This window comes from Microcaecilia unicolor, chromosome 8 (assembly GCF_901765095.1).
Source record: "Microcaecilia unicolor chromosome 8, aMicUni1.1, whole genome shotgun sequence".
NCBI classification, from domain to species: domain Eukaryota; kingdom Metazoa; phylum Chordata; class Amphibia; order Gymnophiona; family Siphonopidae; genus Microcaecilia; species Microcaecilia unicolor.
In genome coordinates, this window is record NC_044038.1 from 200,954,878 (window position 1) to 201,026,966 (window position 72,089).

Consider the following 72,089-nt stretch of genomic DNA (forward strand, 5'->3'; position numbering starts at 1 on the left):
CATATCAGACTCTCACGCCTAACACATATGTCTCCTGTGGATTTCTACTCCCTAAGTGCATCACTTTGCATTTCTTCGCATTGAATTTTAATTGCTAAACCTTAGACCATTCTTCTAGCTTCTGTAGATCCTTTTTCATGTTTTTCACTCCCTCCGGGGTGTCCACTCTGTTACAAATCTTGGTATCATCCGCAAAAAGGCAAACTTTACCTTCTAACGCTTCGGCATCTTTTCTATCTGTTTGGCTACCTTAAGATCATCAGATGTGATCACCCCCAAGTCCCACTCTTCTTTCATGCAGGGCAGTATTTCACCCCCTGTGCTGATGTGGTGTCTTGTACAGCCTACGAGAATTCTGTTTTCTTCAGGATTGACCCTTTGAATAGGTCTTTGTGCTGAAGATTCAGACTCATACAATGGTCTAACAGGCCCTTAATGAATAAGAGACTTTAGCTCCAGGCAGTGAGAAGGCTGAGAGCAGGTAGAGTTGGACTATAATATCAACCTGCTGTGATTCTCAGCACAGAAGGAAGCCCTTGGCCCTGATAAATGGGTTATTGAAAGACTGTTCTCATTTTCTGTAGGTGAAAATACATGTTAATGGTTCTTTCAGTTTATTGATGCAGCTGATCTTTGCCACCCCAGGCAACACCCCAAAGTCAGAATAATGGTTAAGCTGACCCAGTGCTCCATCCAACATTGGGGAGAACAAAGGCAAGGGGGGGACAGCTCTATGCCACACGCTACCCCTGTTGAACTTCCCTGCTGCTGGTGCTCTTTCCCCCAGCTGGGTCAGACAAGTGTAACTTTTGTGGATATTGAAACTCTGCCCAGCTCTGCTATCAAAATGTTTCCATACAAAAAAGGTTTAAAAAATGACAAACCTGCCGGACACAAACCCCACATTTAATTTTTCAGGTCAGTAGTCCGAGAAGATACTAGGAACTTTCAAATATGTCTAAAATTGGGGTTCAAATCTGACAAAGCTTCTAACAGGACAGAACACGTCTTTCCTTTGTTTTACAAATGCATGTCAGTCAGGGTATTATTATTGTTTTCTTTTCTCACAAAAAAAATATTAAGCAGATGTAGAATTTTGGCATTTGTACAAGGTTCAATGCATAAAGAGAGTCCCATGACTTCACAGATGACGGCACAAGATGGGTTGTCACCTGAGATCCTGGGCGGAGTGAGGGGGACATTCATAGCATATATATGTGCTCTGAGCACAGAGCTCTCTACCTACATCCCTTTGTGTATTGCAGCTCAAAACTCAATATACAACCAACCCAGCCATGAAGATCTCAGTAGCCTTTCTGCTGGTGGCTCTGAGCTACTGCTACCAGGGTAAGTAACCTTTAAATTGTTAAGGAACATTGAGCTGAAACCTCCTTATCCAGAATGCTTTGAGGTAGACATCCCTGTCCATGGGGCAGACAGATGTGCTGCTCATATACTAAAAGTCAATGTTAAAATGTAGGAACAGGATACCCACTGAATATTTCCTGCTGGTTACAGTTACTGCAGGGAGTAGAGTGGTTCTGAAAGAATTTGTCAAGGAGAATGAGTGCAGACTTCTGTTATGCATATCGGTCCTGGAGAAAATAGTTGGCATCTTTAACTTGATTAGTGTATTTGCCTTTGGCTACCAAATAAATCTAGCATTTCCCAGCAGGTGATACTTTCACTATATTTATTCATTTGTACCCCACATTTTCCCAGCTGTGTCAGTCTCACTGTTGCTTACAGCGCACTGCAGAGGCAGACGCCAATGCAGTAAAATTAAGCTAATACAATAGAAAGCCTACACAAGTAATAGTGGGGAGGACGGGGAAGGGATGGAAGGAGCAGGGAAACAAGGAGAGAGGTGGGATGCTCGGATGCTTTCAGTGAGTTTGGGGAGGCTGAGGTTTTTTTGAGGGCTCTCAGGAGCAGGATTTTGTGATCCCTGGGGAGGATCCCTCAGTGGTACGGATATCTCATAGGGATGAGCTTGCGGAGCTTATAGATCAAGTGTCTTCTACGCTTAAGTTTGAGCAGGCAGACATTCCTGTGGGAGAAGTGAAGCAGGTGGACCCTTTGGTTAAAGGTATTCAACATAAGGCGCGGTCTTTCCCATGAATAAGGATCTCTGGGAGATGATCTCTCAGGAATAGGTGTCTCCTGATTCCCCGTGTAAGGTGACTCGGGCAATGGCGAGGCTTTATCCTCTTCCTCAGGAGGATAAGGACTCTCTTAGAGCTCCCACAGTGGATGCGCTGCTTACAGCGGTCACTAAGGCTACAGCTATTCCTGTAGACGGTGGTGCCGTTCTCCGTGATCCCCAGGACAGGAAGTTGGAATTTTTTTCGGAAACATAGTTTTGATTTGTCGGCTCTAGCCCTTCAAGCATCTGTGTGTGGGGGTTTGGTAGCTCGAGCTTGTTTTCGCTGGTCAGAGAAGCTCCTTGATGTGTCGGAGGATGTTGGGGCTTCTTGTGTACAAGAATTGGCCAAGTTAGAGATGGGGGTGTCCTTTTTGTCTGATAACTTTTTATTTTGTTGCGAGTGCCCGCCAAAAACATGGCCCTAGTGGTTGAAGTGTGTAGGGCTCTATGCAGTGGTGTGCTGGTAAATGTTTAACAACAGGCTGTCTCCATGGTCCCCCTCTGCGCCCCCCATCCCCCTCTGCGCCTCCCCCAAATTGCAGAGCTGGCTATAGCCTGGGGGGGTGGCAATGCATTCCTCCAGGAAAAAAAAATTAAATGATCCCAGGTTCCAATCTAATTCATGTTTAATGTGTGATAAAATGCCATAAATAAGTAAATAAATATGAACTTTTAATGTTGAGCACCTGATTCTCAAAGAGAACATATTCCAAACACTCTAATGAAAATAAAATGATTTTTTTTCTACCTTTGTTGTCTGGTGACTGTTTTTCTGATCATGCTGGCCCAGTATCCGATTCTGCTGCTATCTGTCCACTTAACTCCGTTTCCAGGGCTTCCTTTCCATTTATTTCTTTCCTTTCCTCCTTTCTTCTTCATTTCTGGTCCTCAGTTTCTGCCTATTTTCTTCATCCATGTGCAGTTTTTCTCCTCTCTTCCTTTCCCCTCAACTCATCTCCTTCCTCACTCTTCCCTTCCCTCCATCCATGTCCAGCATTTCTTCTCTCTCCCCTCTTCTCCCCTGCCCTCCATCCACCCAAGTCCAGCAGTGACCCTCCCAGGGCCGGTCTTAAGTCGAGGCGACCGAGGCAGCCGCATAGGGCCTCACACTCAGGGGGGCCCCGTGCAGAGCAACTGAGGTCGCCCCACCCTGACCGCCCGAGCTCCATTCCTCCCTCCCTCTGAACGGTGCGCGATGGTGGCGTGGTGGGGGCGGTCCGCCCTGGATGTCAGCGGGTGGGGGGTGCTCCGCTCCCACTGCTCCTACCCTGTCTTGCCTTTAAAAAAACAATTTTGAAGCGCCGGAGTGACAGGCAGCGCCTTGCGTCTGCCCTGCTACTAAAAATCTCTTCGACGTCGTTGGGCTTTCCCACATTGAGTCCTGCCCTCCTCTGAGGTAACTTCCAATTACCGTGAGGCAGGAGAATGGAGCTGGTAAGTGGGTCGGGGGGAGGGATTCAGATGGGAAAAGGGTGTGGGGTGGGGTTCTCAGGTGGGGGAAGGGTGTGGTGGAGAGGGGGTTCTCAAATGGGAAGGAGACTGAGGTGGGGAGGGGGTTCACGGATGGGAGAAGGGGGTGGGGAGGGGGTTCTCGGATGGGAGATGGAGACAGGTGGGGAGGGGACTGAGGTGGGGCGGGGGTTCACGGATGGGAGAATGGGGTGGGGAGGGGTTTCTTGGATGGTTGAAGGGGACGGGTGGGAAGGGGACTGGGGTTCTTGAATGGGAGAAGGGGACTGGGGAGGGGTTTCTCGGATAGGAGAAGGGGACTGGCACTGGGGTCTGAGAAGGGGCCATATGGGAAAATGGGGGCCATGCCTGGGGATGGTGGGAAAATGGGGCATGCGTGGGTCAGGTGGGAGAATGGTTCTGAAAAGGGGGCATGTGGATGAAGGGGGCTGGAACTGGGGGCTGAAAAGGAGGGTAGGTGGGATAAGGGAGCTAGTACTGGGACTGGAGCCTGAAAAGGGGCAGTGGCTGAAACTGGGGACTGGGGGCTGAAAAGGGGACAGGGAGAAGTGGCTGGGGGGCTGAAGCTCGGGCCTGGTGGGAGAAAAGGGCTGGGGCTGAATTGGGGGACTGGTGGGATAGTGGGGCTGGAACTGGGGGCTGAAAAAAGGGGTGGAGAGAGGGGCAGATCCTGGATGGGGGAGTGAGAGGCAGGGCAAACCCTGGATGGATGGATGAGAGAGGGAGGGCAAATTGTGGATTGAAGGGGCAAAGAGAAAGGGCAGACAGTGGATGGAAGGGATAGAAAGGGCAGACAGTGAATGGATGGGGGAGAGATAGAGGGCAAACGGGCAGATGATGGATGGATCATTGAAGGGGCAGAGATAGAGGGCAGATGTGGATGGAAGAAGCAGGGAGAGAGGGCAGACATTAGATGGAGGGGACAGCAGAGAGGGCAGACATTGGATGGCAGAGAGAGACCGAAGACAGATGCTGGATAGAAGGAAGACAGTGAAAAGAAGATGAGGAAAGCAGAAACCAGAGACAACAAACTGTAAATAAAATATATTTTTTTATTTTTTTGCTCTAGGATAAAGTAGTATTGTAGATGTGTTAATAAATGTTTATAACAGAACATGTAAACAAGGTAAATCTTTTTATTGGACTAATTTTAATACATTTTGGCTAACTTTCGGAGAACAAAACCCCCTTCCTCAGGTCAGGATAGGATACTGTAACAGTACTATACTGTATTGACCTGAGGAAGGATGTTTTGGCCTCTGAAAGCTAAATGTATTAGTCCAATAAAATGGTATTATTTTATTTTCTATATTTGTTTTATTTATATTTGTTAATTTGTAAATTGGTGATTGGTATTTGTTAGGTTTTTTTTCAAATTTACATCTGCTGTCTTTATATTTTGCACAGTACTAGGGGACATTTTCTGTTTCTGTGGTGTTGCATTGTATGCAGAGTCTGGCATCTTGGGGGTTCAGTTTAATTTTTGTCTAAATAGAAAGTTTAAAAATTACTACTTATTCTATAGTGGATTAGGGTGTATCTGTATTTGTGAAAAAGACATGACTTTCAGTTGGCATTGACTGTGCAGGATCGACAACCTGCACTATTCTGTCTGGTTTCATTTTACAATAGGTGAATTGATGTTCTAGTGCTCACTGTAGTGTTTTAAGATGTTTTCCTTTTCTTTGTGTGATTCGTAGAAATGACTGCTTATGGTATGGTAGAATTGCTCTATAGGTCCTGAGTGTTTTGTATTCTCGGCATACTGGATTTTGGAGGGGGGTGTTAAAAAATGACCGGAAGGGAGGGAGGGAGGGAGGGGGGGGGGCCTTGGAGCTGGGAGCCTTAGGGGGGGAAGCCCTGGAGTTGGGGGCCTTGGAGCTCGGAGGGAGCGGCCCGGAAGCTCGGAGGGAGGGGTGGCCGGCCCTGGAGCTAGGGTGGGGGCAGGGCTAGGGTGGGGCCCCATCAAATTGGTCTGCATAGGGCCCCGCACTTGCTAAGACTGGCCCTGGACCCTCCTCTCCCCTGCCCTCCATCCACCCATGTCCAGCAGTGACCCTCCTCTCCCCTGCCCTGCATGCACCCATACCCAGTGACCCTCCTCTCCCCTGCCCTCCATCCACCCATGTCCAGCAGTGACCCTCCTCTCCTCTCCCCTGCCCTGCATGCACCCATACCCAGCGCGACCCTTAGTTCTCTCCCCTCCCTCCACCCATGCCCAGCGACTCCCTTCTCTCCCCTGCCACCCCCTCCCGAGTTGTCAGCGAATTCTCCTCCCTCCCTCCGGATCCAGTCCCTCACTGACTCCTTGTTCTTCTAATTCTTCGGGGCAGGCAGTCTTGCCTGCCCGCTGCCAGCTGACTCTCGTCTCTCTCCCACTGCCGATTCGCGTTTCAAAATGGCCACTGAGACTTCAGCAGAAGTCTCGCGAAGCCGCTTCTGGAAGTCTTGGCGGCCATTTTTAAAGCGCGAATCGGCAGCGGGGAAGAGTCAGCTGGCAGCGGGCAGGCAAGACTGCCTGCCCGAAGAATTAGAAGAACAAGGAATCGGTGAGTGGGACTGGATCCAGAGGGAGGAGGAGGGAGGGAGGAGAGCCAGAGCCGGCTCGCGATATTTAACAGCCGGCTCGCAAGTCGGTAGAAAGATTAACAACCGGCTCTTGCGAGCTGGTGCGAGCCGGCTCCAGCACACCACTGGCTCTATGGTTGCGAGGTTGGGTCGCAGATGCAGCCTCCAAGTCTAAATTATGTTCTTTTCCCTTTTAAGGGGTCAATGCTCTTTGGCGAGGATTTGGATAGATTAGTACGTGGTCTTAGTGACGCTAAACTTCCTCGTTTTCTGGATTTTCATCCCAAAGCAGGTGCCAGAGGGACGTCATCGCGAGGACATTTTCGGGAAGCCCAACGGTATAGACCGGATAGGTCTAGTGGGACTTCTAAAGGTCATTTCTTTCAGCGCATCCAGTCCTTTCGAGGGGGCTGTCGTGGGGGCGTGACTTCTCCTCAGGGGGTTCTGGTTCGGGACACAATCCCCAGTGAAGGTGTGGGGGCCCAGTCTCTGGTGCGGATAGGGGCTCGGCTGAGCCAGTTTTACCAGAGATGGGCCCAATCACATCAGACCAGTGGGTTCTCGAGGTTATTCGAGAGGGTATGCGCTGGAATTCAAAGGTTTGCTTCCCGAGGTTTTCTCCAGTCCCCGTGTCGTTGTCATATAAAGGTGGTGGCAGTAAGGGACACGTTGCTTCGTTTGGTCTATCTGGGAGCAGTTGTTCCAGTTCCCCTTGGCCAGCAGGGAACAGATTGTTATTCGATTTACTTTGTAGTGCCAAAGAAGGAGGGATCCTTTAGCCCTATTTTAGATCTCAAAAGGGTCAATTCTGCTCTAAGGGTTCCCTCCTTTCGAATGGAAACTTTACCCTTTACGTTTTTGTTTTCTTTTTTAACTTGTGGCTGCCTCTCCCTGCCTCTAAGGCTCTTCCCCTGAGGAGCCTGAGGAAGCTGATAATGTACAGAATAGACAGACTGTACAGAAAAATTAACTGAGCTATAATTATTAATGTTTTTTTTCATTATTTACTTTCAATGCAGAATCAGTGAGGCTGTCTCTCCTGGCTTACAGGACACTCTTCTGAGAAGGGGCTGAATCAGTGCCAATTAAACTTCAGTCCCTAAATCAAACATATAGGGACTTTTTAATCAAAGCTCAGAAACAATATCAGGGAGGACAAGGGGGGAGGGACCTGGCCACCCGAGTTTAGCACCCCTGAGGCACTAAAAAGGCGCCTGTGGACCTTTGTGTCCACATAACAGGCTTTCTGCTTATTTTATACTTCGCCATCTCTTAGTTCTATCATTTCACGCCATTTATCCTCCCCCAAACTTAAACACACCCAACTCTCTCTCTTACTCTTCCTGGCCATCCCCCTCACTCCATTTCCCACATCTTACCCTGACCAATTGCAGTTCCAGTTCCCACCCACACTGCATGAGGCAAACTCTTACACAGGAGCAGCGCTGTGTCACCTCTAGGGAGGACAGTGGAAATGCTCTGATCATCTGCCCTTAGTGCCCTTACTGGTCATCTGTAATATTTCTGCTCAGTTGGCTGCTTGTCCCATTGACTCACATCTGACTGTGTACCTCAAGCACAGTCCAGATGCCCCTTCCCCCCCCCTTTATTCTTTATCTCTTCTTCCACTGTTATCATCCCAAATTTCTGGATCTGTCCCACCCAGGCTTGATTTCTATTATTTTTTTAATGAAGTTGCTTCCCTCCTGCCACTTCATATCATCATCCCTTGTCCCTGAGTTTCCTTTTCTATGAAAAGGTTGTCTTGTCACTGGTTAATGTAATGAAAGCTGTCTTGCCATTGGTTAATGTAACCAAAGCTGCCCTGCCATTGTTTGATGCAATTAATGCTGTGTTATCATTGACCAGTGGGGCTGAGCAATGGGTTCTTGTTACGGTAGAATGGTGTCTTTCCACTATGAAAAAAATTCATCTTTTTCCTGTGGCTGGATGACCATATCCAAATTTTTTTTTTTAAGAAATTCTATCTTAAAAGTGAAAACAAATTAATAGTGAAGTGAAAACGATGGATTGATACACCACAGAGGAAGGGGGCATTTCTTTCAGATTTAATCCATTACATATCAAAAGATTTTGGGCTATACTTGGAAGCCATATCATTAGAGATTCAGAACAGTAGATTTTCCCCTGATGTATCTGTCGGGAATTGAATATTGCAGTGATCTTGGAATTCGGCTAACATTGTGAAGTTTGGCTGGATATACTTACGATAAGAGGACTGTATTTATCGATAGCTAAAGGCTTAGGTTACTAACAAGAGAATAGTTACAGCAAGAGAAAAGATTTAAGTCACTGTTCTGCAGTATAGTAAGTGAATTTGCTAAGTTCAGCTTTATTTGTTAACATTGTTGTGTTGAGAAGTTTTCTAAGAGGAGTGAAGACATTTTTGTGGAGTTTTTCCCCGAGACCTGTGCTGGTTATGTGCAGCAATTCTGAGGTCCTTTTTCTCCACGGTTTTTTTTGTTGCTCTTGCTGAGTTTGCAAACATTTACTTGAAACAGTTGATGGTGATTATCGGTATATTTGGAAGACCAAAGACATATACTTATGTAATGTCACCTAAAACATTAGTTGGAACAGTTTTATGATAACTGTAATCTGGTGTGAAGAGCAGTGTGCACACATGTTAAGTAAAATTGCTGCTTGATCCATATCTTTCTCTCCTAGATACCAATGCACTTCTTGCGCCACTGGCTACCTCAGGTCTTTCAGCTCTATCGAACTGTCTGAGCAAGGTCTTGGTAAGTGTGTATGAGCAGCCATCAAACAGCAACAGTTGTCACATTGCAAAGAATTAACAAGATGATGCAGGGCCTTTTCCAAATCTATGGACTTTTCCTTCAAGAACATGACCAGACCTTTGATAAACCTAGCTAGGCTGCTCTTAGGAAATCCTGCAGAAGTGAATTCCAGAGCTTGATTGCACTTTGAGTGAAACTGTTTTAAATATACTACTTAGTAACTTCTTGGTGTGTCCCCTACTCTTTGCACGTTTTGAAAGAGTACACAGCAAATTTGTGTTGACCTGTTTCACTCCAGTCATGATTTTATAGACCACAATCGTATCTACCTTCAGCCCTAACCTCAAGCCTTTCCAGTCTGTCTATCATTTTGGAATTCAGTGGCATTTATCCAATTAGCAGTACCTGCTACCTGCATAACTGCTACTATTTGGGATATTCACTGATGCCGTATGGCTCATGGGGCTGAATAATGGGTGTTTGTTACTTCAAATGATTTCGTGCCACTATTTTTATTTATTTATTAGTATTTTGTACTATTTATTTATTTATTTATTATTAGGATTTATTTACTGCCTTTTTGAAGGAATTCACTCAAGGCAGTGTATAGTAAGAATAAATCAAACATGAGCAATAGACAATTAAAGCAATAAAAATATTCGAACAACAATACAAAGTATGGCATGGTATACTACTTGCAATGACAACACAATATGTACTAGAACATTATAATTGGTAGTGAAGGGTAAGACAAAGTTGTAACATATAGATGAGTAAGAAAGTAGGAAGAATTAGAAAGTAAAGTGATTGATTTCAAGAAAGTTGCAGATGAGGTCAGAGAGATGGTTAAATATTATCTCAGCTAGGGTAGGAATGGATAAGCATGTCCCGCTGCAGTATGTGCAGCCCGAGTCAATCCTTGTGTGTGTGAGTGAGACTAACAAGTTAGTTACTTCTTCCATTAAAGGCTTGGTTGAAGAGCCAAGCTTTCACCTGCTTCCTGAAATAGAGGTAGTCTTGTGTTAAGCGGAGCCTTTCAGGCAATGCATTCCAGAGTGCGGGGGCTACTCCGGAGAAGGCTCGCTTGCGGGTATCATATCGTGTAATGTCTTTTGGAGAGGGTGTAATTAGTGGAGTCCTTGGGAGGACCTTAGGTGTGTGGAGGATCATCCTATTCTTCAGATGCTCGGGGCCATTTCCTTTCAGGGCCTTGAAGATCAGACATAGAGTTCTAAATTTAGCCCTGTATTGCACTGGTAGCCAATGAAGTTTTTGCAAAAATGGTGTGATGTGGTCACGTCGCTTGCAACCTTCTGCTGCATTCTGAATCAACTGGAGCTGGTGTAGACCCTTTTTTAGTCAGACCATTGTATAGTGCACTGCAGTAGTCTAGTCTTGATGTTACCATGGCATGCACAACTGGGATAAGATTTACCTTCTCGATGTAAGGAGAGATGCAGCGTAGCTGTCCCAAATAGTAGCTCTTGAAGGTTGCTTGGATTTGGGGAATCAGAGTAAGTGTTGAATCTAACTGTATTCCAAGGTTCCTGACTTGTGATTTGAGGGGGAGTTCATACTTCCTAAAAGGAATTTTGTTTTGTTACATTTTTACCCCGCGCTTTCCCACTCATGGCAGGCTCAATGCGGCTTACATGAGGTCGGGTATGTATCCACTTGTGTTAGGGACCCAGAGAAGCTCGGTTTTACTTGGGTTCAGGCAAAGTTTGTTGTGTTTAGCCCATTCTTGAATTCATAGGCGCCGACTCCGTGGGTGCTGTGGGTGCTCGAGCACCCCCAATATTTTGAAACCTGCCCTCCTTGCTTTCCTGCCACCCAGCCAGCGCTTAAAACTGATTTTATCTGACTGAACGGCAGTGAAAGAACTAAGCAGAGCAAAGCAGAGCAGGCTGCCTTCAGTCTTCTCCTTCTCTCTCAGCGTCCCGCCCTTGAATAAACAGGAAATGAGGGCGGGACGCTGAGAGAGAAGGAGAAGACTGAAGGTGAGCCTGCTCTGCTTGCTTAGTTCTTTCACTGCCAGTTCAGTCAGATAAAATCAGTTTTAAGAGCTGGCTGGAGTGAGGTTTGGGTTTGAGGGAGGACGGAGGGGGAGGGTTTAGCTGGCGGGTGGGCTAGGGAGGAGGCAGGGAGTCTAATAGTAGTAATGTAGAGTGTATTTCATTAATTTCTTGCTGTTTAACTAGAATGCTGGTGGATTAAAATACCTTTGGGCTGAGAGTTAGGTTTGGCTGGCTTAAATTGTTAAGAGGGTATGGATGAAAGGTGATTTTCCCTTCAGGAGTAGGGGAGGGAGAGTGGGTGGTTGAGGTGGGAAAGATTTTAGCTGGAACAGCATGGTTTGATTGATTAACTCAAGAGTTCTTGGTCGAGCCGGCTAGTATATTCAAACATGCTGGACTGTACACAATGGGGGGGGGGGGGGGGGGGGGGATAGTGGTTAAGGTAGGGATTGGGGAAAAATGGGGGGGGGGGGGACATTTAGTTTGATGATAGACTGAATTACTCTATTAGCCAACGGGGTGTTTTGATATCTGAAATGTCAGATGCTGAATTTGTTAGTTTTGTTTAATATGTTGACCCAAAAATTGTTGAAAATTAAACATGAACATAAAATAGAGGGTAGGTCTGGGGCAGGGATAAAATTGTCAAAAGTTTGATGATGGCCTGCATAATTTTGTCTGTGCTGTGCACATTTTCTTATTTGAATTTCTTAATACTCATATTATCTGGAGGTGTCTACTTTGAACTGTCATCAATAAATATGTTGAAAACTAAGAGCTGGCTGGGCGGCAGGAAGGCAAGGAGGGCAGTTGAGGGAGAAGAGGTCAGGCAGGGGGGTTGGAACTGGAATTTGGGGTGCAGGTGGAGTTTGGGGCGTCACTGGACATGGAGGGGAGGGCAGGGGAGAGAGGAGAAATCGCTGGACATGGATGGGAGGGAGGGGAGAGAGGAGAAAACGCTGGACATGGATGGGAGGGAAGGGGAGAGAGGAGAATTGCTGGACATGGATGGGGGGAGAGGGCAGGGGAGAAAGGAGAGTTGCTGGACATGAATGAATGGATGGGGGGAGAGGGCAGGGGAGAGAGGAGAGTTGCTGGACATGAATGGATGGATGGGGGGAGAGGGCAGGGGAGAGAGGAGAGTTGCTGGACATGAATGGATGCAGGGGAGGGCAGGGGAGAGAGGAGAGTAGCTGGACATGGATGCAGGGGAGGGCAGGGTAGAGAGGAGAGTTGCTGAACATGGATGCAGGGGAGAGAGGAGAGTTGGGGAGGGCAGGGGAGAGAGGAGAGTTTCTGAACATGGATACAGGGGAGAGAGGAGAGTTGGGGAGGGCAGGGGAGAGAGGAGAGTTTCTGAACATGGATACAGGGGACAGGGGAGAGAGGAGAGTTGGGGAGGGCAGGGGAGAGAGGAGAATTCCTGAACATGGATACAGGGGAGGGCAGGGGAGAGAGGAGAATTGCTGAACATGGATATAGGAGAGGGCAGGGGAGAGAGGAGAGTTGCTGAACATGGATGCAGGGGAGAGAGGAGAGTTGGGGAGGGCAGGGGAGAGAGGAGAGTTTCTGAACATGGGGACAGGGGAGAGAGGAGAGTTGGGGAGGGCAGGGGAGAGAGGAGAGTTCCTGAACATGGATACAGGGGAGGGCAGGGGAGAGAGGAGAATTGCTGAACATGGATACAGGGGAGGGCAGGGGAGAGAGGAGAGTTGCTGGAAATGGATGCAGGGGAGGGCACGGGAGAGAGGAGAGTTGATGGACATGGATGCAGGGGAGGGCAGGGGAGAGAGGAGAGTTGCTGGAGGAGAGGGAAGAGAGGAAGTGAGATGAACATGGATGCAGTGGCGTACCAAGAGGGGGGCGGTGGGGGCGGTCCGCCCCGGGTGCCAGTGGGTGGGGGGGTGCTCCGCTCCCACCGCCTCCTTTAAACAAAAATCGGCGAAGCAGCGTTGCAGGCAGCGCCTCGCCTGCCCTGCTTGTGAAAAAATCAAATCTCCTTCTCCTCGTCTTGACGTCGACTCGGGCCTTCCAATCAATCACTATGTCCCGCCCTCCTCTAAGGTAAATTCCGCGAGGGCAGGCGGGACATAGTGATTGATTGGAAGGCCCGAGTCGACATCAAGACGTCAAGACGAGGAGAAGGAGATTTGATTTTTACAAGCAGGGCAGATGAGGCGCTGCCTGCGATGCTGCTTCGCCAATTCAGACAGTAGTGAGAACGGGACTGAGGTGGGGAAGGAGAGGGGCGAAAGGGACTCGGGTGGGGGTGTTCAGAGGGGAAAAGGGGAGGGGAGAAGGGGACTGGGGTGGGGGTCTCAGACAGGGGAGGGGGAGGGGAGAAGGGGACTGGAGTGGGGATCTCAGATGGGAGAAGGGAAGGGGAGGGGAGAAGGGGATGGGTGGGGGTGTTCAGAGGGGAAAAGGGGAGGGGAGAAGGGGACTGGGTGGGGGTCTCAACAAGGGGAGGGGAGAAGGGGACTGGGGTGGGGGTGTTCAGAGGGGAAAAGTGGAGGGGAGAAGGGGACTGGGGTGGGGATCTCAGACAGGGGGAGGGGAGAAGGGGACTGGGTTGGGGATCTCAGATGGGAGACGGGGAGGGGAGAAGGGGACTGGGGTGGGGGTCTCAGACAGGGGAGGGGAGAAGGGGACTGGAGTGGGGATCTCAGACGGGAGAAGGAAGGGGAGGGGAGAAGGGGACTGGGGTGGGGGTGTTCAGAGGGGAAAAGGGGAGGGGAGAAGGGGACTGGGGTGGGGGGCTCAGACAGGGGAGGGGAGAAGGGGATTGGGGTGGGGTTTTCAGAGGGGAGAAGAGGACTGGGGTGGGGGTCACAGACAGGAGAAGGGGACTGGAGTGGGGATCTCAGACGGGAGAAGGAATGGGAGGGGAGAAGGGGACGGGGTGGGGGTGTTCAGAGGGGAAAAGGGGAGGGGAGAAGGGGACTGGGGTGGTGGTCTCAGACGGGAGAAGTGGAGGGGAGAAGGGGACTGGGGTGGGGATCTCAGACAGGGGAGGGGGAGGGGAGAAGGGGACTGGGTTGGGGATCTCAGATGGGAGACGGGGAGGGGAGAAGGGGACTGGGGTGGGGGTATCAGACAGGGGAGGGGGAGGGGAGAAGGGGACTGGGTTGGGGATCTCAGATGGGAGACGGGGAGGGGAGAAGGGGACTGGGGTGGGGGTCTCAGACAGGGGAGGGGGAGGGGAGAAGGGGACTGGGGTGCGGGTCTCAGACAGGGGAGGGGAGAAAGGGACTGGGGTGGGGTGTTCAGAGGGGAGAAGAGGACTGGGGTGGGGGTCACAGGCAGGAGAAGGGGAGGGGAGAAGGGGACTGGAACTGGGGGCTGAAAAAAGGGGCAGAGAGAGAGGGGACAGATCCTAGATGGAAGGGGGAGCGAGAGGGAGGGCAGACTCTGGATGGATGGGAAAGGGAGGGCAAATGGTGGATTGAAGGGGCAGAGAGAAAGGGCAGACCAGTGGCGTAGCCAGACAGCCAGTTTTGGGTGGGCCTGAGCCCAAAGTGGGTGGGCACAAAATTTTCTCTGCTCCGCCCTACCTCCACCTCAAAATATAAATACTTTAGCTAATGAGGATCCTCAAGCTCAGTCAGCTGAAGACTTTCTCTGAAGGTGGCCAGAACTCTCTTTTACCAAGCTTGGCAGGCAGCAGCAATGACCCTAAGCCACTGATGCCAGCACCCCACACATGCTTAGCTGTCGATGGCTCAAGGATGCGGTTGCCAGAGCTTGGTAGAAGGGAGTTCTGGCCGCCTTTGGAGGAGGTCCTTAGCTGGGGATGCCTGGGAATCCTCACCAGCTATACAGCAAGGGTTAGGACTGTTGTAAGACCTACTTGGCCCAGGTCAGAAAATAAAGGAGGGCTCCCCTCCCCGATTCCCTCTCCTCTTTGCCTCCCTTCCAATTTTCCACCTGCCATTACTATCACACCAACAGAACCTCACCAAACACAGAACAAGGGATCACAAATTAGAAATAAAAATATTTAGACAAAAATTAAAAAGGAACCCCAAGAAGTTAAACATAGCATTACTGCAACACTGGAGACACAAAACATGCATTTCCTTTTCTACAGAACACAATACAAAGACATTTCCTATGCACATTTCCAAAAGCTAACATATTCCATTTAAAACATTTGAAATAAAATGCTTTGTTTCTACCTTTGTTGTCTGGACATTTAATTTTTCCATCTTGCTGGTTCCAATTTCTCTTTTCTGCTTTCCTCTCTGCCGTCTGCTAATTCTTCTTCAAGCGGCTGTAGTCCATTTGTCTTTTCTCCTCTCTCCTGTCTGTTCCCTCAATATTCCTGCCTCTGACATGTTGGTCATTCCTTTGTAGCTCTTTTCTGCCTCTCTCTCACCCTTCTTTGTCTCCTTTTTACTTTTCAACTACCTATCAAATTTCCATCTTCTTCTTTCACCCACTAGCTCTCCCATTCCCCATCTTACTCCTCCCCATCCCTACTTTCTCTTTTATCTTTAATCTACTCCCCATTACCATATTTCTACCCTCTGTAATCACTATCTCTCATTCATTTCCTTGCCACCCCTCCTCCCCCTCTTGCCCTCTCCCACAGGGTTCCACCATTCCCATCATCTTCTCCCTCCACCCTTCTAACCAGCATCTGATCCCCTTCCCACCCCAACATGGTAGCCTTATATTTTCCTGCCCCTTCTCTCTTCATTCCTGTTAAATAGTAATAGTAGTAGTCCTCTCCCCCATGGCCCAGCATTTCCCCCCTCACCACCTACTGTGTACCTCTCATCCACCTCCATATCTATCTCCCCCTCTCATTCCCACTGTCCAACGTCTCTCTCCCCTTCCCATACAGCATATCTACCTTCCTCCCCTCTACCAGCATGTCTAACATTTCTCCCTTCCCTCCACCCCTATGCCCACCATTTTGCCCTCCTCTCCACCCCTATGTTTAACATTTCTCCCCCTCTCACCACCTATCCCCTCTCTATGCAGCATGTCTCCCTCTCCTCCACCTCATATGCAGCCAAGACTTCTCCCTTCCTGACCCCTCCACCCCTTTACTGGATCTCTCCCTTCTTCCCCATGCAGCTTCTCCCCCCACCCACCATGCCTCATCATTCCATCTTCCCTCCTCCCTGTGCAGCATTTCCTTCCATCTTCTTCCCTCCCCCCCCCCCCCCCCCGTGCAGCTGCTATCCCCGTCTTCCCTCCCCCATTCCAACATCTTTTCCCCATCATCCCTTGCCCCGTTGCGTGCCACAACTTTCACCCCCATCTTCCCTCACCCTCGCAGGCCCGCACAGCAGCGATTCCGATCGCAGTCAGCTCCTTCGACTCGCACACGCTGCCAGCCGGCTGCCGCTCAAATCTCCTTGCAGCTACTAGCAGCGCTAACCCGGAAGCCTCTCCTCTGAGCTTCCGGGTTAGCGCTGCTAGTAGCTGCAAGGAGATTTGAGCGGCAGCCGGCAGGCAGCGTGTGCGAGCCGAAGGAGCTGCCTGCGATCGAAATCGCTGCTGGGCGGGCCTGCGAGGGTGAGGGTGAGGGAAGATGGGGATGAAAGTTGCGGCACGCCACGGGGGAATGGATGATGATGGGGACCGGAGCCTCCGGTATCGCTGTGCTGCTGGGCGGGCCTGACCCCAAATTGGGTGGGCCCAGGACCACCCGGGACCACCCGTGGCTACGCCCCTGGGGCAGACAGTGGAGTGGATGGAAGGGAAAGGGCAGACAGTGAATGGAAGGGGCAGAGATAGAGGGCAGATGTGGATGGAAGGGGCAGGGTGAGAGGGCAGACATTGGATGGAGGGGCAGCAGAGAGGGCTGACACTGGATGGCAGAGAACGAAGACAGATGCTGGATGGAAGGAAGATGGTGAAAAGAAGATGAGGAAAGCAGAAACCAGAGACAACAAACTGTAAATAAAATATATATTTTTGTTTTTTGCTTTAGGATAAAGTAGTATTGTAGCTGTGTTAATAAATGTTTATAATAGAACATGTAAACAAGGTAATCTTTTTATTGGACTAATTTTAATACATTTTGACTAACTTTCGGAGAACAAAACCCCCTTCCTCAGGTCAGGATAGGATACTGTAACAGCACTATACTGTACTGACCCGAGGACGGAGGTTTTGGCCTCTGAAAGCTAAATGTATTAGTCCAATAAAATGGTATTATTTTACTTTCTATAATTGTTTTATTTCTATTTGTTAATTTGTAAAGTGGTGATTGGTACTTGTTAGTTTTTTTCAAATTTACATCTGCTGTTATATTTTGCACAGTACTAGGGGACAGTTTCTGTTTCTGTGGTGTTGCATTGTATGCAGAGTCTGGCATTGGGGGTTCAGTTTATTTTTTGTCTAAATAGAAAGTTTATGATTACTTATCCTATAGTGGATTAGGGTGTATCTGTGTTTGTGAAAAAGACATGGCTTTCAGTTGGCATTGACTGTGCAGGATCTACGATCTGTACTATTCTGTCTGGTTTCATTTTACAATAGGTGAATTGATGTTCTAGTGCTCACTGTAGTGTTTAAGATGCTTTCCTTTTCCTTGTGTGACTCGTAGAAATGACTGCTTATGGTATGGTAGAATTGCTCTAAAGGTCCTGAGTGTTTTGTATTCTCGGCATGCCTAGTACTGGATTTTTTTTTTTGGGGGGGGGGGTGTTAAAAAAATGACCGGCCCCGGGTGTCAACTACCCTAGGTACGCCACTGCATGGATGGAGGGGTGGAGAGAGGAAAAATGGTGGACATGGATGGAGGAGAGGGAAGAGAGAGGAAGGAGTTGCATATGGATGGAGGGGAGTTAAGAAAGAGGAAGGAGACGCATACTGACAGAGATGAGGGAAAGGGAAAAGATGAGAAAAACTACACATGGAAGAAGAAAATAGACGCTGGATGGAAAGGAGAGAGAGAGGGGGCAGATGCTGGATGGAAAGGGGGAGAGAGGGGGTAGACGCTGGATGGAAAGGGGGGAAAATGAAAGATCAAGGAAAGAAGAAATGAGACTGGGACCAACACAATTAGAAACAGTAAACGGCAAGACCACAAAGGTAGGAAAAAATGAATTTTATTTTTAGTTTAGGATAAAGTAGTGTGGTAGCTGTGTTAATAAATACAGAAAATGGAAGTAAGGTGATATCTTTACTGGACTAATTTTAATACATTTTTGACTAATGTTTGGAGACCAAATCCTCCTTTCTTGTGTCAGAACAGAAAATCATAACAGCAGTATACTGTCCTGACCTGAGGAAAGAGGTTTTGGCCTTTGAAAGCTAATTGAAAAATGTATTTAGTCCACTAAAATGATATTTCCATATTTTCCATTTTTTGTTTTATTTGTATTTGTTAACCTATAGTATAGTGATTGAAATATGTCAGTTTTTGAAATTTGCATCTCTTTATATTTGCACAGTACAGAGGGACTGAGAGGTGGGACTGTTCAGGGAAGAAGTCCTGGTGCAGGTTGCAGGCGGCAGCGGGCAGGCAAGACTGCCTGCCCCGAAGAATTCGCTTGACAAGGGGGACCACCGGACCCTGTAGGAGGGAGGGAGGAAGGAAGGAAGGAGCCGGCTCGCTCTTAGGAACAACCGGCTTGCAAGTCGGTAAAAAATGTAACAACTGGCTCTTGTGAGCCGGTGCGAGCCGGCTCCAGCACACCACTGGTTGCAGGCAGCCTATAAGTGGTGCTGCCACTGCCCAGGTGAAGACTGCAGTAGACAGAATTTTAAGGTATGGGGGGGGGGGGGGGGGGGGGGGGGGGCACGCACTGCCTGTAAAAAAAAAAAAAAAAACTTTCAGCACCCCCAATCATTTTGAAAAGTTGGCTCCTATGCTTGAATTGATGTTAGACAAGTGATCAGTTTTTTCAAGGCTGTAGGTAAGTCAGGTTCAGTGGGTATGAGTAGCTGCACATCATCAGCATAGAGGTAGAACTGAGGGTCCATTGACCGATTCAGCTCAGCTAGTGACTTGAGGTAGATATTGAACAGAATAGGTGACAATATCGATCCTTGTGGTACCCCACAGGTCAGTGTCCATGGTGGTAATGAGTTGCTGCCAAACATTATGGATTGTTGCCTGTCTGATAGATAGAATCTGAACCAGGCAAGTACTGTTCCATTGACACCTGTTTTTGTCAGTCATGCTAACAAGATATCATGATCCACAGTGTCAAAAGCTGCTGAAAAATCTAGTAGTACTAACATCGAGGCAAATCCCTTGTCTCGGTTTCTGTGAAGATCATCTAGCAGGGATACGAGGACCGTTTCTGTTCCATAACCAGGTCTGCATCCAGATTGACATGGATCTAGCCAGTTACTCTTTTCTAGCCATTCATTAAGTTGAACACAGATTGTTGGTTCTATGAGTTTCCCTAGAAACGGGATGTTGGATACTGGCCTGTAACTTTCAAGTTTGTCCTGGTCAAGGTTGTTTTTCTTCAGCAGAGGGCAAACCACTGCCCTTTTTAATACTGTTGGCAGTTGCCCATTAAAAAGAGAAGTGTTCACAATTTTTGTGGCACCTTCTATAAGGCCCATACTTGCCTGCTGCACTGATGGGCAAGGATTGAGGGAGAAGGTAGTTGGTTGAAGGTCTCTTAGCATTTTGTCAAGGCTCTCCTCTGTCATTAGGTTAAAAGTGTTCCATCTGACTCTGTTAGGAGGGGGCGAGTTTGTGCACCCCTGGTTGACTGGTTGGGAACTGGGTGGGATTACCTGTAAATCCTGGTGGAGACTTTTTTAATTTTGTTGGCGAAGTATGAAGCAAAATCATTGCAGTTCAGTTTAGACTGGGCAGGCTGGTTTTGTTGTGGGGGTTGCAGTAGGCAGTTTACTATACTGAACAGCTGCTTGGTTGAATTGGCAGCCTGTGCAATGCATTGAGAAATACTGTTTTTTGGTTGCTGTTAAGGCTTGGCGGTACTTTGCCATGTGCATCCTGCAGTTTAGCCTGTCTTCATCCAGGTGATATTTGCGCCATCTCCTTTCCAGTTTTCGTCCTTTGCGTTTAAGGATCTGAAGTTCTGGAGAAAACCAAGGTGAGCGTTTGTGAGTGGGGCATAAGACCTTTTAAAGTGGTGCTGTTTTCTCTAAGGTCTTGGCTAGGTATGTATTCCAAATGTCCAAGGCCTCTAGGAAATTCTCAGCAGTCAGCTTTTTTTTTGTCTCTGATCTCCTTCCAAACTCTGGGAGGTGCCATTTGTTTCAGGTAGTCACTTAGGGAGAATTTAATTAAAAAATGGTCTGACCGGGGGGCGTGTCAAGATGGCGCCGTGAGCGGAGGTGTTTGAAGCGAGCTCCTGCCTAAACTTGCTGAATATTAAACAATTTACCTGTTTTCCCAAAATGCCGCATACTAAGCGTAAGGGGACGACTCGGGGAATTTCCCTTCACCCCGCGACGTCCACACCGGCAAGTGGAGGTTTGGAACGCTTCTTCCCCGCATTGTCCCGAAGAAGCGGAGCGGAGTCCTTAGCTGGAGGGACCGGTGAAGCGATCCCCCCGCAGGAAATAGAAGTTTCTCTCTCCCCGCCTTTCTCTACGACGCCCCCATGCCCTGCAACTGCTCTGAGCGGGACGGGGTTTCTCTCGGAACCCGGAAAGGTTTATTCCGAGGAGCTCAAAGGGGAGTCCAACTCTGTAAGGATATCTGCAGCTGCAGGAGAGACGGAGGTGAGCCTGGGCAAGATTTGGCTGAAGTTATTGGAAATAGAAAAAACCCTGAGACAATCTTCGGATGAGGTAAAGTCTCTGAATTTGAATGTACAGGAAGTGAAGGACTCCCTAGATTTGGCTAAACAAGACTTTTCTTCTAAGATTGAGGCCTTAGAGAGAGAGACAAAGCAAACTGATGATTTTAAAATGGCTGTGATAAAAGATAATATGGAAATTAGAAGAAAACTAAAACAAGTGGAGAACTTTAATAGGAGATTAAATCTCCGTATATTGAATTTCCCTAGAATATTGGGAGAATCTCCTAAAGACATGTTTCAGAGATACCTAAAAGAAAACTTAAATTTTCCCCAAGAAGTATTTCCTCCTCTGAACAAGATCTATTACATACCAAGTACGATGAAAAAAGTCGGGACAGAGAACTCTATAGATTTGCAAAATGTCACAGCCATACTGGAGCAAACAATTGAAGAACCACCTGAAAGGGGGACGTTGATAATTTCCTTTGTATTTCAACAGGATTTGAACGCAGTAATGCGTCTTTACTTTAAATCAACTAATCGTGTATTTGCTGGTCAAAAGATTTGGTTGTATCCGGATGTGACTAAGTCAACACAAGACAAACGTAAAAAGTTTCTCTCTATGAGGTCAAAAGTACTAGAATTGGGAGGTTCATTCCTCCTGGCTTATCCTTGTAAATGTATCATCAGGTTAAATCAAGTCAAATATATATACTATATGCCTGATCAACTTCAGACTTTCCTGGACAATAAACAACAGTAGAGTTGAGAAATATATGGGACTGACGGAACCAAAATTCCTCATTTATATGTTATGATTCATGTTATCTTCATTAATTCCTACCTCCCCCATTATTGGGGTCTAAGGAATCCAATATTTTGTCTTTAGTGGGACAATTTGCTTAAATAATAATGTTTCTGTAGTATTTTAATTTTCTTAAAGGCTGTATTAAACTTTTGCAGTATGAAAATTTCTGTAATAAGTTTATAAAAATTTTATAAAAATTATGAACAATAAAAAAATGGTCTGACCATGATAGGTGGGTTATTTCAATACTGTTATCCCAGAATTCTTGGATATCCACCCTTTTGTAGAATACTAGGTCTAGTGTGTGACCCTTTTCGTGGGCTGAAGAATTGATCACCTGTGTAAATCCTAGTGCTGTCTGTTAGTCTGGTTATGAGCCCTTGGGCCCCGGCCGAGGCCTAGTGTAGGGGCTAGGCCAAGGCCGAGGGCGGGCTGAACAGGCACTTCACAACCCCAGCTACCAAGCCCTGTACACACACAGCAACCAACTTGCACCACAGAAAAGGGAAGATAGGGCAATCAGGCAGGCCTCGCGGCCTAATTGGAATCGATTCACTCAGAATTCAAGCATGCGGGCCTCATGGCCTAATTGGAACCGAGTCATACTTAGGGAGGGGAGAAAGAGATTAACCGAGGGGTCCCCCACGGGGACCAGAGCACCAGCAACCCCTTCGGTGCTGGTAATCAAGGAGGAAGGCAGGGCCGTGCCAACACAGTAAGCGGGGTAAGCACCGCAGGGGGGCGCTTGCCTTCAAGGGCGCCGCACCGCCCTGTGGTGCTTCCATCAAGTTATATTTAAAAATTAAAAAATAAACCTTCCCGTGTTGGCGCGTCGGCGCCTATGCGCATGCGCTGCCGAGAAGAGATAGATAATCCATGTCCGAGATATTTACAGACAGTCAACTGTTCTCCCTTCCCCGATTGGTGGAACAAGGGCGTTGCTATGTTCGCAAGCAATGAGCACCTGCCTTCCGAGGCTCTCAGCCAATGAACGCATTCTGTCAGTTGAAGCTCGCGGAGCGAAAGGGAGCGCGGAGCGAGCTTGCAGAAGAGGCGGACTTGGACTTGGGAGCGAGCAAGCAGTTGTGGGGCAGCTTAGCTTGGTATGGTGGTTGTGTTTTAGTAGGGCTTAATAATGCAAGGCTTTTAGTCGAAGGCAAGTGGCCTTTTAGAGACTGAAAAGATAAAAACATTCGTTTGAAATCAATGCTGGTTCATTCTCTTAAAATTGGAACACCATTCTGACACAGATTAAACAAATTTCTTTCTATTTCCCTTTTCGAAAAATTCTAAAGACGTAGTTCTTAACATTAGAAGATATATTGTTGTATTGTCTCTTCATCTGACTGAAGATCTCTTCCGTTGTAATCCGCCTTGAATCTTAAATAAGGTAGAATATAAATAATTAGAATAATATCAATTGTGAGAGAGACTCCACTCCTTCCCCAATACACCGTTTAAAAACATTGGAAATTGCAGAGTAGTGATTGACTTCTGCTCACCCAGAGTAGGGCGCTAAATCCAAGATTTTAACCATCTAGTTGCTTTGGGAATGGTTGGCGCTCAACTGCAGTCTTCCACGTCATATAGTTTTACACAGGTGAGGAAGTGACCACTCTGGCTGCTTGAACATCTGTTTGCATAGGGGTTAAGTTGTGCTAATAGCTGCCATAATTACCCTTTTCTGAAAACAATGAAGGAGTTTGCCCAAAATTGGGGAGGGTTAAACTGAAATTTTCTCTCCCAGTAAACAGTGAAGAGGATTGATCGTTATTAGGAGGTTCAAAAGGATGAGAAGAAGGGTTGGAGAAGAGAGAAATGAGATGCCACATGGGGGGGGGCGCCGCCAACTGATTCTGCAGGGGGGCGGGGGGGGGGGGGGTGCCGCCAATTGATTCTGCAGGGGGGCACCAGAGACCCTAGGCACGGCCCTGGAGGAAGGGAAGCATACACAGAAACCCATCAACCCGTAGCCCACCACACACAAAGAAAGTGAGGGACTATCATATAAGATAATATAGGCAGAGACCCTCAGCTAACAGGGAAGGGAAAAGTCTGCAAAACGGAGTGCAGAGCCACACACCAGCACAGAAAGGTGTGTAATACAGCAGAGAAAGGATTGAACCAGTCACACAGGGAACTGCAGTAAACAGAACTGCCAGAAGAAGAGAGAAGCTCTGCAGACAAAGGGTTAAACCAGGCTCAGCATACAGACAGTAACTAGAGGCAGGGAACACTGCAGACAACGGGTTAATTGGCAGTACAATGAAAAAACAAACAAACAACCCCCACAGAGAGAAACAAAGGGCAGGACCTGCCAAGCAGAAACAAACAGCGGAAAGGGAACTCTGAAGGGAAGCAAAACAAACAGACTGGAACAGAACGAGGAGGGACTCACCACATGGCACCAGAGCCAAAGAGATAAACCCAGGTGTAGTGAGAAAGGTAATTAGACACACACAGGCAGAGACAGAGCAATAGAAAACTGCAAGCCAAGATAGGAGAACAACGCCACACAAGCACAGAGCAAATAGCTCAGACAGAGCACAAGTAAGGCTTCAGCAGAATTGAAGAAAATGCCAAAGCAGGGGTTGACGGGAGGGGTAAGCTTAAGTAGATCAGACTGACATCAGCTCAGCCCCTGACGGACCAATCAGGAGTGGTACCAAGCATTCCCTTGTCTAACTAGCAGAAATACTAACAGAATCATAATACTGTCATCGTGTCCAGAAAGGCAGCTGTGGTAGTATCTGGGGTTTTGATGTGTAGATTTAAGTCTCCCATGATCACCAGCCTAGGGTAATTCAGGGTCACTTGAGTAATCAGGTCTAGGAGTTCTTGCACAGATAATGTGTTATTACGAGGTGCTCTGTAAATCATGAGCAGTCAGATTGGCTTCTCCTCTTCAATTTGGATTAAAAGAGATTCTGATCCATGTAGCTGGGGGATGGATATTCTGCACAGTTTGATTGTGTCCCGAATCGATACTGCTACCCCTCCACCCTGTCTTTCTGGTCTTGGTTGATGTTGGATGTTTAAACCTGTTGGGCATAGTTAAGCCAGTGGTAAACTCCCACTTTCATCTAGCCAGGTTTCACTTATTCCTAGGATGTCAAGATGCTGTTCATTTATGGCATCATGGCTCACCGAGGATTTCTTTGCAGCTGATCTGGCATTCACCAGTCCTATAGTTTCCAAGGGTGGTTTGGGGGTGCTGTAGGTAGCTTTGGTGTGACAATGAGGTGATCTTTTAAGTACTGTTATGCGGGTGTTTGACCTCTTGCACTTTTGCCTTCTCTTTGGTTTGTGGGGGTTATGGTTTCCTCTCCCACACACCACTGGGATGCTTGCATGACACATTTTTGTGTCAGAAGCTAATAAGGCAAAATTTCACTGGGTGGCGCTGCACTCCACTCTTTGGAGTACACCCTGTAGATCAGCAGTCTTCCTAGTTGCCAATGCAGGGTTAAGGCTTTAATAGCTGAAAGAACAGACCTTTTAAAGTTGTAAATTCAGACCAGGCCTGTGAGATCAAAGTCTTCCATCAAATAGAGAAACAAATGGCTGCACTTAGTACTTCTATGTGAAATTCTTGGAGACACTGCATAGGTTTCCTTTAGTTTTAAGGAATCTAAAAGATTCAGAGTTATAAAGGTAGATTATGTAGTTAAAATAAAAAATTTTAACTCACGGATTGCAGGTATGAACTTTAGAGTTTCTGGTTCTGATATCCTTGGATGGTCCAATTGATGCAGGTTGCTGTAGGCTTTTTCTTTATTGTTCCAAAGGAAGGATAGATGTAAATAAGGATTCAGCTCCAATCTCAGAGTATGAGGAGTGAAAAATGTCCTTTCTCCAGCCAAAAATAAATGGAATAAGTTCCGAGTAAAATTGAGGACTGGTACCTCAACACAGACTGAGCAGAAGTCAGTAAAAGTTTGGGTTGTAAATAAGCAGAAAATGTAGTTATTTAATCTAAGTTGCAGAGCCTGGTGTAAACCCAGCCAGCCAGAAAACTATGAAAACTGTTTCATCCTTTTACTGATGCCTGATGATCACATCCAATCTGGACAATATTTAAAAGTATTTCACTGGGCAAGAACGGCTCCTGGTTGGTTAAGTAGCCTAAAGCCGGCTAAATGTTCATATTCAACTTGACATAGCCGGCTATTTTGGCTGAATATTTCCACTTAGTGGGTAGTTCGGTGTCCGGCTATGTTACCAACATAGTCAGTTAGCACCAATATTCATTGGCTGACCAACTAAGCTTAGCAGTCAGATAGACCCATGGAAATAGTAGTTCTGTCTTTGGCCACTATAACTTAGACAGCCAATGAATATCGGCTTAACCGGCATGTGTTTAGTGGCCAAAATAATCCAGAAATGTAATGCTGGCCACTGAACATGGTCCCGGCAGGCTCATTGCTGACCACGGGAGTTAACTGAGCACCCTCCTGTGCTCTCAATATTTTTATAAGGAAATTCTTTCTTGAAAGGGAATGGGACTTGATATACCACCTTTCTGTAATTTTTGGAACTACATTCAAAGTGGTTTACAGGTACTGTCAGGTTTTCAAGGTTAAACCTGGATTCGTGAGCCCTTGGACCCCTGCCGAGGAGCTGCAGTGGCAGGCAAACCCCCCCAACCAGCACTGGGCTAACACACCAACAAGGCAGGGACTGCAGACGCAGATAAGCAAGCAGGAACACACTGGACTAGAACACTCGGACTAAAACACAGGACTGGAACAAGACTTCACCTGCACTTGACTGCTGTTCCCTAGGGGTTGAGCAGCCGGCAGGACTTACAAGAACCAGGAGCACACACAGGGAATAGGACTCTGAAGCAAGCTTGACTAACAGAGACAGGGACTCAGGACACAGAACTGAGGAAACTTCCTCAGGCAACAGGATTCAGCAACAAACTTGCACAAACAAGGACTGGGGAAAAAGGCAGAGGGGAACCTGTTGCAAAATAACTCTCCTCTCGTGTGTCTGGGCAAAAAAACTCTTTATTTGGGAGTCAATCCCCTTCTTATATACTCTATGAATATTCATGGATATTACATGTATTATCATTACTATTGGTTACATTTTGCTTACACAACCATGATCATGCATTGCTTACAAGAACAACTCTACATGAACAGCTCGTGAACCTGCTCAGGAATGTACAAACATCACCTGCTATTCTGCTACTTTCTCAGGAAAGAACAAAAACATCACATGCTAGATTCTCAGGAATATACAAAACATCATCTGCTGCCTGTATCCAAATACATTCTATCTACATCTCCACCTTTTTTTTTTTTTTTTTTTTTTTAATGAAATCTCCGTGGTGTGCCAGCTGGAGATGGAGGTGGAGATGTTTGTAATAGCTTATAAACATATTGAGCAGAGTGACGTGTTGGAGCGAATGGACGAGGAAAACATAAAGAAAAAAGGTTAGGAATGCATTGTATACAACAGCAAAAAATAGTGAAAACAAAAATACCAATGACTAAATACTGGATAATAGGGCGGAGCCAGGTCCAAGGGATCCATTGCCACAATTGATCCCATACATCAGAGAGTAGGTTATTATGAATAGTAATATGAGTAGTTAAATTCCGTAGGAAAGCTAATTGTTTGTCAATGGCCTTTGAATTGTCAGATAAATTAAAACAGCACATGTCCTGAAACTCTTCGCAACCATGATGGTTAAGTAATAAAAGATAATCAATGGCTGCTCGATTTTGTAAAACTCCATGACGTAATTGCTGTTGCTCAGCATTAAGTAAACTAATAGCAGTGGAGGTTGCATTGATTGATTTAATTGCCCAACAGGCTAATTCACGAATATTTTTTGCATTTGCCGCTGCCAATGCAGGGACACCTATTAATGAAAATGCAAGTGCCAGATATTCAGTTTGACTCAGAAATTTAACATTATCATTGCAATTGGCAGCAAGGGTCATACGCTTGGATCGCATATGTGAGGAGTTAGAAAATAAAATATGTTTACTGGGAAGTACCATAGTGAGTCGACTTAGACAGCATGTAGTACCATCAGATATATTAGCTGGAATATAATTAAAGGTATACATTCCACATGACCAAAACCAGCCAGGGGGTAAATGAGTAAATTTATAAATATATGAAACATTTTCGTAGGAGCTACAATTTAACAAAGTTGGTCCAAAATTAACACAATTTGATCGGGTACAATTAACCATACGAGCACATGTCATATTGATACTAGCTATTTGATTGGTTCTCACATGCATTGCCAAAGTAGGCGGCAACAGGGTTTGTGTTCCCCAATTATGGTATTCATAAGAAGCATTTCGATAGGATGAATTAACAGGAAGCTGTGAATAAAACCAAGTATCATTTTGCATATCTTTAGGATCATGACATACTGGAATCAGGCAAGTTGCCAAAACTTCTCCAACTGCCTTTTGATGAGAAAGACAGAAATCAGTTTGGTTCAGTGAAATTGCAAACGCTTCCCAAATATTTTTTGTGGGAAGTAATTGTGACTGTCCACAAGGTATGTACAAACAACAACACAGTAGAAGCAATGTAATGGAATTAGCATTAAGCGCTGCAATAATAGCCACTACGAAGTTATCATCAGTCTTTTCAATATGAGCTTTTTCTAAAGTCTCTGTAGCTTGTTGACTCAAGGCTTTAATTTGTCCCCAAGTAACAGGAGCATTAGGTTGACGAGTCACTGACCGTTTGCGTGTTTGCATCTGCGGTCCTTGAAGGGTGAGTGTGAAATTGGGAATTGGGTTGTGAAGACCTTGATGCCACGACATGAGGTTTCACCCACTTTGCTGGAATCCACACCGGGCCAGAATCTGTTTGAACAGCAGCGTAACCACGACCCCAGGTAAGGAGAGGCACAGGGGAACTCCACTGATCAGAAGGTAGTTGTCGGTATATGACCAAAGGACGAGATAAAGGTGGGGCAGGAGTACGAAAATGTTGTTCAAATCTGGAAGAAAAGTTTTTGTAGCAGGATTATTGATGAGATTGAGATGATTCAGTGTGTAAAGGATTTGTGCTAAGCATTCATCAATGCTTACTCTATGACGGAGAATACCGTCTTTTTTTGTAGTCAGATTACTTAAAGCAGTTTTCAGTGTGCGATTAGCACGTTCAACAATAGCTTGACCAGTGGAGTTATAGGGGATACCAAAAAGGTGCTCAATATGCCAGAGGGTCAGGAACTCCTGTAAGGAGGTGGAAGTATAAGCAGGGGCATTGTCTGTCTTGAGAGTTTTAGGAACACCCATGACCGCAAAAGCTTGGAGAAGATGAGAGCGGACATGAGATGTAGTTTCCCCTTTTTGTGCAGTGACCCACAAAAATCCAGAATGAGTATCAACAACCACATGAAGCTTAGACCATTGACCAAAAGGGGGAAAGTGAGTAACGTCCATTTGCCAGAGGCTATTAACTTCCAGACCACGAGGATTAACTCCAGGAAAAAAGGTAGTAGGAGCTGAAAAGGAACATTGTGGACAATTTTTGATAATAGCTCTAGCTTCTTCTAAAGAAATTTGAAACTGGCGAGCTAGGCTAGGTGCATTTTGATGATGAAGTTCATGACTGCAGTGTGCTGTGGAGAAAAATGAAGATGGCGATCCGCTCGAGCATTCCCTTCAGACAGACCACCAGGAAAAGGTTGATGACTGCGGATATGACCTATAAAGAGAGAAGAAAGGCGATTCTCCAAGTAACCTTGGAGGGTTAACAGTAAAGCATAAAAAGAGGCATCCATTTTGAATGATACATAACTGTCGGGCATGCGACGGACAAGATTAGCACAATATTGACTGTCAACAATAAGATTCAGTGGTTGATCTGAAAATAAAGAAAGAGCCAGGATGATGGCAGCAAGCTCTGAACGTTGAGCAGAGGTTTGTGGAGAGGTAAATTTGACGTGCCATTTGTTCAGATTGTACCAAGTAACCACCCCACGAGTGGGACTACCATCTGTAAAGACGGTGAGAGCAGTAGGGAGTGGACGTAAAGAAATGGGATCATGAAGAGTGATTGGCAAAATGGATGTGCCCTGTATGCGAGGGTCTTTAGGATAGTGGCAATCTATAATACCAACATAAGTGGCTAAAATAAATTGCAAGTCGTCGGAGAACTGAATCATTTTTTCCCACTGCCACAAAGAATGAGGAATGATGAGTTTAAGAATGTCGAAACCAGTCATGAATGTTGCTCGCTCTCGAGCTTTAGTAATCAGCAAGGCTAGTTGCTGGGGCCATTGTGTAATAGTAGAATGGAGAGTATTCTGTAAATAGACCCATTCTATCAATTTCGGAGGAGTTGTATCTTGATATAAGACACCAAACGGTTGTCGGTGGGTGGGGTCTTTGAGAACGCAAAAACAAAAAAGGGCAAATGCATCTCGTCTATCTGTCCATTTTGTTTGTAAGATTTGATCCAATTGTGACAGAATTGTTTGTTGCGATGCAGTGAGTGTAATTAATTCAGCAGGTGTTTTATGACCTTTTAATGCGAGAAACAGGGGTTGTAAAAATTCTGTAGGAAGTTTCAAGTAGGGACGTAACCAATTGAGATTTCCTAAAATCTCTTGTAATTGATGTAATGTCGTGGGAGACTGTAAATTGAGATGAGGAGCGACAGGTTGGGCTGCAGCTTTAGTCATACGGAAACCTAGATATAAATAGGGTTCCTTTTCTTGAACCTTCTCTGAGGCAATTGTTAATCCTGAGGAGGCCAAGATAGAAATTAAAGTAGATTTCCAAGAAGGGGGAAGAGTTATCCCTGCAATTAGTATATCATCCATATAATGATATACCAAAAGTTGAGGGAAATAGGCACGAAATGGTTGCAAGGCTTGATGAACATAGTATTGACAAATAGTGGGTGAATTTAACATTCCCTGGGGCAAAACTTTCCAACAATACCTAGTAGTAGGGTGTGCATTATTGTAAACAGGTACAGTAAAAGCAAAGTATTTATAATCTTTTTCCTGGAGAGGAATTGAAAAAAAACAATCCTTCAGATCTATAATAGCTAATTGATAATCATAAGGAATCAAATTAGGATTTGGAATACCACATTGTAACGGGCCCATTGGTTCTAAAATCGCATTAATAGCTCGTAGGTCATGTAAAAATCTCCATTTTCCGGATTTTTTCTTGATCACAAATACCGGAGTATTATATGGAGAATTGGTAGGCTCAATGTGATTTAATTGTAATTGTTCTTCCACCAATTGATGTAAAATCAACAGTTTTTCTCTGGTAATCGGCCACTGCTCTACCCAAACAGGTTTGTCAGTTTTCCATTCCAAAGGAAGAGAAAAAGACATATTTATGAACTGTTAATCAGGTAGGATCAATGATGCATCTAATTGTTCCAAAAGGTCACGACCCCATAAATTAAAGGGTACTTGTAAAATACAGGGCTTAATATGTCCTAGAACCTTGGTATCGTTAGGATATGTAATAGATAACCATTGAGAACTTTGGGAGGCTGACTGAGTTCCCCCTATTCCTGTCACATGTGAAGTATCTTCAATGGGCCATTCCACAGGCCATTGTTTATAAGCTATGACAGAAACATCCGCCCCGGTATCTAATATACCAACAAAGGGCTTTTGTTGCAATAAAAATTGAGCAGTGGGTCGTGCATTAGAAACCGGTTTTAAAACTGCACTTACCTGTCGCGTAGATCCAAAGCCCCCTGTACGAGAGACAGTAGAAGGAATAGGTGCTGTAAAATATGGTAAAATAATTAATTGTGCCCACGAGTCCCCGGGAGAAATTGTTAAAGGTGATGAGGACCATACTTGAATTTTAACAATGCCTGTGTAATCAGCATCAATAACTCCAGGGATAACATGAATACCTGCCTTCGATGCAGAGGAGCGAGGTAATACTAAACCTACAGTAGCCGCTGGAATGGGTCCTTTAAAGGTAGTATTATATACCAAAACTTCATGAGGTAAGATGGCAGTTTTACATTCCGCTGCAATAAGGTCAATTCCTGCACTACCTTGTGTAGCAGTAGTACTATGAGCAAAAGACCCTTGCACTCCCTTTGGACCGAGGTTAGGAGTTAACCCGGAGCAAAGTTTTTTGGGGGTGGCGGTGTGGAATTAATTGGATTAGAGCGACATTGATTGGCCCAATGATATCCTTTTTGACATCGAGGACATTTTCGAGAAGGTCGAGAAGGTCCTTTTGCAAAGTTGGCACCCCCTCCTGGGGCTCTACACTGAGCTCGAAAATGTCCTGGTTTCTTACAATTAAAACACGTCCCCTGTGGCTTATTACCTTTTTGTATAGCTCCTGCTAACAAATTCATAGAATAACCATGAGTCCCCACATCTGCACATGCGCTCAATAAATCTGCTAAAGTAATTCCTGGGCGATGAGCTACAGTCTGCAATGCCTTTTTGCAATCTGAATTTGCATTTTCTTGGGCTAATTTAATCAATAACTCTGTTTGCGCATCAAGATTATCAATTTGCCTAGTTACAGCTTCCTGCAATCGATTAACAAATTGAAGGTAAGATTCGGTTGCACCCTGTTTAATTGATGCAAAAGATTTTGTTGGTTTATTCCCTTCTGGTGTTCTTTTAAATGCTCGCAAGATACAAGTGCCTATGGCTTGAAAACAGGTATCGTTTTGTTGAATTTGCATATCAAGGGTTGAAAATGGTCCCGATCCATAAATTTGATCAGGCACCAAATTAGTCCCAGTGATAAGTTGTGCTGCTTGCTTATATTCATTATCCCACACTACATATTGCGCAGGAGTTAACAGCATACGGAAAAGGTCTTTCCAATCTTTTGGAGTCATTAAGTAACCGTTACTAATCCCTTCTATCATGCCTTGAACAAATGAACTTTTTAAACCTGATTCTACGATAGCTCTACGTAATTCTCTCAAAACTTGATAAGGTAGAGCAGTCCATTCTGCATGATGTGTTTCGTTCCCTGCCTCTATTGTTGTAGTTCTAGTAACTGGGTATAAATTAGGATTAGGTTCCGAATTATCCCATAGATCATCGTTCCAAATGAATTCACCATTTTTTCGTGCTTGCTGTATACCTAATTGAATTAAACTAGGTCGTTCTACGCTCTTTGGTGTTTTGGTAATAATAACGCTATCATTAGCGTTGTTGTTTTGGATATTTTCAATTGGTTTATTAGGGGTAGTAGTAGTAAAGTCAGGAGTTTTGTTTTGCTCTTCCCTTCCCATATCGGTGGCCAGCCGACAAGAAGGAGGAGAAGGTGTAGGTCCAAGAGTCGCGGGAGGTAAAAGAGACCAGGTCTTGCCTGGCAATTTGTTGGATATATTTTCGTTAGTAATGCCTGTCAATCCAGAAGAGAGAATTACTATAGTAGAATATATCTCTCTCCAAGTCAATAATATAGGAGTCGAAACTCTAGGCTCTAAACGAAACTGCTGCCCTATCTTTTCCCATGTTTGAGGATCGAATGATCCCTTCTCTGGATACCAGGGACATTGACAAACTATTTCCTCAATTAAACGCTCTATATCTTTAAGAGTTATTGGATTTCGGGAGGAACCATATCTTTGCGTTATAGTATATAGCTCCTGTGCATGTTGTTTATGTGATGATGTTAAATTTCCCCCCATACTTACAGTGTTCCGTAGAAGGAATGGCGCGCTGACTGTTCCAGTCGTAGTAAGTACGTCACGTTTTCACCGATCACGTCGGGGATCACCAGATGTTGCAAAATAACTCTCCTCTCGTGTGTCTGGGCAAAAAAACTCTTTATTTGGGAGTCAATCCCCTTCTTATATACTCTATGAATATTCATGGATATTACATGTATTATCATTACTATTGGTTACATTTTGCTTACACAACCATGATCATGCATTGCTTACAAGAACAACTCTACATGAACAGCTCGTGAACCTGCTCAGGAATGTACAAACATCACCTGCTATTCTGCTACTTTCTCAGGAAAGAACAAAAACATCACATGCTAGATTCTCAGGAATATACAAAACATCATCTGCTGCCTGTATCCAAATACATTCTATCTACAGGAACCAGAAACACAGAATAAGACAGACAAGGCAGAATACAAAACTACAACTATAACCTAATACCAGAGCACTATCCAAAGGCTGAACACCAGGCAGCCACAAAGACACAGAGAAACAAAACAGGCTCACCACCGAGTACTGCAACCAGAGAGAACAATCCCAGGTGCAGTATGGTGAGGGCTAATTACACACACACTGGCAGCAGCCAGCACAGGGAGACAGAACAAGAACTACAAGTAAAGGAATATAACCAAACACCACTAAGCAAACAGACATTAATAAAGAACTTTATTTGTCCCAGTCTTGAAGGCCCAGTGTTGCTTTTTTTGTTCATATACTTTCTGTGTACACTGTATTACCCTCTCTATTTGTGTTACACAGACAGAGAGCACACCAACTGACCTATGATGACGCAAAGGCAAAGCCTGAAAATTCTCAGGTGCTTAATAAAAGGCACTACAGGTGAGGTCACCAGCAGGGTGGGGCTTAGCAACACAACAGCAGAGCACAGCTTGGCTGGAACAGGATCCCGGAATGGACTCGACCGGACTGGAATGGATTTCAGGATTTTCACCCGGGCTTCAGGATTTACAAGTAGACTTAGCTTGGCTGGAGCAACCCCAAAGCCAGTCCAACAGGGAATATAGTCACAATCGTGACAGGTACATATTCGTACCCGGGGCAATGGAAGGTTAAGTGACTTCCCCAGAGTCACAGTGGGACTGGAACCCAGTTCCCCAGGATCAAAGTCTTGCTATTCTTTGGGGTTCTACATGGAATGTTGCTACTCTTTGAGACTGTGCATGGAATCTTGTTAATAGGACTTGATACCTGGGGCAATGGAGGGTTAAGTGACTTGCCCAGAGTCAGAAGCAGCTGCAGTGGGAATCAAATCCAGTTTCCCAGAGTCAAAGTCTGCTGCACTAAACACTTGGTTACTCCTCTACTCTCCACTCCAACCTGTTAAAACAGATTAAAAATGACATCTTAAAGTGAAATTACACAATCTTTAGTAACACAGCTTGACTCTCATCTTTGTCACGTAGATACTACTGCCCTCTCTGCAATTGGGTCATCTCAGAAGTGGGGTGGCAGGCTAGCGCCTGGATGGAGCCTGGACATTCCCAGCAGTTTGTTCTAACTTTATCCTGTTCAATATCAGGATAGTGGACTCAGTATTGTCTGTGTGCAGATAGCAGAGCTGATGATCACTCTATCTGGCTAATTCTATAAAGGCTGTAAAAGTTAGACACTAAATTAATTTCTGTTATAGAATACTAGTTTAAGTCGGTAAAAGTGTGCCTACATTTTGGCGCGGCCACTTGCCCCTGGTCTACAGCAGGTGTAAATATGGTACCTTGTACATGCAACTGACATTATTCTACATAGCGTGTGCTGGAATGGTCAGAACTTCATGCCCTGCCCTTGCCCCCTCACATTATTGCTCCCTTGCAAGTTATACGCTAAGTTCTAGAATAGTGCCTAAGCACATTTACACACGTCATTGCCATTTTACTGCTGTTCTATATCAGACGTTACAGAACTAGGGGTATCTGGGAACCAGTCTGGAATATCTGGTCTTAAAAATAAATAAATAAATAAACACTGGACACTGCTGCCGAGAATTGACCCATGTATCTTTTTTAGGTCTTCTATATTTTTTGTGAGATACAGCAAGCAGAATTTCGTGCAATACTCAAAGGGTGCTCATAGCATTCTCTATTTATGCTCTCAGTTCCTTTGCCAACAAGCCTTAACTTTCTGCTCCAGACTCACTGTTCTAAAACTCTCTTTCTAGGGTCCAGACCAGAGCAAGATGTTTCAGAGCACAGCAGACCTATTCGGTGCTATCTGTCATGACAGGGTAAAGACTGCGTTTATGAACTGTTTTTAGAATAGGATACTCAATTCAGAATTTAAGAGGGACAATGTGGCTATGGAACAAATATTTCATAAATATTCTGAATGCTATTCTTCATCTTATTTTATTTTACACATTTATTTAATTCAATCATGATAGCATAGGCACTACAATAGGTTCAATGCAATTGTATTAATTTATCTTATTGTGATATTGCTTCACCTCAAAGAAACCGTTGAGAGAGTTAATCCAAACTGAAGAGACCCTGATACCTCGGGAATGGTGCTGTGCATAGCAATAGAGACGGCTCAGTCTGGGACTCGGGGGAAGGTACTGGGGACCAAACAGCTTTATATACAGGAGACATATCGGGTCACTTCCCTGGCTCTGCTGCTTTTCATTATGGGAAGAGCAAAGAATATTTTACCCTTGAAACATCCAGAGATCCCTGATTTCTGACACAGCATTATGCAACCAACCAGAATCCACCTTTAGTGCCTGTCAAAGTATTGCTTGAATTTAATGTTACTAATTATTTTTAGGTTATTAAACCTGTTCTACTGAGTCTTACTCTGTATTAACTCTCCTTAATCTCATTTAGAAAGGGGTCCCAGGTGCCAGAGATGCTGTCTGTGATGCACTCAAGCAGTTTCTGGTAAAACTGATGTGTTCTCTGTTCTTATGTTGAGACATGTTCAAGATCTGTTGGCTTCTGATAATCAAAATGTTTCTTACTAAAATTAAATAACAAGAACACCATCAGAATGAGTTTCAGGCTTAGACCATTTGATCATTTCTATGGGTCACAAACATGATGTCTCTCCTCACACTGCGAGTGGCTGGAACGTTCCAGAGATCAGCTTAAGAACAGCCCAGAGTACAAACCAGAGAACCTCTGAAGGGGTTTTTCTGTCAGTATTCACATGCTTCTAAAGTCCATGCATACCTTTTACTATGGGGGCTGCATCAACTTTTCAAAACGAAAGTACGTGCATATTTCTGCTCTGAAAATTACCCAGTGAATTGATGCACCTTGGTATGCACAACTTTTCCCTATTAATCGATGCATATGCAACTGAATGTTCAAAAATAAGCAAGTAAATGGAATCGCCTCCAAAACTGCGTCTATGGCATTAGCACTGTTCAGTCTGGGTAAAGTTACAGTGTCAGTTTACCTGCAAATCACATGCACAATTTAATAAAATCTTGCAGTCCCACAGAGGAGCTTTTGAAAATTATTCTGAAAATAGATTATGCAATATTTAGCCTTTTTCTTCATGGAGATTACACTTCTAATCAGGGTTTACCACCACACAGGTAAACAACCCCACAAACATTATATTCAAAATAACCTGCCTGAAGTCTGAAATCCTACACATTGTAAGACAGTTTTGAATCGTTCCAATCTGTTCAGTGATCTAAAATGCAGTAATTATGAAACTTTTTAGATTGATGCTGCCTGCACTGGTGATGAACTTCTAAAACCCCTTGGAATAAATTCATTGGTAAGTCTTGTTTTTTATGTTCTGTGTCTGTGTTTACTATCTGGTAGCACATTCGATTCTTTCATGGGTCTTTTCTCTTTGCTGGTCCTGAGAATTCCTGAGGGGTGCTGGTGCTCAGTATAAGTACATAAGCACCGCCATACTGGGAAAAGACCAAGGGTCCATCAAGCCCAACATCCTGTCTCCGACAGCAGCCAATCCAGGCTTCAAGAACCCGGCAACCCCCCCCCCCCCCCCAAAAAAAAAAAAAAAATTAATAATGTTCAATGGACTTTTCCCTCAGGAATCTGTCCAAACCCCCTTTAAATTCCGTAAGGCCCTACTGTCACTACATTCTCCGGAGTCTAACTACACGCTGAGTAAAGAAAAACTTTCTCCTATTTGTTTTAAATCTACCATATTCTAGCTTCATCTTGTGTCCCCTGGTTTTGTTGTTGTTTGAAAGTGTAAACAAACGCTTCACATCTGTCCACTCTACTCCGCTCATTATCTTGTAGACTTCTATCATATCATCCCTCAGCCGCCTTTTCTCCAAGCTGAAGAGCCCTCACCTTCTCAGCCTTTCCTCATAGGGAAGTCGTTCCATTCCCTTTATCATTTTCGTCGCCCTTCTCTGCACCTTTTCTAATTCCTTTATATCTTTTTTGAGATGCGGCGACCAGAATTGGACACAATACTCGAGGTGCGGTCGCACCATGGAGCGATACAACGGCATTATAACATCCTCGTGTTTGTTTTCCATCCCTTTCCTAATAATACTCAACATTCTGTGTGCTTTCTTAGCCGCGGCAGCACACTGGGCAGACGTTTTTAACGTGTTATCTGCGATGACTCCCAGATCCCTTTCTAGGTCCGTAACTCCTAACGCGGAACCTTGCATGACATAGCTGTAATTCGGGTTCCTCTTACCCACATGCATCACTTTGCACTTGTCAACATTGAACTTCATCTGCCCCTTGAACGCCCAATCCCCCAGTCTCGCAAGGTCCTCCTGTAATCTTTCACACTCCTCCTGCGACTTGATGACCTTGAATAATTTTGTGTCATCTGCGAATTTAATTACCTCACTAGTTACTCCCATCTCTAGGTCATTTATAAATATGTTAAAAAGCAGCGGTCCCAACACAGACCCCTGTGGGACCCCACTAACTACCCTTCTCCACTGAGAATACTGACCATTCAACCCTACTCTTTGCTTCCTATCTTTCAACCAGATCTTAATCCATAGTAATACCCTACCTCCGATCCCATGAATCTCCAGTTTCCTTAGGAGTCTTTCATGAGGCACTTTGTCAAACGCCTTTTGAAAATCCAGATACACAATATCCACCAGCTCCCCATTGTCCACATGTTTGTTCACCCCCTCAAAAAAATGCAGTAGATTGGTGAGGCAAGACTTCCCTTCACTAAATCCGTGCTGACTTTGTCTCATCAGCCCATGTTTTTGTACGTGCTTTGTAATTTTATTCTTGATAATAGCCTCTACCATTTTGCCCGGTACCCACGTCAGACTCACCGGTCTATAATTTCCCGGATCTCCTCTGGAACCCTTTTTAAAAATCGGCGTAACATTAGCTACCCTCCAGTCTTCCGGTACCACACTCGATTTTAGGGATAGATTGCATATTACTAACAGTAGCTCTACAAGTTCATTTTTAAGTTCTATTAATACTCTGGGATGAATACCATCAGGTCTTGGTGATTTACCCGTAACCTCCACTCTCAAGACAAATCCCTCCTTTCAGTACCCTTCTCCACCACCGCCAACTCCAGGCTCCACCCTTTCTGCCTCGCCTCACCCCATGCATGGAACAGGCTCCCTGAGCCCATACGCCAGGCCCCCTCCCTGCCCATCTTCAAATCATTGCTCAAAGCCCACCTCTTCAATGTCGCCTTCGGCACCTAACCACCTCTATTCAGGAAAGCTAGTCTACCCCAACTTGACATTTCGTCCTTTAGATTGTAAGCTCCTTTGAGCAGGGACCGTCCTTCCTTGTTAATTTGTACAGCGCTGCGTAACCCTAGTAGCACTCTATAAATGTTTAGTAGTAGTAGTAGTATTTACTACTCTTCAGTTTGCAGAACTGACCCATTACATCCTCCAAGTTTACAGAGAATTCATTTAGTTTCTCCAACTCACCCGCTTCAAATATGTTTTCCGGCACCAGTGTCCCTCCCAAATCCTCCTCGGTGAAGACCGAAGCAAAGAATTCATTTAATTTCTCCGCTACGGCTCGGTCTTCCCTGATCACCCCTTTAACACCATTTTCGTCCAGCGGCCCAACCGATTCTTTAGCCAGCTTCCTGCTTTTAATGTATCTAAAAAAATTTTTACTATGCATTTTCGCTTCTAATGCAAACTTTTTTTCAAAGTCCTTTTTTGCTCTCCTTATCTCCCCTTTGCATTTGGTTTGACATTCCCTGTGTTTTATCTTGTTACTTTGTTGGTTCTCTTCTCCACTTTCTGAATGATTGTTTTTTTGGTTCTAATGACTTCCTTTACCTTACTGTTTAGCCACGCCGGCTGATGTTTGGTCTTTTTTCCCCTTTTTCTAATGCGCGGAATATATTTGTCCTGTACCTCCAGGATGGTGTTTTTAAACAGCATCAATGCCTGATGCAAGTTTTTTTACCCTGCGAGCTGCACCTTTCAGTCTTTTTTTCACCGTTTTTCTCATTTTGTCGTCTCTGCTGACCATGTGCTCATCAATCAGCTGGACCACAGCATGCCCTGTAACAAAGACTCTCTGTAAGTTAAACTATAACCTTAAGATTTAAGCCTGTTACTTTGTTCTATTTTATGCACAAATTCTCTGTTCTAAGATCCTCTTAAAAGAACTATCTCTCGCTTATAACCTTATTTATATGATTGCATTAATCATATTGTAACTTAATAAACCCTTTTGAAGCTAAATATATACATAGTCTGTTCTTTCTTAAACCTGGTAATGCAGGTTAATGCAATCCAATAAATATATTTAATTCCTTTCATTCAGTGTAACTGTAGATCTTGTTGCTTTAATCGGCAACTGGTGGAGAATTTAAAATAAATATATATATATATATATATTAAAAATGATAAATATTAGTGAGTGCTCTAGAGCTCTTTCCCCCAAGATAAATCACTTCTTGTAACAACTTCAATGCCAATATCAAAACTGATCATATTATGATCACTATTATCAAGCGGCCCTCGCACCGTTACCCCCCGCACCAGATCTGTATCATTCACAGCTGAGAAACAGCTTTGGGAATCCCTGACATTTTCCCAACACAGTCTCACCTCTTTTATTTATTTGACATTGGGCAAACCACAACTCACATATGCTTTTGCTCAGTTGCTGGGTTCCTATGCTTTTCCTCATCCTTGTGTAACACTCACATTTGCTGCTCAGGTTCCAGTGGATTCCACAGAGGACAGGAGCAGCGTAAGGTCACTTACTAGTCACTCTATTACTATAACTAATCACTGATTGAGCACCATCAGTAACACTGGAAATTTTAAAGTTCTGATCACGCTGAGATTGGTGAGAATTTGAGGGGGTGGGATGGAAGGGGTTCATGTGAACTTTTCTCACATGCTTTCTCCAGGGAAACCCTCAGCATTTTCTCCACCTTTCCACTGCCAGATCTTCTGCCCTGCTACTTCCTTCTTTGGTTGTGTGGGCCTCTGCCTTATTTTTGCTGATGCACCTCTGGAGGTCTAGTTGAATGTTCTGTCTCCTTAGCAGTTAATGGAAGTTAGTGACACCTGTATTAAATGTAAGAAACGGTCCCTACCCATTCCTCACCCCATAATTGAAATTTCCTTCTTAGGTGTTTAATTTAGCAGCTGGGGAGCACTTTTATAACTGGGTATCTCCATTTAGGTGCTGTACAGATGCATGATGCATAATGTGGGTGCCCAGATTGCACTATAGAATCCCAGTGTAACCTGGTATCGGCACCTTACATTTACACGTCCTAGACCTGTAACTTAATGAGTGCAAGGGACAGGTGAATGCAGGCACCTGGTTATAGAAGTGCCCTTTTAACAGACGATAACTTTCTTGCTCTCTAGTTTCACTTTTAATGCCCATTAAAATCCACTTTAATCTTCTAAAGCTTAGAAAAGTTAGGCATTATGAGGGAGAAATTAAAGAGGGCCATCGTTGAAAAATAGAAACAAAATCAAAAGGAGCCACTCCATTTCAGATGTGGCTTCCTATGGCATCACTGGGGTCTTAGTGTAACAGTGAGTCAGAAGTATATTGTCTGGTTTTGGATTAAACTTTGAAGCAAATTTACTTCCCTGTGTTAACACACATGAAATTGTTTCTTAGAAAAACATCGGTGCAGATCTCGGTAACACTTGTTATCCAGTCGCAGAATCACTTCAAGTAACATTGGTAAGACTTGCAGCTCTTTCAGATTTGTTAATAGTTCACAGCCATGTGTTTTTCCATCTGAGTCATCTTGGATAAATGTTTGATAAAGGTGATATAATGCTATAAAAATAATCTATATCTTTTCAAAATTAGCAAAATAATAATAATAATATTGAAAGCTACTGCTCAATCACAGAAGATTGTACCACAACAGTAATCAGTAACACCCCCTCCACCATGCATAAATCATCAACCCCCACCTCCCCATCTACAGCATCACACACCCCTAATGCCACAACATCAGGAATCATCAACACCCTGCCCCGATTGTTTACTGGATCACACCTACAACGCACCAACATCGGTAATCAGCAAAACCACCCACTCATCTATAGCTTCATACGTCTAGCACTCAATCAGTTATCATCAAGTCCACCTCTCCTGTTCTCTCTGCACTTGAATCTGTACAGATAGATGAACCTCGATTCACCTCTGGAATATGAAGACAAGCTCACTTTTTAACTTCCAAATCATTAATTGAGAACAACAACTGGAAAACTTGCAACTTACTATAGAATGAAATGGAGCTAAGATCAACTGTCACAGCTGTATCAAATCCCAATGATAAAACACATTGACTCTCAGAAGCTCTAGACAGATATTTAGGTGACACTGAGGGCAACAGATTTTCCTGGCACAAAGCAGAGGGTCCTTACACACTGGAGCAAATCTCCTAACATCCTCTGCGCTTTCCCCATCAGAGCAGAGGCTACAGATTTCAGTTAGGAAATCACCTTAAATGTGATGCAATTTTATTTACAAGAAGAAGGTGGCACCTTACCATCAGGCTTATTTTGAAAAGAGAAGGGCACCCATCTTTTGACACAAATCGGGAGATGGGCGTCCTTATCTCAGGGTCGCCCAAATCGGCATAATCGAAAGCTGATTTTGGGCGTCCCCAACTGCTTCCCATCGTGGGGAAGACCAAATTTTCCAGGGGCGTGTCAGAGGCGTAGCGAAGGCGGGACTGAGGCATGCCTAACAGATGGGCGACTTCGAGTGATAATGGAAAAAAGAAGGGCGTCCCTGACTAGCACTTGACTGACTTTACTTGGTCCATTTTTTCTTACGACCAAGCCTCAAAAAGGTACCCGAACTGACCAGATGACCACCGGAGGGAATCGGGGATGACCTCCCCTGACTCCTCCAGTGGTCACTAACCCCCTCCCACCCTCAAAAAAACAATTTTAAAAACTTTTTTTGCCAACCTGAAATGTCATACTCAAGTCTATCGCAGCAGTATGCAGGTCCCTGGGAGGGGAGGTGTGTGTGTGTCAGCGGAGGCATAGCGAAGGCATGGACGTCCTTCTTTCAAACATTTTGGACGTCCTGAACTGCCCCCCCCCCTCCCCGACAAGGATGGCCAAATTTCAAGGGAGTGGAGTGGAAGAGTGGCCTAGTGGTTAGAGCACTGGTCTTGCAATACAGAGGTGGCCAATTCAAATCCCACTGCTGCTACTTGTGATCCAAATAAATAAATAAATAAATAAATAAAGGGGGTGTCAGAGGCATAGCAAAGGCATGGACATCCTTCTCACAAAAACATCCACATTTTGGACGTCCTCAACTGCCCGTCACAGGGACGGAGACATAGCAAAGGACGTCCTTCACCCATACTCTAAAAAAATAAAAATAAAAGACGTCCCTGACGAGCACTTGGACATTTTCACCTGGACTTGTGTTTTTCTAAGGTTGTAGACGGCTATTATACGCACAGCTTGTCTGCATATATGAAACCATCTTGACACACGCAGAGCAGCCACATATAATGCCTGGCTGCTCTGCACTGGCTTCCCCTCCTTAGGAAGGAAATCGTGCGCAAATGAGCTAACAGCGAGCAGCTCATTTGCATGCGATTTCCTTCATGCATGCCCGTTTCTTTCCGAATCGCTACGAGATCGGTAAGGGAAGGGCTTTTTCCGTTCAGTTAGTGCATCTGGCTGAAGGTAAGGGAGCTATGTACCTGGGAGCAATTTCTGAAGTCCACTGCAGTGCCCCCTAGGGTGCCCGGTTGGTGTCTTGGCATGTCAGGGGGACCAGTGCACTACGAATGCTGGCTCCTCCCATGACCAAATGGCTTGGATTTGGTCATTTCTGAGATGGGTCCAAGAAAGCACAAAGGCAGACGGTCTGCAAACTCCAAGACGGAAAATGAACAGAGCAGATCGTTAAAAGACAAACGTAATTTATTGTTAAGAACCAATTTAAAAAAAAATATATATATATATATATATACACATAAACAGCCCGACACAGGCCGTGTTTCGCCCAATAGGGCTGCTTCAGGGGCTACAAAAGAGATAATGAAATTATGTAAATAAAACAGACATATACATGTATATTGTTTGTCATATACATATGCATCTGATTTAAAATAATATTATCAAACAATCACATATAAACATGTATGTGTACATATGCAGAGATTTCAACATAAAATATGAAATAACATTAATATAAAATCCATGAGAGATAAAATATATTGTAATATAACACCAATATCCCAAACAAAAAGCTATGATATTAAAATAAAATAATAGACATCTGTACTGGACTGAAAACATATAGAAAGCATATAAAATATAATATAATGCAAAAGAGAAACCATAGCTAATATATCATTATTACAAAACATTAGCATAATAGAAGTTTAAGGCAAAAGACACCCACCTACACAACAATCCTTGTACTGTCAAGTGTAATGAATATATATTGAGTGTGCTGAAGTAAACTACAAAAGAAAAAACATATATGACTGAAAAATAAGCCATTAAAAATAATAAAGTGAAAAAGATGAAAGTGACTTACATGTAAAAATGATCACCTTGATTTGAAAAAACAGCGCAGTCAGAGATGCCAAAAACAGAATACTGACCTAAATATAAATATTATTAAAAATAGAAAAATATGAATTGAAACAAGTGTATTAGGCTAGTAGCATCATATGTATCTCTGTACATGCAAGATTGAGTGTTTATTTAGGTGGTTATTGAGTTGTTTCGTCACTGCACCTTCCATTAGTTTGGTTATTAGAGGGATAGATGCTACTGGGCGGTAGTTGGTTAGGTCATTTGTACTTTTCTTTGCATCTTTAGGTATTGGAGTGAGTAGAATATTTCCTTTATCCTTTGGGAAAAGACCATTTTGTAGCATGTAGTTCAAGTGTCTCGTGAGGTCTGTTATAAATTGTTGGGGGGGCATGTCTTATCAGGTTACTGGGACAGATTCTAAACCGCAGTGCGATTTGGCGTATCTTTTGAGTGATTGGGAGACATTTCCGATCAATAGTGCGTCAAAGTTGGTCCATGATCGGTCTGCTGGATATTCTCCATGTATTGGGTCTCGGCATTCTAGGAGATTTGCATAATCAATTGTGTTGCTGGGTATAGTGGTTCGTAGCTTTATGATTTTCTCTTTGAAGTAGTTAGCCAGGTTGTTTGCTGATGGGGTATCTATGTTATTAGAGGTAACCGGTGTGGTATTTAGTAGATTGTTTACGAGTTGGAAGAGTTTGTGTTTCCTTGTAGCCTGGACCGATTTTAGTTTTATAATATGATCTTTTAGTCTGTCTGATAATGTATTTGTATTTTCTCTGTAGTTGCTTCCATGCGTTAAGTGTAGAGTCGTCTTTTTTCTTGTTCCATGCACGTTCAAGTCTTCTGACTTGTGTCTTTAGTTCTTCTAGTTCTTTAGTAAACCATGGTATTGACTTTTTTCTATGTGAGGTTCTGGTTTGGAGTGGTGCTATGCTGTCTAATATGATTCTGCATCTGTTGTCCCAGTCATGGAGAAATTGGATTGAATCTGTTTGTGCTGTCCATTCGTTGTTGTAGATTTGTTGCCAGAACATCAGTGAGTCTATTCTGCCTCTCGTGGTGTATGTTGTTTGTTCTTGTTTATGTTTTGAATGTTTTGTTCGCCAGTGAAAAGAGAGGTTCGCTTTGTAGTGGTCAGACCATGGTATGCTTGTCCATTTTGTATCTTTTATTTTGATACTTAGTTCATGTGAGAATTTGTATGTAATTAAGTTTAGTTTGTGTCCTTTAATGTGGGTGGGGTTTGTGTTTGGCCATTGGAGTTCCCATAGTTGGAGGAAGTCTTTGCATTCACATACGTTTGTTAGGTTGGCATCTTCGAGGTGGAGGTTGATGTCGCCTGCGATGAGGAGGTTTTGGGAAGAAACACAAGTGTTCGATATGAAATCCATGAAGTGTGTTTGGCACTCTTGCCAGTTGCCTGGTGGTCTGTAGAACAGGATAAGGTTTAGGTGGTCTTGTAGGGTTGGGTGGGTGACTCTGACTGAGGCAATTTCGAGTAGGGGGAGCATGGATTCGGCTGTTGTAGTGACGGTGAATTGGGATCTGTATATTATGGCTATGCCTCCTCCTCTTTTTCCGTTCCTTGTCCAGTGGGAGATCTTGTATCCTGGCGGGCATAGTTCTAGGATTATGGGATTTTTGAGGTCATGAATCCAGGTTTCACTTATAAGTAGAACATCGAGATTATCTGTTGTGATCCAGTCGATTATTGTTGTGGTTTTGTTAACTGCAGATCTGGCATTTACATAACCTATTTGTATTGTTCGGTAAGGCTCGGCTGGGTTTGGGGATGTGTTGATTTTTATCAGTTGTCTGTCATCTTGGTTTTTGAGTTTGTTGTGTCCCTTCTGTCCTTTCTGTTGGTTGTTTCCGTGGGTGAAGGGTTGTCCATTCCACGTTTTGGTCTTTTGGTTAGGTGCGTTGTGTATGGGTTGTGTGCTGAGTCACTAAAGCTGAGGCTTTAAGGAAGCACAAAAAAGAAGTGCCTGTGTGACAGTATGAGACATCCCCTCATTAAAACATAAATAAGTGTGAGCTGCTCCATTGACAGTTTGTTGTGTATGGTTCAAATTATAAGTGGTGGAGGGTTGCCATTTTTTGTTATATTTTTTTGATTATCCTAGAAATAAGCAGTGGATTTTCCCCAAGTCCATTTTAATAATAGTCTATGGACTTTTCCTTTAGAAAGCCATCCAAACCTTTTTTAAACCCTGCTAAGCTAGCCATCTTTAACACATTCTCAGGCAACAAATTCCAGAGTTTAATTACACGTTGAGTGAAGAAACATTTTCTCCTATTCATTTTAAGTTTACTAGTATGTAGTTTCATTGTGTGCCCCCTAGTCCTAGTATTTTTGCAAAGACTAAACAAGCAATTCATATCTACCCGTTCCACTCCACTCTTTATTTTATAGACCTCTATCATATCTCCCCTCAGCCATCTTTTCTCCAAGCTGAAGAGTCCAAGTTGCTTCAGCCTTTCCTCATAGGGAAGTCGTCCCATCCAATTTATAATTTTCGTCGCCCTTCTCTGTACCTTTTCTAATTCCACTATCCACCTTATAATCGAAAGAGAAAAACACCTATATTCCGACCTTAATCGGGACATGGACGTCTTTCTCGCGCAGGCGCCCAAATCGGTATAATCGGAAGCCGATTTTGGGCGTTTCCAACTGCAATCCATCGCGGGAACGAATAAAGTTGATGGGGGCATGTCGGAGGCGTGGTGGAGGTGGGACTGGGGCGTGGTTATCGGCCGAGGAGAGATGAACGCCCTCGGCCGATAATCGAAAAAATAAAGGCGTTTTTAGCGAGAATTTAGGACACTTTTGTTGGACCCTTTTTTTTCACAAACAGGTCCAAAAAAGTGCCCTAAATGACCAGATGACCACCAGAGGGAATCGGGGATGACCTCCCCTGACTCCCCCAGTGGTCACTAACCCCCTCCCACCAAAAAAAAACGAACTTTACATACTTTTTTCCCAGCCTGTATGCCAGCCTCAAATGTCATCCCCAGCTCCATCACAGCAGTATGCAGGTCCCTGGAGCAGTTGATAGTGGGTGCAGTGGACTTCACCCAGGTGGACCCCTGTTACACTTGTGGTGGTAAATGGGAGCCCTCTACCCCCCCCAAAACCCACTGTACCCACATGTAGGTGCCCCCCGTCACCATTAAGTGCTATGGTAATGGTGTAGAGTTGTGGGGAGTGGGTTTTTGGGGGGATTTGGGGGGCTCAGCACCCAAGGGAAGGGAGCTATGCACCTGGGAGGTAATTTAAGGTTTTTTCCTATTTTTTAAAAGTGCCCCCCTAGGGTGCCCGGTTGGTGTCCTGGCATGTGAGGGGGACCAGTGCACAACGAATCCTGGCCCCTCCCATGACCCAAAGCCTTGGATGTGGTCGTTTGTGAGCTGGGGAGCTTCGGTTTCGATTATCGCTAAAAAACGAAATCACCCAGCTCAAAAAACGACTACATCCAAGGCTTTTGGCCTGGCAGAAACCGTATTAAAAAAAAAAAAGATAGACGTCCATCTTTTTCGAAAATACGGTTCGGCCCGCCCCTTCACGGACCCGTTCTCGGAGATGGACGTTCTTACACATAGGCGTTCGCATTCGATTATGCCCCTCTATATCTTTTTGAGATGTGGCGACCAGAATTGAACACAATGTCTGTGCTAGTTAGATTATAAGCTCTGTCGAGCAGGGACTTTCTCTTTATGTCCACTGTACAGCGCTGCATATGCCTAGTAGTGCTGTAGAAATGATAAGTAGTAGTGGTAACATTAGTAATCCACCACCCACCCCCTCCTCCATCTAGCGCCTCACACACCATACACACTGAAACATAAATAATCAATACACAGGCAAGAGATATCACTACATCTCCAGTGTATTCCTGACATCAATGACTATTTCAGTCTCTTGGGAGACTGTTACGTTACGTTAGATTCTCTGTACCAATGGCATAAGCAGAAGGCAATTTTTGGGTGGGCCAACAGGTTGGATGAGTGGGCACTAGACAGTGGTGTGCTGGTAAATGTTTATCAACGGGCTCTCTCCCCGTCCCCACCTCTGCGCCCCCCCCCCCCCCCCCTCCGTCCACCTCTGCGCCTCCCCTCAAAATTGCAGAGCTGGCTATAGCTGGGGAGAGAGCCTGGCCTTGGAGGGGGGGGGGGCAATGCATTACTCTCTCCAGGAAAAAAAAATTAAATGATCCCAGGTTCCAATCTAATTCATGCTTAATGTAGGATAAAAATGCCATAAATAAGTAAATAAATATAAACTTTTAATGTTGAGCACCTGATTCTCAAAGTGGACATATTGCAAACACTATAATGAAAATAAAATGATTTTTTCTACCTTTGTTGTCTGGTGACTTTGTTTTTCTGATTATGCTGGCCCAGTATCTGATTCTGCTGTTATGTGGCCTCTTAACTCCGTTTCCAGGGTTTCCTTTTCATTTATTTCTTTACTTTCCTCATTTCTTCTTCATTTCTTGCCCTACATCCATAAGTTAAAGCTGGGTCCTCCGCAGACTTGACTGTCCAGTGGATCCAGCTTCTGCCTATTTTCTCCATCCATGAGCAGTTTTTCGCCTCTCTTCCTTTTCCTTCATCTCATCTCCTTCCTCTCTCTCTTCCCTCTCCTCCATCCATGTCCAGCATTTTTCCTCTCCCCCCTCCATTCATGTCCAGCATTTCTCCTCTCTTCCCTCCATTCACGTTCATCTCACATCCTCTCTCTTCCCACCCCTCCATCCATATCCAGCATTTCTTCTCTCTCCCTTCCCCTCCATCCATGTGCATCTCCTTCCTCTGTCTTCCCTTCCCTCCATCCATGTCCAGAATTTCTTCTCTCTCCCCTCCATCCATGTGCATCTACTTCCTGTCATACCCTTCCCTCCCCTCCATCCATGTCCAACAATTCTCCTCTTTCCCTGCCCTGCCCTACCCTCCATCCACCCATGTCCAGCAACTCCCCTCCCCCCTCCATCCACATATGTCCAGCAACTCTCCTCTCCCCTGCCCCCCTCCGTCAATCCATACCCAGCGATTCTCCTCTCTCCCCTGCCTTCCCCTCCCGCTCCCATCCATGTCCAGTGATTCTCCTTCACCCCCATCCTCCCCTCCCATTCATATCCACCTGGCCACCCTCGTCTCCCCCCAATATCCCCCTTTCTCTTCCTGCCACAGTGTCCTGCGTGGTTTAAATCTTTTTTACCCCCGTCAAAGTGGCCGCATCATTGAAAGCCCTGCCCATCAAGCCTTCCTTTCATGAGTTCGTTCACTCAAGAGTCCCACCCTCACGGAAAGAGGAAATGACGTCAGAAGGCTGGTCTCTGAGGGAACGAACTCATGAAGGGAAGGCTTGATGGGCAGGGCTTTCAGTGACGCGGCCGCTTCAATGGAGGTAAAAAAGATTTAAACCCCGGGCAAGGGGATGTTGGATGGGTGGGTCTGGAGGGAAAGTGGCTGGGCCTGGGCCCGTCCAGGTCCACCCGTGGCTACGCCCCTGCTCTGTACTCAATATACTGCTTAATAAAGATTTAAGTTCTCCAAAAACATATGCTGATCTCTTTCAGGATGGCATGCTCCAAGTTAATATGTTCACTGTTGGAGTTCTGGAAGATACAATGTGTACCCTTAAACCGGTAAGAACATTTTATTGTTTTATAGTTTTATATATTGTGAAGACGAGGCTTCTCCTCCCGCTCTCCAGCAGGCCTCACTGGCCTGTGGCTCCTGAGCAGGACTCTGGCTGGTTTCTTCTCAGCACCCTGAACACACCAACCTTCAGGATCCTAGGTCCCTTGTTCACTCAGGGTGACCTTGTTCTTAATGTGCAAATTAGATGTAGATTAGACAGTTCTCAACAACAGCATATTCATCAGGCAGCTCTTTATTCTAGCCCCCTGGGCACACTTCTTCCAGCTTAAACACTTTAACAGGTCTTCCCACTGAGCCCTCACACACAGACACCTGGGCCCAGTTCTAACAGCCCCTCTGGCCTGAAAAGGATGTTCTTCCCTCACTCTGAGGGTACAGCTCTGTCCTCCAGCCCCCTGGCTGCTAGTTCCTTGTTCTTAATACATAGCTCTAGCTACACACAGCCCACCAAAAGTCCACAGAGTCCAGCCAGTACCTTCAAGGGGATCTTCTTCCTCCAGCTGCCATGACTCCAGCTCCTCTTTCTTCTCTTCCCTTTCAAAACTCAGGTAGGTATAAGGTGGCTGATTAGCTTATCCACCCCTTTAGGGTCTTCCCCCTAATTCCATGCAGGACCCAGCCCATAACAATTTCCACCTGTTCCCCCCCCCCCCCCCCCCCCCCCACCAAGACTCTCCCTGGTCCTAGCAACCTCCATCTCGACATTCTCCTACTGGCTCCCTCTAGTGACTCATTCTGAGCATTTCCCCCATTTCTATGGGAACAGTGCCATCTAGTGGCCCACCCAAGATAGGACAGTCCCTTATTCTTCACAATATCCAAGACTCAGAGATGCTATTCAAAGTTTCTCCTCTATCATCTTCCATTATTCATGTCATAGCCAACCTCATACATATACCACAGTTCTACTATATCTTGTTTCTCACTCTCAAGAGTATGAAAGTGGCTGAGCTTCAGCAGCAGAATATCCAGTTAAAGGTAGTTAAGTTATCTGCTTAATTTTCAGCAGATATTTAAGTAGTCAACCAAATAGGTACTGCTGTGTAGAGCTGGTTAAAGTTACCTTACACTGGATAGTACTGGATATTGGTCTGTTAGTTAACTTTTAGCCAACCGCTGGTAGGCCTCCAGCCCCTCCTGCTTATATCCAGTTATTGGTCTGTCCAACTTAAAGTTAACCAGGCAATAGCCCTGAATTTTTTTTAACAGGATAGGATCAGCAAGGCAAAAGTTTTATAATGCTGAGGGCCACAGGTTTTAGGTCATTTTTTTCTAGTGGTTTGTTTCACCTCTTTCTTCACACACAGACCAGCAATATTCCTTATAGGGGTTAATATTCAAAAAGGCAGCAAGCAGATAACTTACAGGGACAAAATTATGTGCATAACATTTCTGGATATTTAAGAACATAACAAGATATCGAGGTATATTTTCAAAGCACTTAGACTTACAAAGTAACCTATAGAAGTGCTTTGAAAATGAGCCCCATGGTATCTCTGTACAGCAAACGACAAACGCTGCTTACAAGCCACCAATATGGTTAGGTCAAGCCGAAACATGGCTTTGCACTAGGAATTACGGGGTAGTTCTCATTTTGTGACAGGGCCACAGTCATCTTGGAAGTTGTTCTCCAATGAACTTGTCATGTTTTGTGCTAAATTAAAAAGTGTGGAACCCACTGAACAGACTGCAGATTTACTGTTTACTCATTGCTTTTTCTATTTCAGGAGAACTTTGTAAATATATTGGGTGTCATAGTGGTAAGACTAATTTGCAAATTTCACAAATTGTGTTCCAGTTTAAAGTACCAGCATCAGATTAATTTATGTGCGTGTAACAATAACATGTGTGTGTATATGTTTGTTTGTGTGCCTGCATGTTCATGTGTGTCTGTGTTTCTATTTGTCTCTGAGTGTGTGCCTGTGCCTCTACTGATTGATCCCTATAAAGTGACTTTGCTGCTCTGTGACCTTTGCATGAGAAGTTCTTGTCTAAAATCACTGCTCTCATTCTTTCCTTTAGGACACGCTTCTTGGCAACCTAGTTAATGTTTGGGTAAGGCCAAAACATTTGTTCCTGTTCTTTGTTCTTCTGAACTATTGCAGATGTTAAAAAAAGAAAAGAAAAAAAAAATTTATATATATATATTTGTTGGTGTTACTGTATAAGAAAAACTTGCTGTTTGTAGTCATCTTGTCTATTTTTCTTGCAGAATGTTGCTGTTGAGGCCTGAATTTGGCCTGGTAAGGAATATAAGCTATTTTTTGTCAGAATGAATTTTCTAGTGTTCAATGATTAACAGACAGCAATTAATAATCAAATAGCCCCACCACCACCACCACCCAGCACAATTCTGACCAGTTCAGATTCCTCTTCTGGTTTTCTACTACTTTGCGTAGGGTTACCATATGGCTCCAGAAAAAGGAGGACGGATTGAGCCAGCCGGGTTTTACTTCCATTGCTTTCCATTGCTTTTCCAAAACCCGGCTGGCTCAATTACTTCCATTGAAAGCAATGGAAGTAAAACCCGGCTGGCTCAATCCGTCCTCCTTTTTCTGGAGCCATATGGTAACCCTAACTTTGCGGAGTATATGTTTTCCAACGTTCAAACCAGTATCTGCTTCTTTCCCCCCCCCCCCCCCCCCCCCTTCTCTCACTGATCTCTGAAATAATTTGTACTAAAATGATACCATTGTGTTGGCAGAACGTAGCAGGTGCTGTTTCCATGAACCCTGGATTGAACTCCAACATTATGCATGCAGCTTTGCACTATCCCTGAGGTTCACAGCCATCTGCCAGTTCTGGGAGCAGACCTGAGCATTTTCTATGGGTCTGTGAGCACTGCAGAGAGACTGCTAGATGTCCTCTGGGGAAGGGAGGCAGTGCAGTAGTTTTTAATCCGATCCTCTGCAACCACCTGTCCAGTCAGTACAATCACAATGAACATGCATGAGAGAATGCATGAGAGATATTTGCATGCAATGGAGGATGTGCATGGTCATACAACTCTTGCATATTAATTGTGAATATCCCGGAAAGCCAACAGGCCAGATGGTGCTTGAGAACTGGGTTGAAAACCACCGAGGTAGAGAACAAACCCGACTCTTCTAGCAGCAAATATCCTCAGAGCTAATCACCTGTAATTTTTCAGCATTAATACAGAGCAGGAATGAGACCCATCTTTATGAGAGATCTACTTATGAATCAGGGAGCATGAAATGCAGGAAGTAGCAACGTAATCCAATACAAGTTTATAAGCTAATGAGCAGACAATCAGAATCTTTCTACATTGCAGTCAGATGTCATAAGCATCCAATCAGATTCCTTCTACAGCACAGAGCTAAGAAATAATCAGGATACCCCCACAGTACTCCTTGTGCACTTGAAGCAGAGCCTTCTTTAATCCTGCTCACAGTGATCCCTTCAAACAGATTTTGTATTTTTCTGTTTCAGGTGGCCCGTGCTCAGTATTTTCTGGTCTTTTTCTCTCTTGTAGAAGGTCCGCAGGAGTGTGAAAGTGGCAACTGTAGATGGCTGGATTCTCTCTGTACTTTTCTCTTCAATACAAGGGATCTTCTTTCAATTCATCTAGCACCTGAAGCATATTATCCTGTAGAGATTTCTCATGATTCTTCTATCCCTTGTATGTCTTCCTCAATAAAGTGAAAGCATTCAAATTCCTGGTTTTACTACTTTGTTCTCTTGCCCCAGAGAGACATGGGTTATAACAATTACAATTGCAATGTTCTGCAACTATCTTTTACAGTTCTGTGGGGATTACTTCAGTGAGGTAGCAGCTGCACATGTTATATTAGACACTCTATTTAGTTAAGTGCGCTGAATTACCAGTCTGAAATTCTCTGGGAATAAAATAGTCATGCAACCACCTTACCAGTCCTTACCACGAAACTGCAGTACATGTTCGGACAAAATCTTTCCGTCGAACAGCAGAAATCCAACACTGTTGATGAAAGGGCTGTGAAGGAAACCTAAGCAAAGATCATGTGACAATTACCAAATTGTAGATGGTGGGTACTATTGTATGACTGTGTTAGCCCAGTGGTTTCCAAACCTGGACCTGGAAGCACCCCAGGCAGTCAGGTGTTCTGGATAACCACAATGGTATCCATGAGAGATACTTACATGTACTGCCTCCACTGTATGCAAATCTGTCTCATGAATATTCATTGTCAATATCCTGACAGACCTGAATGCCTCGGGTAACTCCAGGACCAGGTTTGGGAACTACTGGGTTATCCTAACTACCATCAGAGGCTGACATGGTCATATAATCAATATTTATTTGTTGCATTTGTATCACACATTTTCCCACCAATTTGCAGGCTCAATGTGGCTAACATTGTTCTGTCATGGCAGTTACCATTACAGAGTAAAAGATACAATTAGTATTACATAAAGAACATGGGTGACATTGTAACAAGAATTAATTTAAAATGTAACAAGAATTAATTTATCTTAGGGGAATTGCTCCCTGAGCACTAGCTAATATTTATAAGTTTTAAGATATATATTGAATAATTCTCCACCAGTTGCCCTTTAAGGCAACACAATCCACAATTGCAATGAATAAAAGGAGTTAAGTATATTTACTGGATTACATTAACCTGCATTACCAGGTTTAAGAACATATATAAAAAACAGACCATATATTTAGCTTCAAAAGGAGTTTATTTATACAATTGCAGCGAGAGGTAAGAGTTTTACAGAGAATCTGTGCTTAAAGTAAGGTAGCCGGTTTAAATATGAATTATTAACTTACAGAAATGTCTTTGTTACAAAGCTGAGTGATGAGCACATGACACATGGTCACAGGAGAGAAGGGTAGAGCTGTAGGTCCCCAGAGCAGCAGATCCCAAGAAGAAGATTCCCAAGAGCAACAGCTGGGCTTTTCCAGGCTTTTTATACAGTCTGTTTGCAGGGAAATATGAGTGCATGTACCTGTGTGCATTTGCTTCCTGGTTTGCACTCGACCCTGAGTAGTTGCAAAACATTGTGGTATCTGGTCTCTAGTCTTATGACATCATAAGACTTCCTGTCTGGATTTTGCTGACAAATAGTCTATTGAAGCGAAAAGGCTTCCTGTCTGAATCTCTGTGACAGATACACATTATACTTTCCTTTTGTCAATAGGTGTGTGGATTCCCACCTCCACAGGTTTTCTGTCTTCTTGTGTCTACTGGTTGCCTTTTGATCCTTTGTTCACCCTCAGGAAGGCCTTTTGATCAGAGGAAGGGAGTAAATTTAAAAACGCCCTTTGAAGTAGCCTCTTACTTGTTTGTGTTTGAATAGTTCTTTTGTTAAGAGTCCTAGAGGTGTTAACTACCTAGCCAAGCTTTGGCTGTCAAACGTTTCCCAGGAAAAAGGGAGGGGGAGATAAATCCAGGCTAGCTGATCTCAAAGCTCTATTTTTATATTGGTATCTGATTCAGCACAATTAATAACTCTGACACTTAAACTTATATCTGTTACATAGTTCCCTCTCTTGATTCTTAGTGACAATATTTAACACAATATTGGAACGGAGAATCACAAATAACTATAAAAAGTTACAATTTTAACACTAACATAACACAGAAGCAGAATTCAAATAAAACAGTAGCAAAGATATTGGACTATTTACATTGGTGTGTATATTGGGAGAAGTAAATCTTTTGATAGTGGACAGTGAACAGACTGGATGGACCGTGCAGGTCTTTTCCTGCCGTCATCTACTATGTCACGTCACTATGAATCTTGGAATATGTCACTTATTAGGAATTATGACTGTTATAATAAGCAAATGATTCATCATTATTACTTTTGTTTGCTCTTACTCATGCCTTACATTTAGGTAGCTAGGTTAACTTTCTGTGGTCATCTGGCATCTGTCCCATTAGGCTTCTATTCAGTCAGGTGACAGAGTCTGGCTTTGCTCTGGTTTAAAATAGGCTTGCAATTACACTTTATATAACTTTAACCACACAAGTGTAATTTTGCTCTACCCCCAGAGACCAGCTTTTTTTGTCACCTGTTCAAGGGCATAGGCTGCTCCCAAGTTTATGCCACAGGATATCTTACCCAGTATGCTAGCCAAATCACTAGCATGAGAGTGTGCAATTGACCAATTTATACCACCGCAATGGGATGGACCAATCTATTCCATCATTATTCTCAGCATTTGACATTCCAAGGAAAATATTCCATGAGTGCTTCCTGACACTGTGAATGTTTCCCTATATTCTCTCTTTCAGAAGCTACTGATGTATTCATAGCAGTAATAAAAGGACATATAGTTCTAATACATAAACAAGAATGGTAATATGGAACTACTATACTACTGTTATCATCAGAAATATGAAAGGCACAGTTACGTAATTATCATAATAATTTTCTAGGTTACTATTACACACAAAATAATTATTCCTATCAATCCTATACCACAATATCTACTTAATCATTAACCAAATAAGCAAAAGCAGAGTCATGGTATAGTACAATGAAATACTTTTCAGAGAGAAACCTTTTTTTTTTCAGAGAGAAACCTTTTATGGGTGCTGAGTGTGGTAAAAGGTTACAATATTTATCTGCTTTATCAATGCTCAATGTAGTAAATTAATAGACAGCATTCATGTGTTTAGTGTTATAAAGAATTTAGAAAAGATATGCTAATTGTGCTTTGCACACAACCAGTATTTCATTCCAGAGAGAGACATTGTGTACGTACTGGCTGTGATATAGAATAAACTAAAAAGGTCAGAAACATTCCCTGTACTAATTGTATCTGATAGGTCATATAACGAGAAACCTTTGTTCATAATTTTACACATATGAATACATAACCTTAGATAGCAATTAGTAGAACTTATTATATGTGAGCCAAAGCTTGAATAATAGTGAACATGTTTTCCTTTTCTATAGCTTGCCTGCCAGTGAAAATGGTCTCTTTTTTCTTTCTTGGACAAGGACATGGTACAATGTGAACTAATGGAAAGGCTGTTAGTAGGGAGGGTCTATGAAGGTCTGTGTGTAGTTTCTTGGGTACCCCATAACATAAAACAGACATATAAACATGGAGGCCACATGACAAACAAACAAAGAGCTCTATTAGGCCTTTAGGTCTCCGATCGTCCATTCCAGATCCAGGATTGAGCTTAACCTGCAAATAAGGCACAAGAAACACAAGAGCAGTGTATGCGGAATCCAACCTGGATTCCCAAAGCAGTTTCAGTCATTTAGAAGTACTTCTTACGAGCAAAATAAGCAAAAATTAGCAAAACTTATACATGGTATCTCATAAGTAGAAAAGGCACAGGTCTGTTTATTTTAAAATGTAGAAAAGGCACAGGTCTGTCTATTTAAAATGTATCTGAGATAGCCATATATGTATTAATTACTAGCACCATAACAATAAACTCGAACTCTGAAAGAGAAAGAAAAAGACACTTTTACATTAATTTAGCAGGTCACATGGCTCCAGGTTCTGGTAGGAACTCCCTCTCTTGTTCACAGTTCCTTCTCAGGATCTTAGATCATGGCATGCAAGCTTGGATATAGCTAGGCTTTATTTTCTTAGGCTTTAGTTCCTTCTACAAAAATAAGCATATCTTATTAGTTCAAATTAAAGCACAGTATTCAGTTTCAGCTCCAGTGGGAGTTATTAGAAAGAGACATTTTTTAAACTTCACATTTTAAATGTTTAGCTAAAGTGGGAGAGACATAATTAAATCTTACTCATTCAAAAGAACAATAGAAGCTACATTTTAAATCCTTAGAAACTATTTACAAAAGGTTCATAGCAAAAACTTTTTCCTATATTCCTGTCCAACCTATACCAAAAATCAACCACCTGGATCCCACTGCCATCTGCAGAGTGGGTCATGCTAAGGAGAAGTCCAGTCCAGGCTGGACGCATCTCCTCATGTCTCATTGAAATACATTCCAGGAAGGCCTGATTCTCACCATGAGATTTTAAAATGTTACATGCTTGCTTGCGGTTTTCAGTCTCTACATATTGAGGAGCTGATTTCTTTATTAGAGGTTCCCTTCTATGGGAACTTGGATCAGAATGCGGCCTAGGTGGTGCATCTGTGTGTTGAAGAGCTGAATATGAATACTTAATTGAAGGCTCACCTTTATGTCTAAATCAGAATACAGAACAGGCTGTGTTCCTATGCACTGGGGTTTTGGATGCTGTGAGGGGGCCTGGGGGGCCTGTTCTAGGTATGGAGCTAAATCAGGGTATAGAGAGGGTCCAGCTGCTGCCACTGGGTGTGAGGCATAGGGTTGATACCTTTGTACATTTCTGGCTTTCAGGCACAAATTCCTAGCAGAGGCAGGCTCACCTGCGCCCCACGAGCACAATACTTTAGCAATAGTGGGGTGCATGTCCTGACAAATTTCTCTTAGATTCTCATCATCTACGTGCACATCTAGAAGGTCTCCTGGAATCTGCCTTCTGGAATCTCTTCCTTCCACTTGCCCTGTCATAACTAGCAATATGATTGCTCTCCTTAAATAATCTTCAATACTCTCATTTTTGTCCTGCAGGACATATGCACTTAAGGTCTTGAACGTTCTCATGCCAAAGGATACACTCGCAGCCATTGCCAAATTTAGCAAAGAGAAACCCCTTTGTTTTGCCAATTCAATAGCTCCCTCCATCTGTTCTGCAAATTCAGGTTTAATACAGAGACGGATCACTTTAATTAATTCATCTGTATCAATCCTCCCTTCCTGCTCTAATTTCCATAGTACCACACAAGCATGGGGAAATTTACCAGGGTCTATCTTGCCTATCTGTCTGGCTATCACTTCTATATCTGTCTGTGAGAGGGGCTGGGAACTGATCGTGTGGGTGAGTCCTCCCGCTAGCGATCTAGACTCAGATACTTTTACCACGGCTGAAACAGGCATGGCTGTAGCTTTATTTAGGGGGGCAAATGGAAAGCCTGAGATAGCTGATACCTGCACGTGAGAATCCTGTATTTTTTGTCTTACATGGTCAGTGTTATTCTCACCTATAGGGGGCGTCTGCAGTGTTAGCTCTCTGATTAGTTGTTTTAAGCCTGGGACCCAGGGCCGTGCTAAGGGTCTGTGGCGCCCTCCTGCAGAAGATCAGTTTGCGCCCCCAGTGCCCCCCCCCCCACAGACGAACAGTTGGTGCGCGCGCGCCCCTCCCCCCCATGAAAATGATCGCTGCCCTCCCGTCCACGCTCCTCTCTCCCCTGCCCTCCCACTCCCATGTCCCAACTGCCCGCCCTCTTCTCCCCCCCAAGATCCCTTTTAAATTTACCTCCGTCCGGCAGCGAAGGCGCAGTGTCAGTGAAGAAGGCGGTGCTCCCGTCTCTACTAGTCTTCCCTTCGCTCAATGTCCCGCCTTCTTCTGATGTCATTTCCTTGACGTCAGAAGAAGGCGGAACACTGAGCGAAGGGAAGACTAGTAGAGACGTCGGGAGTGCCGCCTCCTTCACTGACGCTGCGCCTTCGCTGCCAGACGGAGGTAAATTTAAAAGGGATCTTGTTGGGGGGGAGAAGAGGGTGGGCAGTTGGGACATGGGAGCGGGAGGGCGAGGTAAGCATGGTGCGGCGGGGTGCCCCCCACAGGACGGCGCCCTCCTGCCATGCTTACCTCGCTTACCGTGTTGGCACGGCCCTGCTGGGACCTGATTTGCCTTCTAAAGCTGAAATTTGGGTCCTCATTTTATTTTCCTGGGCTGTCTGGTGCTCTATCTGCTGCTTAGAATAATCTAATTGATAATTTAAGCACCTAGTCATTGTGATCAAGAAATCCTTTTCTGTGCCTATCTGCATGCATTCTTTCTGTTTCGCACTAATTTCTCATTCAATTCTGCATGTTCTTTTAAGGCTTTCTTACACATGGTCCACATTAACCAAGTGCACGCAGAAATTCTCTTGCTCCCTGACTTAATTGAATATAAACCACAATATTTTTCAAATTTGCTCTCCATATCAGAGATGCTACTAATGTCCTCCACTACGCTAGGGGTCCATGGATTAGGGCCCGAGGATTCTATGCATCGCTTAAGCAAAGTGGGGTTATGTACCCCTAGACTAGTGTGTTTCTCTATGTGTATGTCCTCCTCAAAATTAGCTGCAAAATTAGTTTTTATTTTATGCCAGAGTATGGCTAAAAGTTTTGTTATAAAGTACATAAATGTAATAAGTGCGTAAGTACCTAGATATTGCCACACTGGCAGGGACGACCAAACGTCCATCACTTCCATCCAGCCTAACATCCTGAATACTGAATACCCTGAAAACCTTATCAATTTATCAATTGGAAATTTAATTAATGAAACCTGATACTCAGTTCTCTATTATAAAACAGCAAAATACAAAAATATAATTTAAGAACACAGTTACCCTACTTCCACAGTATCTCTGCCCACGTTTTCCACCATTTAAAATGTAACAAGAATTAATTTAAAATGTAACAAGAATTAATTTATCTTGGGGAAATTGCTCCCTGAGCACTAGCTAATATTTATAAGTTTTAAGATATATATTGAATAATTCTCCACCAGTTGCCCTTTAAGGCAACACGATTCACAATTGCAATGAATAAAAGGAATTAAGTATATTTATTGGATCACATTAACCTGCATTACCAGGTTTAAGAACATATGTAAAAAACAGACCATATATTTAGATTCAAAAGGAGTTTATTTATACAATTGCAGCGAGAGGTAAGAGTTTTACAGAGAATCTGTGCTTAAAGTAAGGTAGCCGGTTTAAATATGAATTATTAACTTACAGAAAAGTCTTTGTTACAAAGCTGAGTGATGAGCACATGGCACATGGTCACAGGAGAGAAAGGTAGAGCTGTAGGTCCCCAGAACAGCAGATCCCAAGAAGAAGTTTCCCAAGAGCAAGAGCTGAGCTTTTCCAGGCTTTTTATACAGTCTGTTTGCAGGGAAATTATGAGTGCATGTCCTGTGTGCATTTGCTTCCTGGTTTGTACTCGACCCTGAGTAGTTGCAAAGCATTGTGGTATCTGGTCTCATGTTTTATGACATCATAAGACTTCCTGTCTGGATTTTGCTGACAAATAGTCTATTGAAGCGAAAAGGTTTCCTGTCTGAATCTCTGTGGCAGATACACATTATACTTTCCTTTTGTCAATAGGTGTGTGGATTCCCACCTCCACAGGTTTTCTGTCTCCTTGAGGCAGATGCACTAAAGCTAAATGAGCCTTTAATGACCCTCCAACGAGGAAAATTTGATCCGTTGCATGCATCAAAGGGCTTTTACCGAGGAAGCCAGCAGCTAACGAAAACGGAATGGAGATGAGCAATTAGTGTGAAAACCCTATTGAAACGACATGCACTAACCTTTTCCGATTGCCTTTACGCAGGAAAAAGGCAGGAAATCAAACGAGAGGTCTGGACCTCGCGTTAGGACAGCTCTGTGCCAGGAAAAATCATTAAGTGAAAAAATAAACAAACTTTGAGCCAATCCCAGCGCATTAGCAGAGCTAAAAGCGCTGTGATTGGTCCAAAGGACGTCAGAAAACACATAAAAAAATAAAAATAAAAAAAGGATCGGGAGGGGGCAAGGGCGCTCATCAGGAGCGTCCTGTACGGACGGCCTTGCCCCCCCCCCCCCCCGCTGCTCCCCACTTTCCGCCGCTCCCCCCCCCCCGAAAAAGCAAAATGCTAGCTGCCCCGGTCCCCCTCCGTTCCTGTGTTCTGCAGAGCTAACTCCGCCTCCCGTCATTCTTCTGCCCCGTGCCCCGCCCCCGCTGCCCCCCCCTGAGGTCGACTAAGCCGCTCCCCCCCTCCACCGAGACCCCCCTCCCTATTAACGACCCGAGCAGCACCTCTCACCTCTTTCTGAAGCGCTGCACGGGCAGGAAGATCTATTGTGTTGGTTGTAGAGTCTCCATGACGTCTCTTCTTCCCTGGCCTACGCCCCGCCTCCTTCTGACATAAGTAACCTACGTCAGAAGGAGGCGGGGCCTGGGCCAGGGAAGAAGAGACGTCATGGAGACTCTACAACCAACACAATAGATCTTCCTGCCCTTGCAGCGCTTCTGAAAGAGGTGAGAGGTGCTGCTCGGGTCGTTAATAGGGAGGGGGGTCTCGGTGGAGGGGGGGAGCAGCGGGGGCAGGGCATGGGGCGAAAGAATGACGGGAGGCGGAGTTAGCTCTGCAGAACACAGGAACAGGAAGGGAGGGGGACCGGGGCAGCTAGCATTTTGCTTTTTCGGGGGGGGGGGGGAGCGGCGGAAAGTGGGGAGCAGCGGGGGGGGGGGCAAGGCCGTCCATACAGGACGCTCCTGATGAGCGCCCTTGCCCCCTCCCGATCCTTTGTTTTTGGATTTTGCTGACCGGGTAGCCACGTGTATGTGTTGTGGCTTTTTTTTTTGTTTGTTTTTACGTTTGCAGCATGCGCAGAGCAGCCAGCAAAACGCTTGGCTGCTCTGCGCATGATTTAGGGGCCGATTACCGATGTGTATTGTGATTCTTTGATACATTGTACGTTTGAATACCGATCTGAGCATGTGTGACTTTTTTTTTGGTGCATTCTTCGTTTTTTAAAAATCGTTAGGGACTTTAACGATTTTGATTTTTTTACGTTTGGTTGCTGCATCTGCCTCCTTGTGTCTACTGGTTACCTTTTGATCCTTTGTTCACCCTCAGGAAGGCCTTTTGATGAGAGGAAGGGAGTAAATTTAAAAACACTCTTTGAAGTAGCCTCTTACTTGTTTGTGTTTAAATAGTTCTTTTGTTAAGAGTCCTAGAGGTGTTAACTACCTAGCCAAGCTTTGGCTGTCAAAAGTTTCCCAGGAAAAAGGGAGGGGGAGATGAAATCCAGGCTAGCTGATCTCAAAGCTGTATTTTTATATTGGTATCTGATTCAGCACAATTAATAACTCTGACACTTAAACATATCATGTTACAACGTAATAGAATTAAGCAATCAGTATGCAGAGGTCGTATTCGGAATAATAGATAAAGCGTAAATGCGAAACAGTTCTTATGATGGATCGTTGGAGTATGCTTTGTTGAAGAGATAAGTCTTCAGTGATTTCTGAAAGATGATTAGATTGCGTATTGTTTTCACATCAAATGGTAGTGCATTCTACAACTGCAAACTCATGTAGGAGAAACTGGACGCATGCATTCATTTGTACTTTAGTCCTTTGCAGCTGGGGAAGTGGAGATTCAGGAATGTGTGTGCTGATCTTTTAGTATTCCTGGGTGGTAGGTCTATGAGGTCTGACATATAGGCCGGGGCATATTATAATTTTATTCATATATGGGTGGTAATTGAGAATATGCTATTAAAAATTATATTACAAAGCATGAAGTTTATTTATTTATTTATTTATTTATTTGTAGCATTTGTATCCCACATTTCCCCACCAATTTGCAGGCTCAATGTGGCTTACATTTGCCGTAGTGGCGATTGCCATTTCCGGTTAACAGAATTACAAATGATATTGCATTGAAGTGCGTATATACATGGTAAAAGAATACATTATGGTATTGCAAATAGGTTCCTGCGTGATGGATTGGACTGTAACTATGTTGTGTCATCAATTATAGAGAGATCTTATTTGACATAGGGTTAAACTGGTGCTGCATTAAGGTGCGTACATACATGGTAGAGAAAAATGCGTTATGTTATTGCATATAAGTTCCTGAGTAATAGATTGGATTGTAACATATGTTGGGTCGTCATTTATAAAGAAATCAATTTCGACATTAGGGTAGAAGTGGTAGTGTTTGTTCATTAATAGCAATGAGGTTAATCAGTCATGTGATGAGAGATTGGTTCTGTTTTGTTCGTGATCAGTCTTATTGTTTAGTAATTAGGATGGTTGTTTATGGTATGCCTTCTTGAACAGGTCAGTTTTCAGTAGCCTTCAGAAGGTAGCTAGATCTTGCGTTGTTTTTATGGCCTTCAGTAGTGCATTCCATATTTGCGTGCAGATGTAGGAGAAGCTGGTTGCGTATGTGGACTTGTATTTTAGTCCTTTACAGTTGGGGTAGTGGAGGTTGAGGAATGTGCGTGCTGATCTTTTTGCGTTCCTAGTAGGTAGGTCTATCAGGTCTGCATGTAAGTCGGGGCTTCCCCGTGTATAATTTTGTGGACCAGGGTGCAGACTTTGAACGTAATTTGTTCTTTTAGTGGAAGCCAATGTAGTTTTTCTCTTAGGGGTTTGGCGCTTTCGTATTTCGCTTTCCCAAATATGAGTCTGGCTGCTGTGTTTTGAGCGGTTTGAAGCTTCTTAATGATTTGTTCTTTGCATCCGGCATAAATGGCATTACAATAGTCTAGGTGGCTTAGCACCATTGATTGTACCAGGCTGCGGAATATTTCCCTTGGGAAGTAAGGTTTTATCCTTTTAAGTTTCCACATTGCGTGGAACATTTTCTTTGCTGTATTTTTCACATGGTCTTCTAATGTGAGATTTCGGTCAATTGTGATTCCCAGAATTTTCAGACTGTCAGAGACCGGAAGAGTGTATTCTGGAGTGTTTATGGTATTGTGTTTATTTGAGTTATATTGTGAAGAAATGATGAGACATTGAGGCATATTTTCAAAGCACTTTGGGAGGCTAAGTTCCATAGGTTTCTATGGAACTTTGGGAGGCTAAGTGCTTTGAAAATGAGCCCCATTGTGTCTTTTCTGCGTTTAGTTTTAATTGGAATGCATCCGACAATGAATTAATTATTTGGAGGCTGTGTTAGATTTCATTTGTGATTTTGGTTAGATCGTGTTTGAACAGGATGTATATTGTGACATCATCTGCATAGATGTACGGGTTGAGTCCTTGGTTGGATAGCGATTTGGCTAAAGGTGTCATCATTAAGTTAAATAGGGTTGGTGAGAGCGGTGATCCTTGTGGTACTCCACATTCGGGTTTCCATGGTGTTGACGTTTTTTACTTTGAAATCACTTGATAATTTCTTGCTGTTAGGAAGCCCTGAAACCATCTTAGTACGTTTCCTCCAATCCCGAAGTAGTCTAGGATGTTCGAGAGTATTTGGTGGCTGACCATGTCGAACACGCTGGACATGTCAAATTGTAGGAGCAGCACATTGTTTCCGGTTGCAATTAATTGTTTAAATTTGGTTATGAGAGTGGTTAGCACTATGGTTGGATCTAAATCCTGACTGTGATTCATGTAGTATTGTGAATTTGTTTAAGTAGTTGGTAAGTTGTTTGGTTACCATCCTTTCTTGGAGGAGCATTATCGAACGGCGTTGGCCATCTATATGGCCGGCCATCTTCGGGGCCGGCTCCGCAAAGGGGCGGAGCCAACTGTATTATCGAAAAAGATGGCCGGCCATATTTTCTTTCAATAATACGGTTGGGGCCGGCAAAATCTCAACATTTAGGTCAAATGTTGAGATCGCCGGGTTTAGAGATGGCCGGCTTTGGTTTTCGGTCATAATGGAAACTGGGTCTGGCCATCTCAAACCCAGCAAAATGCAAGCCCTTTGGTCATGGGAGGAGCCAGCATTTGTAGTGCACTCCTCACATGCCAGGACACCAACCAGGCACTCTAGGGGGCACTGCAGTGGACTTCACAAATTGGTCCCAGGTGCATAGCTCCCTTACCTTGGGTGCTGAGCCCCCCAAATCCTCCCCAAAACCCACTACCTGTCTTGTCTGAAGATTTGCGTGAGCCCTTGGTTCCTGCTGGAGGAAGGAGGTGTGTGGACCCGCAGTCCTCCAAAGGACAGCCGACCATCTCCCAGACCACCCATGGCAACTGCCGTTCACCAGGAGTTGAGCTCCCAGCTGCAGGCGGCCAACGGGACTTCTGGAACCGCGGGGGTTGGCGGACTGACCGGACGGAGAGAGGACAGGAACCAGCAAGCAGACTGGTGAGCAGCAGGCACGGCTGGTCAGGAACACGTAGAGGTCGAGTCTGGCAGCAAAGAGGATAGTCAGGAACTAGCAGAGCTCAAGGTGAGCAGCAAGCAAGGATTGTCAGGAACTGGCAGAGGTCAAGTCAGGTCAGGTCAAGTAGTCGCAGATTCAGGATACCACACGCAGTAGCTGAGTCCTCTGAGACTAGAAACTGAAGCAAGGAATCTGAGAAACGCTGCTCCTTAAGTACCCATCCCATCAGGGAGCCGAGCATCAACTGGAGAGAGCGGGAGCCCCACGAGACGTCATCTGAGGAGCCTCCAGGATAGGCGCCTTGGGATTCGAGGCGGAGCCCCGCTGTACCCTAACCAATCAGGAACTTCCAAAGCGCAACTTCATTTCCCGGGCTCCGCGTCCGGAAGAGAGGCTGGCCATAGAACGCCGGCGCCATCTTCGCCCCCGTAGACGTGGACTCGATGGCCGGCAATCGGAAACCGCGTGGCCATGATGGCTGGCATTCGGGCCCGGAAACAAGATAGGCCGGCCAATGGCACGAGGCAAGGCGGTCAATTCCGAAGCGTGGCCTCTGCGGGAGCGGAGTTACCCCGATGAGGGACGCGAGAGGTGAGGGACAAGACAGTATCGCCCCCCTGAAGCCCTCCTCCTCCTTCTGGTTTCTGAGGATGGCGGGCATGGAATTCCCGTATCAAGTCCGGTGCGTGAACGTTGGCAGCCGGCTCCCAGGAGTTGTCCTCTGGGCCAAAATTCTTCCAGGACAACAAGTACCGTAGCTTCCCCCTCTGTTACTTGGAATCCACGATCTCCTCAACCTCATATTCGGAATCAGGCTCAGACTCTGGAACAACTGGGTTGCTCTCCTGGGGATGCCATCTGTACCTCTGGAAGGATTTTAGTAGCGATATGTGGAAGGCATTATGCACCCGCAGGGTCCTTGGCAGGCACAGGCGGTAGGTAACCGCACCAATCCAGGACTGGACAACAAAGGGTCCAATGAAGCGTGGAGCTAGTCTTCGGGATGGCAGCCGGAGTCTGAGATATTTGGTCCTTAACCAGATCTTTTGACCGGGCTGAAAGGCCGGTGCTGCTCGCCGTCGATGATCCGCGAACAATTTATACTTGGCGGCTGCGTGTTGTAGTTGCTTCTGGACCGACCGCCAGGTCTTCTGCATGTCCGAGAGGGCCTGCTACAGTTGTGGGATAGGCTGATTCGTGGAGATTGGAGGTGGAAGTTGTGGGTGCCGGCCATATACCACTGAGAATGGTGACTTCTTGGAGACTGAGTGCATGCTATTGTTGTAAGCGAACTCCGCCCATGGGAGGAGCGGAGACCAATTGTCCTGCCGGTCATTAGTGAAGGCTTGGAGGAATCCTTTCAGAGTCTGGTTAATCCTTTCTACTATCCCATTGGTCTAGGGATGGTAGGCAGAAGAAAAATGTGTAGTGATTCCCAGGGCAGCACACAATGCCCTCCAGAATCGAGAGGTGAATTGCGCCCCCCGGTCGCTGATAATTCTGACGGGTAATCCGTGGAGTTGGAAGATATGTTGAATAAAGTGAGAGGCCAAGGCCGCTGCAGAAGGCAGCCCTTTCAACGGAACAAAATGGGCCATTCGGGAGAACCAGTCCACGATCACCCAGATCACCGTATGTCCCTGGGAGCGAGGAAGGTCCGTGATGAAATCCATGGAGAGCTCCTCCCAGGGACCCTCGGGGACCGGTAACGGCTGGAGTTCTCCCCATGGTCTTCCTACCACCGCTTTGGTGCAGGCACAGGTGGGACACGAGGCGACATACTGGAGCACATCCTGCGCCATGCGAGGCCACTGATATTGTCGCGCAATCAGGTGCAGCATCTTGTGGAAGCCAAAGTGCCCTGCGAAGGCCGAAGAGTGGGCCCAGTGCATTACCCTCCTTCTATCCTTGAGAGGCACCCGGGCCCTTATGGGAACCACCGAGGTGGGCATGGCTGGCACACAGTCGGGATTCAACATGGGATGAGAGTCCTTAGGGTCCTCTGGTGTTTCAAAGGCTCTGGAGAGTGCATCTACTTGGATATTGCTTTCGGCCAGCCGGAACACCAGATGGAATTGAAATCTGACAAAAAATAGCGACCAGCGAGCCTGGTGAGGGTTCAATCACTTAGCCTTTTGCAGGTATAGCAGATTCTTATCGTCCGTAATCATGGTGACCATGTGTTCCGCGCCCTCCAGTAGATACCTCCATTCCTGTAGCGCCAGTTTTAGGGCCAGAAGCTCCCGGTCCACTACGGTGTAATTCCATTCCGCAGGAGTGAACTTTTGGGAAAAGAAAAAGCAAGGGAGTCTCTTCCCGGAAGAGGTAACCTGTGACAGGATGGCCCCGGCTCCCAAAGAGGAGGCATCTACCTCCACGATAAATGGCTTACTGGGATCGGGACTCCGTAGGATGGGCGCTGAGAGGAACGCCTTCTTCAAGGCTGCGAAAGCCTCATGCGCCTGGGGTGACCACTGTCGGACATCCGCTCCTTTCCGGGTGAGGGCGGTCAACGGAGCGATGAGTAGAGAATAGTGCCAAATGAACTGGTGATAATAGTTCGCGAACCCCAGAAAACGTTGCAATGCCTTGATGCTCTGGGCTACCTGGATGGCCCGCAGCTTGTCCGGATCCATTTGGAGGCCCTGGGCGGATATGATGTAGCCCAGAAAAGGGACCACCGGCTGGTGGAAAGCACATTTGCTCAACTTAGCAAACAGCCAGTGTTGCCTCAAGCACTGGAGCACCACTCATACATGGCCGACTTGTTCCTGAGGTGACTTGGAAAAAATCAAGATGTCGTCTAAATAAACGATCACCGAGGAATAGAGAAGGTCTTGGAACACAATGTTGATGAAGTTTTGGAAGACCTCCGGGGCATTACACAGCCCAAAGGACATAACCAAGTACTCGAAATGCCCCTCGTGAGTGTTGAAGGCGGTCTTCCACTCATCCCCCTGTCGAATCCGGATGAGATTGTAGGCCCTCCGCAAGTCCAGCTTGGTGAAGATCCGGGCTCCCTGGAGCCGGTCAAAAAGTTCCGGAATCAGTGGCAGGAGGTAACGATTCTTCACCTTAATAGCGTTGAGCCCCGATAGTCAATGCAGGGTCTGAATGAGCCGTCTTTTTTACTGACGAAAAAGAACCCTGCTCCAGCAGGAGAGGAGGATGGTCGGATGAACCCCTTTTGCAGGTTTTCCTGGCCATAGGCTCGCATGGCCTTGGACTCGGACCGAGATAGAGTGTATAACCTGCCCCGAGGAGGCATCTGATCCGGCAGCAGATTGATGGCACAGTCAAACGCTCGATGCGGCGGTAAGGTGTCAGCCTCTACCGAGTTAAAGACATTGGCTTAGGCCTGATACTCCTTGGGCAATACCGCCTTACAGGCCTGCAGCATTCCGGGAGTTGCCGTAAGGACCGGATAGCTAACTGCCGGCCCTCCCAGGCAGTTCTTGATGCAGTGACTGCCCCAGAGATGGATCTGCCCACTGGCCCAGTCGATCAGAGGGGTGTGGTGACGTAACCATGGGAGTCCCAAAACCATGGGGTGAATGGAGCTATGCAGGATCAAAAGCTGGATCTTCTCCCGGTGTCACTTACCCACCTCCATGTCTACCGGTGGAGTGATCTGGGTAATGGGGTGAGGTAGCACCGTGCCTTGAATGGAGATGACCTGCAGAACCAGACTGCACAATTCCGCTGGCTGTCGCCACTGATCAAACAGCTCGGTACTGATAAAATTCCCCCCTGTCCCTGAATCGAACAAGGCCCAGGTGTGGATCTTAGTTTCTTGCCACTGCAAGGTCACAGGTATGGTAATCAAGTTGTAGGGAGGGGGAGCCGAGCGCCCCAAGACCATTCCCCTCACAGGGCCTTGGCGCCGGCGTTTCCCGCCGGCCGAGTGGGACAGGCGTGGATGAAGTGATCGGCCTCTCAGCAGTAAAGGCACAGCTGATGGTGACATCGGTGAGCCCTCTCAATTGCGGTCAAGCGCTGGCGGCCCAGGACCATGGGTTCTTTTGGAGGGCCCTCCTGCACATCGGTCGGCCCCTTCGGCGGCGATACCCGCCTAGCCCGGCCACCGGAACCCGATGCCTGGCGCTGGGCCGCCTGTTCCCGGGCTCTCTCCTGAAAGCGAGTGTCCACCCGGAACATCATGTCCACCCGGAACATCACGTCCCACCAACTCATCCTTAATCCGGTCCTGGAGTCCCTGCCAGAAGATAGCATAGAGAGCCTCCGGGTTCCAGTGAAGCTCGGCAGCCAGGGTTCAAAACTGAACTGCGTACTCTCCCACTGACCCATCTCCCTGTTGAATTCACAGCAACTCAGCTGCGGACGAGGAGGGTCTTCCTGGGACATCAAATACCAGGCGGAACCGGTGCTGAAATTCCTCAAAATCGGAGAGGAGAGAGTCCCGTTGTTCGCAGAGCGGGGACGCCCAGGTCAGCGCCGGACCGGAGAGAAGAGAAATAATATAGGACACCTTCATCCGGTCCGAGGGGAATGCCCCCGGCTGCATGTCAAAGTACAGGTTACACTGATTCAGAAAACCCCAGCAGTTCCCGGGGGTTCCATCAAAGCAGGCTGGCTGGGGAAACCGAGGCCCCATGAAGGCCCCTCCCAGCCGGGAGGCTGCGCCCTTGGCCTGCGCCTGGACCTGGTCAGTATTCAACTGGGAACAGACGTTCTAGAGGGCCCCCGACAGGGCATTCAACTGTTCCTGCTGCTGTTGCAGAATCTTCGCCAAGTCCCTCAAGTTGGGTTGGGTCGGAGAACTCATGGCTTCGGCTTACTTGTCTGAAGATTCGCGTGAGCCCTTGTGTCCTGCTGGAGGGCGGAGGTGTGTGGACCCGCAGTCCTCCAAAGGACAGCCGACCAACTCCCAGACTTCACCCACGGCGACCGCCGTTCACCAGGAGTTGAGCTCCCAGCTGCAGGCGGCCAACGGGACTTCTGGAACCGCGGGGGTTGGCGGACTGACCGGACGGAGAGAGGACAGGAACCAGCAAGCAGACTGGTGAGCAGCAGGCATGGCTGGTCAGGAATACGTAGAGGTCGAGTCTGGCAGCAAAGAGGATAGTCAGGAACTAGCAGAGCTCGAGGCGGGCAGCAAGCAAGGATTGTCAGGAACTGGCAGAGGTCAAGTCAGGTCAGGTCAAGTAGTCACAGATTCAAGATACCACACGCAGTAGCTGAGTCCTCTGAGATGAGAAGCCGAAGCAAGGAATCTGAGAAACGCTACTCCTTAAGTACCCCTCCCATCAGGGAGCCGAGCATCAGCTGGGGTGAGCGGGAGCCCCAGGAGACGTCATCCGAGGAGCCAACAGGATAGGCGCCTTGGGATCCGAGGCGGAGCCCCGCTGTACCCTAACCAATCGGGAACTTCCAAAGCGCAACTTCACTTCCCGGGCTCCGTGTACAGAGGAGAGGCCGGCCATAGAACGCCAGTGCAATCTTCGCCCCCACAGACACGGACCCGATGGCCGGCGATCGGAAACCTCGTGGCCGTGATGGCCGGAGTTCGGGCCCGGAAACAAGATAGGCCGGTCAATGGCACAAGTCAAGGCGGCCAACTCCGAAGCGCGGCCTCGCACGAGTCCCTTGATAAATTTTAATGATTTTTGCGAGCCGGTTGTTGGAGTCAGGCATCAAGCACAAGCAAGCATCTGTTTTTTTTTCTCCTCCTCTCTCCCTCCTCCCCAAGCCCCCACCCTCCCATAGGCTCCCAGCATACCTGGTCATGTCGTCCCTTAGGATCATCATCCCCCCCTCACCACTGCCTGACCAACCCGGAGCCTTTTCTCTGCTAGATCCCACCCACAGCAAGTTGCATCAGCGGGGCTGTACATTCACTCAGCAGAGACAGGCTGGGGGTGGATCAGGCACTGTCTCCTGTTACAGCTGCTGGAACAAGTAATGTTTGAACAATGGCCAGAGAGAATGGAAGCTGAGAGAGAGGTAGGCAGAGGAGCAGCAGGAGGGAGATGATGCTGGGTTTGAATGAGGACAGCATGAAGTTAAAAAAAAAGTTGAAGCTATTTAAGTTAGTCTGTTTCCCCTTCCTGCGCCGTTAAACTGAAAACAAAATCAAGCAAACTTATGAGCTGCTGCATCTAGGTTGTCATTCTTTATTGTTGGTAGCATTTTAATTCAATCTCTCTTATATTTTCAAACATGCCAGCTTTGGCAGCATACAGATGTACACAGAGTTTAGAGGAAGTATAGTAATGGAATAACTTTTCATAGATAGAGTAGTAATTTGTTATCAATCATATTGAGTGTGTCATTTAGAGGGGCTGGTTATAGGGACACCCTAGCATGTATTATATTTGTGCAGAGATCTTTTTTCTCCTGATAAAGGGCCATTAAAACAGATGTCATTATAAGGATCAGGT

General features: G+C 45.3%; 1 long non-coding RNA gene across 1 annotated transcript; it reads right to left on the reverse strand.

Moving 5' to 3' along the window:
- Positions 1-8,952: 8,952 nt before the first annotated feature.
- Positions 8,953-26,964, reverse strand: LOC115476271. The gene is made up of 5 exons (XR_003943154.1): positions 26,954-26,964; positions 21,920-21,924; positions 14,336-14,340; positions 14,295-14,299; positions 8,953-9,156 (listed from the first exon to the last, which is right to left on the reverse strand). It is a non-coding gene; the product is annotated as an uncharacterized LOC115476271 (long non-coding RNA).
- Between the last annotated feature and the right edge of the window lie 45,125 nt (positions 26,965-72,089).